Source organism: Aotus nancymaae, unplaced genomic scaffold (assembly GCF_030222135.1).
Source record: "Aotus nancymaae isolate 86718 unplaced genomic scaffold, 86718_ANA_hifiasm-v0.15.2.pri h1tg000033l, whole genome shotgun sequence".
Lineage (NCBI taxonomy): Eukaryota > Metazoa > Chordata > Mammalia > Primates > Aotidae > Aotus > Aotus nancymaae.
Window position 1 is genome coordinate 1,997,160 of NW_026988447.1, and position 72,089 is coordinate 2,069,248.

Below are 72,089 nucleotides of genomic sequence, written 5' to 3' on the forward strand. Positions count from 1 at the left end.
TTTTGTATTTTAGTCGAGATGGGGTTTCACCGTGTTGGCCAGGATGGTCTTGAACTCCTGATCTCGTGATCCACCCACCTCGGCTGCCCAAAGTACTGGGATTACAGGCGTGAGGCACCACGCCTGGCCTACAGCAGTGTCTTAAGTGTTTTGTCATGAATACATCAAGAAATGGTCGGCCGGACATGGTGGCTCACCAAAACAAATGTATTGGTCTTGATTCAGGAGGCTGGAACAAGGAATGGAGGGTTTCTAGCTTCTTCCGGATTTTTGCATACCTTGTTTAAAAGTTGTGGAGACACTCCAAGCATTAAATGTGTATGAGTGTGGGTGTGTAGGTTTTCTTTTGGGGGTGAACAGAAAAGAGGGCAGGGTGGAAGACACTTTTTTAGGACAGAAGATCTGGTCTGATAGGTAAAGAGGAATACAAAAGAAAGGATGGTTCAAGATCCCCACTTTAAGAAGAGGGCCCCCCAAACTAATGTTTCAGATCTTTTTGCCTGGTGCAGAACCTTCTGTCAAAGATGCTTTGGCTATTTTTCTCTCAATACAAAAAGAAGTTTGTAAACAAAACCCCAAAGAACACGGAGAAAGACCAATACATTATATTTACACAAACTAGGCCACCTAGCAATCACCAAATTAGTGAAGTCCTACAAAGCCCAGACAAATACAATAACTAGAGGGGGGCAGCATTTAGGGGAGACAAGAACCCAGGATCAGACACACACCACCCAATGTGTTCTATTGCATTTGTCCCGTTTCAACACAGTGAGGTAGGTTTGCGGTGATCTCACAGCATGTAAACGAAACCCCCTTTTCTCCTTTAGCTACCATGACACTAGTAATCACTACTGCAGCAGGGCAGGACACGGGCCCCAGGCACCACAAAGCCCTGCTCGTGTGTCTTCCTGGAACCCAAGAATTTTTTGACAGGTTAAGGATTTTAGACCTTACTTCATATAGCCATCCCTTGACAGCACAGGATTAAGCACAGGGGTACTGGTCTTAAAACTTATCCTTACCGACTCCGGTTTTATGAACACACATACCCTGTTGTGCATGGTAGGCCTCGTCTAATCTGGTGAAGAATGGATCTGGGATGTAAAGCACGTCCTGTGCCCTAGGATTAGACAACCCTCACCTAATCTTGGCTTCCTCTCTGGGCCTTTCACCTGGCCCAGCCTCTCCTAGCCTCTCTGCACCACCATTTCCTGTTTAGACTAATTTCCAATCTTCCAGTAGGAGGCAATCAAGTCATGGGGCAACCCAGTTAAAACCTAGTCTCCCATAAAACATTTTCAAGGCAGAGGGGGTTTCAAGAGGACACTATGGCAGAAAAGCCAGCTCTCATTGGCAAAAATGAGGTAGTTCAATAGGCTGTGCACTCCAAATAGTTGCTCTCCATGGGGGCAAAAACAACAAAAAGTATTCCTGCTGTGTAGACCTGGAGCTGCTGCCGACTTATCCCTGAGATTGCTCATGTACCTGAGAACACAGTGCAGGAAATGAGGGCCTTAGATTAAAATATACAAAAATACAAAACCAGAATATTTATATTAAGGAAAAAAAAGTTAAAATGCACAAGATACGTCATTCGCACACAGCTAGTGCAGTTGGCATCCTGGAGAAAGTGGGACCCAAGGTGCAGTATCCAAGGGAGCAAATAAATAAAATCACATTGACCCAGAATGGGGTGGGGTGAGTGTAGGAGCAGCAGGTCTGCAGCTGTTCCCCCAAACACCCTTTTTGCCATCATCACTACCCATTGCTTGGGACAGTTGCCAGCACCCTATCCCAAAAGTGGGTATGAGGATATAAGATGTGGAAAAAAAAAAACTGCCTTATTCCTGAGAGATTCCCTTCCACAGAATGTAGTGGCTTGGCTCCATGAATCTGGTCTTATACTTAATCATTTCACTCTGGCATGGGAATTATTATTATACATCCTTCTTTAAAAGGAAAACAACTTCCCTATCCAGGCCACTTTCAAAAGCTGGAAATTCTGGGGATGGAGCCTCAGATAAAGCGTGCAGGTTGTAGGGTTATTCCCTCCTGGTCGCCCTCAGAACCCTCACTTGCATTTGGACAGAGCATGGATGGAGTTCCTTTGACTCACCCTTTCCCCCGACCTAGAGGGAAGAAAGGGTGATGGTGTGAACCCCAGCCTGAGATATTTGGCAGTGCCAACTAGCCCCAATGCACCCTATTCCCACTTTCTCCACTCTGCCTGCTCCTCAAAACTTCCTGATAGCAAAAGAATAGCCCCCACCCATTGGGGCTCAATTCTGGGCCTCCGGGAGCAGGGCAGGGCTGTGAATTTCTTCTTCTTCCTCCCGAAAGTATGTTGGCTTTCCCTGTGCGCTAGGGGCCTGCTGGGCCTTCAGTGGACATGAGGCTACCATATGGCTGATGCTCTGGCAGAAGTGGCACTTCTTGGGCTGGGGTGGCAGCTTGCATTCCTTGGCATGATGGTCTAGACCTCCACAGTTGTAGCACCTGTCTCCTTTTGATCTGCGCTTCTGCATGTTCTTCCCCTTTGGCCGCCTCTCACTCCCAATACAGAACACCCCACCAGGTCCAGTGACACGGATGGATTCCAGACCCTTGGCTGACTTCTTAAAGGTGAACTCCACGGCCTCACCCTCCTTCAAGCTCCGGAAACCCTCCATGTGCAGCTTACTCTGGTGCACAAAGACGTCTACTGGGGGGTCGAGCGCGACCCCGGCGCGGGCGGTCATGGACAGGAAGCCGAACCCCATGCGCACGTTGAACCACTTACAGATGCCTGCACCGTGCAGCAGCTGAGGCTCGTCCGCCGCCCGGGCCGCGTCTTCCGGCGCCTCCTCGGGCGCCTCTTCTGCCGCCTTGGCGCAGCCACCTGCAAACTGTTGGTTGGACACGGAGCCCATGGTAGTCGGCTGAGCCCGTGGCCCCGGGCCCCTGGTCGGGCGGCTGCTGGCCCCAGAGAAGTCCGAAGGCCAATTTTCATATTTTTTAAGTATGAATACATAAATTGTTATAGTTATGTACATATATATGTAAAGCATCTGGTTTAAAATTATTCAAAAAGGTGTATGACTCAATAAACAAATTTTTTTTTTTTGTAAAGCAATCATTAAAAATAGTCAAAAAATAGATTCAGCCCGGGAAGGTGAGGCGAGTGGAGGCTGGTGCGGAACTTGCCGCCCCCAGCAGCGCCGGCCGGCTGAGCCCAGGGCCGGGCAGACAAAAGAGGCCGCCCGCGTAGGAAGGCACCGCCAGCGGCGGCGAGCGCAGCGATGGCCGGGCGAGGGGGCCGCGCGCTGCTGGCTCTGTGCGGGGCACTGGCCGCCTGCGGGTGGCTCCTGGGCGCCGAAGCCCAGGAGCCCGGGGCGCCAGCGGCGGGCATGAGGCGGCGCCGGCGGCTGCAGCAGGAGGACGGCATCTCCTTCGAGTACCACCGCTACCCCGAGCTGCGCGAGGCGCTCGTGTCCGTGTGGCTGCAGTGCACCGCCATCAGCAGGATTTACACGGTGGGGCGCAGCTTCGAGGGCCGGGAGCTCCTGGTCATCGAGCTGTCCGACCACCCTGGCGTCCACGAGCCTGGTAAGGGCGCTGTCCCCCGACAGCCATGGGGACATCCCGGAGGGCGGCAAATGGTGTGACTGGGGGCGATGGGGGAAGGAAGGAAGGATGGGCCCAGGGGCGCCTCTTGGTAAAAGGATGTAAGTTGGAAGGTGGGAAGTGGAGGGAGGGATGGAAATGGGGAATAACCCGACTCAGAGTGCCAGGGGCCCAATTTCTGCTTTCCCGTCCCATCCCCCCAGCCCCAAGCCCATCTCCCCAGACCTGAGGCCACCCTTTAGCGAGTATAGGCTAGGGAGGCTGGAGTGGCGGGGAGGGGTGGGGGAGGAGAGCAATACAGAAAAAGCAAATCCTGGCGCACGCAACCCCAGCGGTCACTCTCACTTTGCTGTGCGGAAAACCCGAAGGAATGATTGCGAGTCCCCAGCAAGGGGGCGGGGGTTGCTCTTCCTTGCGGACAGAAGTAGAAAGATACGGTGCAGAAGGCAGTGCTTTAGAGGAAAGGAGAACAAGTCATTTATCGTTTTACGCCTATTTTCCAGAGGACCAGTTTATCGGCTCTGGGTATCCATCTCTACCTGTGTGTACGTACGTGTTAGATACACTCGCTGCTTTGGATGCTCGGGGAATCTTACGGATATTGCCATTCTGGGGTGGTGGTGTATGCAGACATGTAGGTCCTCCTACCAGGGTGAAAGTGGCTTCTGACTGACGTTCAGATTTTGAAACAGCACAAGGCCTTTCCAAGGAAAAAGGAGTATTCCATTTTCTCTGCTATAACCATGGGAGATGAATAGTTTGTGATGGGGTCTGTATTCCAACTGATGTTCCCAAATAACCATCCGTATTCATCTTTCTTAGAAGCATGTTAAAGCACGTTCTGATTTATGTTAAATTGTGATGCATTTAGTATTAATAAAGAGGTATTTAAAAATGTTCTTGGGACTTTTTTCATTATGTTTCTGCTTAGGAAATGATTTGGGCCTGGTCTTCTGATACTCAAGGTACTGCTAAAGTTATCGGTGCTAATAACATCAGCGTGGGATGCTTAATTTTTCTTTAATGAGAAAGCAAGCAAAAAAGTAGGCTAAAAATTCTCAATGCAGGGCCAGAATAGTTTTATAATGATACATGAGAACCAAACTGAGAAGGTATTAAAATAGGTGATCTACAGACATTTTGATCTTCGAATGTATGGTATATGGGTTGATCAAGAATAAGTCTTCAGGAAATATTTCTTACCTTCAAATAATGTAAGAAAAAAAGGTTTGTGTAAGTTTGCTGTCAAAACTCTAAGATCAGATCCAAGGAAACATTTAATATTAACTACTCTACCTGGCAGGACTCAGCATGTAGAATTGGACATTTTGAAACTTAGTTTCATACTATTATCTGAAGATAGGAAAAAATTTAAAATGTGATAACTGATTTTCAGTTAAATCCAATAACCAAAAAATACTGAAAATAAGAAAAAAAAATAGGCTGATACAATGAATTCCACCAATCAATACATATACAATCATTTGAAAAACAATTTGGTACACAATTCCTTGGTACACTTTTCTTAAAATGAGAGAGTTACACAATAAACGTGTTGGTTATTCCAGTGAATATTTTATTTTTGGACATATTCAGATAAAAGATAATGGCTAGGCACTTAATAAGCAATTATAAGTTTAAACCACAGAATAAGAAACAAAATTTTAACAGTTACCATGTTATACATAAAAACATATTTAATGAAATAATTGTGTTATTTAAATCTTTGTTTGTTTGTTTGTTTTGTTTTTAAGACTGGGTTTCACTGTCGTCTCCCAGGCTGGATTGCAATGGTGTCATCTTGGCTTATGGCAATCTCCACCACCCAGGTTCAAGTGATTCTCTGTCTCAGCCTCCTAAATAGCTGGGATTACGGGTGCCTGCCACCATGCCTGGCTAATTTTTGTATTTTTAGTAGAGACAGGGTTTCACCATGTTGGTCAAGTTGATCTTGAATTCCTGACCTCAGGTGAGCCGCCCCACTCTTTTGAACAACATGTGTTAACTCTACTTGCTTGCATCTCATCCAGACTCTTCTGTTGAGTTGTTAGGCCCCAAGCATGGTTTTCTATGCTTTATAAATCTAATCAGCCAATTTACACTTTCTGTGCAACCTAATCAATCTCAGGAAGTGGGTTTGGTCTTGGGTGGGCCCAAACACTTTAAAAGGATGCTTGTCCAGAGATTTCTCTGCCAGAAGGGACTCACCAGATTTGTGGCTGCTGGGCTTTGGAGAGCCAAGATTTACTGCTGATGTAGATATTGACAGAGCTTCTAAATGTGAGACCATTCATAGAAGCCTTGTGAGTACGGAATTTACAGTAAATCCATCATGTTTACTTTTTTTTCATAGAAAATACTTTAAATTTACCTAGCAGCATACTTGGATCTTGTCTAAACAAACAAGCAGCTGTCCTAGTGATTTTAAATAACATCAATATAAAGAATCTTTCATTCGTAATATATGGTTTGTGCTCCATTGCTACTTGATTATTTTCTGTATTGCTGGATTTTTCAAGTCTGCAGAGACATATTTCCAGAGTTTCACGTGATATTGGAACCCATAAAGTATCTAAAATATTCACTAAAATGTAGGCACGTAGTAATGGGTTCTGTCTACACTGAAGTAAAAGTTAAAAATGCTGAATTACTTTGAAAAGTCTTGTTGCTGCAAGTCTAATTTGCTGTCTCTTCAAAATTTTCAGTTCGCAGACTAGATTTGAAGTGTTGAAAATAGATTTCACCAACAAGTAAGTGTGGCTTCCAAGTCACTATGGAAAATGTTGGCAATAAAGATGAATTTGTGGTCATGCTTCATTAACTGCTCTTTTGGATTCTCTAGGGTAGAAACAAAAGCCTAATATATATCTTCATTTTTTTTGTTGTTCTTGTTTTAAATGATAATTAATTAATTGTTGATTAATTTTTGCTAATTATTATAGCTTAAATATTCACCATTTCAAAATGAGAAGGTGTTCTGTTTGATTATCTGTCTATGGGAACAATTTTCCTAAACTAAAAATAGTAGATATTATTGGCATTTAATTTATTGAAAGGAAGAGTTTTGAAATTAAAGTCAGTAGGATAAATTCAATGGTTGATAGTTTTAAGAGTTAACAGTAGAAGTCAACTCTGATTGAATTAATCAAGCTTAGATAAAACCTGATTTGTTTATAATTGTCTTCAGGAAAATTTATAGATGAGTTTGGAGGCAAGGAGTACAGACTTTTAGCACAGTAAATAAGTGTCTTTCAGATATTATCATCATGGAATCATTGAGAGAGATAGAAAGAGATTTGGGAAGTGGTTTTTGTTGAATCAGCTATTATAAGTGATGCAGATATCACCCCAACTTTTACCCTCTGCCCAAGCTTTAAGCTTGTCTAAGTAATTTGGGCATGATGATAGCATTGCTTGTTGAAACGAAAATACTACCAGGACTATTGTTATTATTTTCTCATTTGTATCACAGTTGGCTGTTTGTGTCCATGGGTTTCATCTCCATGGATTCAACCAAACTCGGATCAAAAATATTCGAGGAATGACCAGGCACAGTGGCTCATGCTTGTAATCCCAGCACTTTAGGAGGCCGAGGTTGGTGGATCACTTGAGGTCAGGGGTCAAAGACCAGTCTGGCCAACATGGTGAAACCCCATCTCTAGCAGGAATACAAAAATTAGCTGGGCATGATGGTGGGTGTCTATAATCCCAGCTACTCAGGAAGCTGAGACGTGAGAATTACTTGAACTTGGGAGGCAGAGGTTGCAGAGAATAATCAAGCAATTCTTCTGCCTCAGCATCTTTAGTAGCTGGGACTATAGGCAGGCGCCACCATGCCCAGCTAATTGTTGTATTTTTAGTAGAGACGGGGTGCCACCATATTGGCCAGGCTCGTCTAGAACTCCTGACCTCGTGATCTGCCCTTATTAGAGTGTTAACAATATTTCATTATTTTAAACCTACTGAATGATACCGTTTATAACTCATACTCTCACTATTCATTCATTTCAGGAGTTCTAGACCAGCTTCGGTCTCCCAAAATGCTGGTCTCCCAAAGTACTGGGATTACAGGCTGAGCCACTGTGCTTAGCCCTATAAATTCTATAAGAGATCCCAAGTTATTATTTGGGGTTATTTGGCTAATCCGTGATTTCTCTTAAAGTAGTAGAAAACAAACAAACCAAAAAGGTTTTAACTTTCTGTTGGTCTACTCTGAGAATAACCAATAGATGTGTTCGAGGAGTATTTGAGACTGGGTGAGGTGGCTCTCATGCCTGTTCTCCTACCACTTTCGAAGGTCAAAGTCAGAGGATGACTTGAAGCCGGGAGTTGGAGACCCGACTGGGCAACATAGTCATACTCTGCCTTTACAAAAAAAAAAAAAAAAAAAAAAAAAAAAAAAAAAAAAATTAAAACTGAGCTACATGCAATTGCAAAAGCCTGTACTCCTTGTTACTTTTGAAACTGAAGTGGAAGGATTATTTGAACCCTGGAATTCAGGCTGCAGTGAGCTACAATTGTGCCACAGCACTCAAGAGGGAGATACTTTCTCTACAATAATTAAATAAATGTGCACTTAGAGAAATGTCTGTGTTTTGGAAGGAACTCAATAGACAGTATTAAGTAAATCTTAGTTAATTTCTAGTGTATGTCTATTCTGATAGGATTTATGTCAGATATTCATCATTCAGGCAGTGGTCTCAGAATGAAGGTGTGATGCTAATTTTATCAGTGGTGCAAAAATGTGCACTTAATATTGCATAAACCTAATCATCTCTGCTCCACCTTTCTTAATACCCTAAATACCCATAAAGAGGTGGGTGTACTCTTCAAAAATTCTTATAAATAGACATAGAGGAACGAGCTTATTTTTCTCCACAAGAGAAGGGTGACACTTAGAGTTAACTGCATTTTGGAGACTTTTGGAAGTCAATATTGCAATTAATGAACTCCTGATCTTGAGAAGTATTTAACAGAATTCTTTAAGAAATCATTTTTCTTTTCCTTCACAGAATAATAAACTAGAGTGTTAGCAATTTCATTATTTTAAACCTACTGAATGATATTTATAACTCATACTCTCACTATTCATTTTAGATATTAATTGTTGATGATATTAATTGTTGATATTTTGTATAGTCCATGATTGTTAAATATATTTTTGAAGAGTTTTAAATATCTAGTGTTTGCTGCAATAGATATGTATGTGTAATGAATATATGGAGTTCATATGTACATATAGGCATGTATATATGTGTAGTGCATGTATTAATATTGGTACATTGAACTACTTAAGAGGAGCTAATTATTAAATGATGTAAATGATGGGCTTTTATAACCTTAAGTTTTTAGACACAATTTTAATTACTGAGGCAATGATGACATGCAAAATGGTGATACTAAAGGAAATAAGAAAGTTCCCCAAAATATCCTAGTTTAAAAATCAAAACACAATTTTTTACTAAATAAATTTTTAAACTGTAATTTGGGATGTCATACTGGTTGTCATTTTACTTGAGGCTTAAATCTGATTAAAGTGTCAAACAGCTTTTTAAAATGGCTCAGCTGACTTCTGACGTTTACAATTTTAGGATTTTCACTTTTTGCACTTAAATTCAGCAGTGGTTTAAAGAAAAATAGAGTAAAGTAAAAGACTGAGAATTGCCAAAACAACAAGTATAGCTTTTATTAGTCAGGGTTCTCCAGAGAGACAAAGCTATATCTTATCTATCAATCAATCAGTCAATCAATAATCAATCTATCCACCTACCTACCTATCTGTACACACACACACACACACACACTACTTACCATTATGTTACAATTGCCCACAGTATAGGGTACAAGGCATGCTGTACAGATTTGCTGTCCAGGATTAATAGGCTTTACCATATACATTAGGTATGTAGTAGGCTGCACCATCTAGGCTTGTGTGAGCATACTCCACCATATTCAAACAATAATAGAATTGCTTAATGCATTCCTCAGAACATACGTCTGTTCTTAAGCTACACATGACTGTACAGGAAAGAGAATCTATCAGAAAAATTGCTTGCTTGATTATGGAGTCTGAGTATTTCCAGTAAAGGGTGTGTCTTTAAGCTGATGTCCCAGACATATCAATATCCTGGCTGAGCTTAAGTGTGAAAATCTCATAACCAGCTTCCAGAGAGAAAGAAATAAAATTGTCATTTTCTCTGACCTTTTTCTTCTGAGCTACCAGCTGACTGGGTGGTGCCCACCCACACTGAGGGATGATATTACCCCACTGACCTCACCAACTCATATGTCTCTCCTCTGAAAACACCTTCACAAACTCAGCCAAAAACAATGCTTCACCAGTTCTCCAGGTATTGCTTAATCCACTCAAAGTGACACCTAAAATTAACCAACATACCACAGAAATATAATTACACATATTTCAGTTAAAAAAATCCTACAATATGTCAGTTCAGAGTTCGAGTAGTCCTAGGAAGAAATTAATTTAATCCATAAGAAAATATAAAGACTCCAGTTCTTTTATTATTTCTTTTCTTTCCTAGTGAACCCAGGTTGGTTTAATTGCTGTCTTTCTGGTTTACTTTTGTTTTAAAGAGCTGGGTTTCTGTGTCCCTCTCCCTAAAAATATTTCATAGTACCCTATGTCCATCTTCTCATATTTTGTTAGAAATGTAGAATTTCTATCCCTCTTCCATAGTCATTCAGTGGTTATTTGAATGGAATAGGAACCACAAATTCATTTTAGACTACTTAGAACAAAACTCAAGTTCTATATCCACATCCAGGAAATAGATATGTGAAAGGAAATTAAATTTGGGGACCCCAAATTCATTTAGCCAAAAGAAAAACTCAAGCTGGGTACTGGGTCATGTACACCTGTTCCCTGCTTTTGGTTTCTAAATAAGATGGCTACAGGATGAAAAGCTATATGCCACCCCAATATTTTGCTCACTAAGAAATTCCTGGTAAGCTGAAAAAATTTCACCATAGCAATGCAAATTGATAGCTCATCTTTTTTTTTTTTTTTTTTTTGAGACAGAGTCTTGCTCCATCACCAGGTGCTGGACTGGAGTGCAGTGGCACGATTTCAGCTCACTGCAACCTCCATCTCCCGGGTTCAAGCAATTCTCCTGCCTCAGCCTCCTGAGTAGCTGGGACTACAGGTGCACGCCACCATGCCCGGCTAATTTTGGTATTTTTAGTGGAGACAGGGTTTCACCATATTGGCCAGGAGGGTCTCGATCTCTTGACTTATCATTCACCTGCCTCGGCCTCCCAAAGTGCTGGGATTACAGGCATGAGCCACTGCGCCCGGTGGATAGCTTCTCTTTACAGGAGCAATCACTCTGGCCCACCAGACACAAATGCAAGTCTGATTGGTCCCCTATCCCATTTTGTTTGTGTTATCTTATGTAAAATGCAGATTTCCTATTCTTTTTCTGCCCTTTTTGTTTATGTAAAACTGTGTGCTGCTTAATATCCCACCTTTTCCCCTTTAAATTTGGAGCTGTCAAAATCATCTTCAGAGAAAGCTGTCTTTCAGGCACATTCTTAACTTTGGCAAATAAATCCCCTGAAATGATTGAGACTTTTATCATCACTTTCCTTGATTGACAGATACTTGAATAGATTTGTATTACGTTACAGACAGGAACTAGGAATAGAAGGGATAGTGAAGCATCTAGTCAGTAACATCTGCTATAAAGCCTGAAGGATGAATATTTCATCTTTATATGTGAGTTTTTCATTTTTGTTACAAACTATGAAGAAATAGTTTGTTCTGCTTTAATTAACACCCTCAAGTAAAGAACATATAGCAATCACATATCACCACATGTTCAGAAGCTTTTCACCAACCCAGGCCCTCAAATGATGTGTTGCTCTTTCTTCTTCAGGAAGATGAATTCTGGATTCTTGCAAGCCTTCCAGAGGGCACTCACCTGCCCCATCTGCATGAACTACTTCATAGACCCAGTCACCATAGACTGTGGGCACAGCTTTTGCAGGCCCTGTTTGTACATCAGCTGGCCAAACTTCCCAGTTCTTGCTCAGTGCTCTGAATGCAAGAAGACAACACGGCAGAGAAACCTCAAAACTGACATTCGTGTGAAGAAGATGACTTCCCTTGTCAGAAAAGCCAGTCTCCAGGAGTTCCTGAGCGCTGAGGAGCAAATGTGTGGAGCTCACCGGGAGACAAAGAAGATGTTCTGTGAAGTCGACAAGAGCCTGCTCTGTTTGCTGTGCTCCAACTCTCAGCAGCACCGGGATCACAGACACTGTCCCATTGAATGGGCTGCTGACGAATGCCGGGTAAGTATGCCTCTGAAGATCAATTTCCGTAAAGGATGTGTAATATTCCTGTGAGCATATTTTCTTGGAGATTAGAGGAAGCCATCTCTGAGTCCCTTAAGCATCTCTATTTTAAAGCTCCCTAGCTCCTTCTGAGTTTTGACAAACATGAAGGGGAAACAAAGGAAACAGTTTTCTCTGGGACTGACTCGTCTTTCATTCTGGGCTCCCTCCCTATGTCAGGGTTGAATGTTACTTTGTTGTCTGCACTTGTGCTCCAATTTATGGCTCTTTTGCAGGAGAAGCTCATAAAGAAAATGCAGTCTTTATGGGAAAAAGCTTGTGAAAATTACAGAAACCTGAACACGGAAACCACCAGAACCAGATGCTGGAAGGTTCGTACCGTATATACTCTACTCTACCCTCCCCAAGAACTTACAGTGGCCAAATGGGTGACCCTTAAAAAGCAGGAACGTGATCTCAAACCACAATGTTTCTGGGATTCAATAACAAAGAAAGGGACAATTGAGAAAAAGTGGCCTCATTTCTTACATAGGATTGTATGACTTGTAGGTAGAATTTCTAACCAAACCACCGATGTTACTCAAAGCATGCTCATCTATATCTATACAACCTATAGCAATACACCAACAAATACAAGAAACAGGGTTGTCACACAGCTGCCATTTGTGCTGCTTGAATAAATGCAGGGTACAGAGTTATTTGGCATTCATGGAAAGTTCACATGAACCTTCTGAGGGTGGGTCAGTATTAATCTGAATGGTGGTGGGCAAGTGGTATTTGGAAATGTGTGGAAAACTTCAGGAGAAAAAGCAACAGTGGAAATGTAGGGAAACAATGAAATTAAGAATCTCAAATATTTAATGTTGAATAATACATAACATATGATGGGAAAAGTGGCGAGAAATGTGGATTTGTGTCTCAAGGGAGACATATAAACATGCCAGAAATATGAAAACTAGTATCCAAATATAAAGAGAACTCTGAGGACTTAAAGAATTTTGGAAATAATTTTCTCTTTGTTAATGTTTATCTTGGGGATATGATATCTAGTTTTAACTCATTTAAAATATTTCTTTCTTTCTTCTTTACTACTAAATTAGAAAATTTAGTAGTAAAGAAGAAAGAAAGCATCCTTGCCCTGACATATCTTGACAAATGTGAGAGGCAAATGGTCAACATGTACATATGTGAAATACATGATGTGTTAGATTGTGGTAGATCCTTTGGAAAATAATTATGGAGAGAAGTAGAAAAGAAAAAAACAAATCAAGGGATTGGGAATGAGGATTTGTGTTTTAAATATGGTGGTTAGAAAAAGCCTCACTGAAAAATTCACATTGAAACAAAATCTTGAAAAGGAAGGCAAACAGGAGGTTATAGATATAGAAGAATATGCATGAAGAACAGGATGGTGTGTGTGAACATATGTACTGTGTGTATATATAAATTATATACATATATAACATATATATATGAAAAACAATTCTAGGTAGAGAATACAACATGTGAAATAATATTTCATTTGTGTTTAATTGGGGGTTGATGAAACCCAAAAAAGTCCCTGTTGCAGGTTAGGGAGCATTTGGATGAGACTAAAGAACATCTTATTAGAATAGTTATGCTGGGTGAAATGCATAGAATTGGCAATGCTAATCTTAGGTCATTTTATTACTTTCCATTTAATGAGTTTATATAACTTGCTCCAAATATCAGAAATATAAATAATTATTTTTATTTTGCCTGTATAGCTCTAAATGTTAATTCTTAAGCAAGAACTGTATTTCCTTTCCATAAATGTGTGCTGGAAGAGAAGAATGCAATTTGTTTTCATTTTAGAAAACATTTTATTCTGTATTAAATGAATGCAATTGGACACATACAACTATGTTAATCCTAATGCAGGAAAAGAGAAAAGGAATAACATTTTGTGGATTCTGAGAATTGGCAGGACTGACAGTTAAAATATTGGATGTTCAGGAAACAAAGAGGAATCAGTGAGATTCAATAGGAGATGAAAATGTAGATTTCTATTTTGACTAATTTATTACCACTGCAGGATTATGTGAGTTTAAGAATAGAAGCAATCAGAGCTGAATATCAGAAGATACCATCATTTCTCCATGAAGAAGAGCAGCATCATTTGGAGAGGCTGCAAAAGGATGGTGAGGACATTTCTCAGCAACTCAATGAAAGCAAAGCCAGAATGGAACAAAGGAGGGAGATGTTAAGAGGAATGTATGAGGAGCTAAAGGAAATGTGCCATAAACCAGATGTGGAGCTACTTCAGGTACTGATTGACCAGAAGGTATCAGGATGTTGAACATTCACATGCATAGGTGTTTTTCCTCTCTCTTGAAATCTATCTCCCCCTTTATTTCCATGCTTTGTTTCCAAAAACACATTTTCTTAACTAATGCCACTTTTTTGGGAGAGTATACGTCCTCCAAGAGATTCTACCAGACCAAAGGTCCCCCTGCTTTACCACCAGCAACAAAACTTTGTGGAATGGTCAAAGTAACAGCCCAAGAAATATTCTCCATCTTAAGTCAATAGTATATTTTGGGTTTTTGAAAATGTATAAAATAAGAAGTGATTCATTGACATTTAGATTAATTTGGAGATGTGACATGATGGAGGGATTTGGGAATCTAGTATCACGTTAATATTATTTTTGGGTCCACTTGCTTTGGTAATAGGGCCTAGGGAAGATGAATGAGTAGGTTCTTCATGATTATGGAAGAGCATAGAGAATTTCTGGGCATCTTCTCCCTTCATTTGTATAGAGACTGTCTTCAAGACTCAGACGTTAATAGGACATTAATTTATGACAATATAGCAGTCTGGGTTTTTTAATAAGAAAAACAATAGAAAATGCTTTCCAGAATGAAAGACGGTAGGAAAATAATATCTTCAGAAAATGATACATCTTGTGAAAATAACTAAGTCTTTATATTTTTTAACAGACTTTTGGAGACATATTACACAGGTGAGTGTGTACTTGGATTTCAGCAGATGTTATTTTAATTTCCAGAAATATCAAGCAGGATTTACCATACTGAAGGCATAAATGATCCAGATATTGAAAGCTTTTTTCTGGTTCTGCTCTTCCCTCTGCTACCCTGTGCAGTCATCTGTTTCGTTGTCATACTCAGTGATTTTACTAGGCAGGTACAAATAGAGTACTGCAAAAAAGGAAGGAATGATGGAAGGAGGGAGGGAGAGAAGGAAGGAAAGAAGGAGGGAAGGAAGGAAGAAAAAGAGAGAGAGAGAAAGAAAGAAAAAGGAAGAAAGGAAGGAAGGAAGGGAAGGAAGGAAGGAAACCTTTCTATCCCTGATTTCTTTTTTGTTGCTTAAAATCCTGCATAGTTGAAGGAGGAATATTAAGTTTTATAGTTGGTAAGAACATCAGCCAGGGGACGTTGGAGAGAATAGTGAAAAGTATCTTAGTAGTGAAAAGTGTTGACAGTTTTTTGTTTACATATCTCATGAAATATATATATGAACACACACACACACACACACACACATATGTTTCTAAAAAATAGATTAACTCTCAGAATGTTAGAACTGTGTAGGCTTCTAGGGAAGCTCAGCTATAAAAGACAGCTTTTCCCGGTTGGAGCAAGTTTCAACGCCTTGGCAGTGAGAAGGAAGCAACAGACGCAGCAGTCTCCAAATAACCTGCTTTTTCAGACAGAGTTTTTGGGGGATCCTGATGAGGTCTGGAAATCAGAATTTTATTTTGAACATTCTCATGGTTTTAAGACTAAGGATACTTACTGATTTGGGGCAATAAGAACAGAGATCAGATTGAATTCTGACTCAGACCTCTCCATTATGCTTGAAAAGCAGGAACTCTGAATAAGAATAAATTTGAAAAAAAAGGATAATTTTTGAATTAGCAAATATGTGGATTAAAAGGATTCTCATGAAATGTATTTTAAATAAAAGTGGTGATTTTTATTTTGTATTTACTTTTTGGCTGTAGATGTTGTAACTGCATATTTCTCTTGCAGGAGTGAGTCCGTGCTGCTGCACATACCCCAGCCTGTGAATCTAGAGCTCAGTGCAGAGCCCATCACTGGACTGAGGGTCAGGCTCAACCAATTCCGAGGTGAGTGTCAGCCCATTGGCAGAACTCCCCCTACCTGTTTTTACCCTTCATCAATTGTTGGACTTCTTTTCAGAAGTACGTGAATGATATGACTCTGCAACCCTGTCATATCTCTGTGTTTACAATTCAACTTATAACATGAAGAGTAAAAAATAGTAAAAATTAAATATGTTCTGGAATCATATGTACTGACTTATATAATGGGTAAAAGAAATGACATAACAAATAAAAAACTGAATAAATAGAACAATGCTCAGATGGAAGTTTAATATCCAAAGTTAGATTTTTAAAAAACTGTACATTTCTTTAGTATATTTCATTTGAATTGCTAAGAATTTTTTTGGGGGAATGTACTTCACTGCAGTTTGTTGGCTATTTGTATTTTTCTTCCCGTTGATACATATTGTTCATATAATGTAAAAATTTGAGTTAATTTGTACAATCAAAAAACAAATTATTTTGTAAAAGTAAAAATAATAATTTTAGTTTAATTTCAACACAAAGAGTTGCATATAAAATCTAGAATTAAGCTTCAGCCCAGAGCTAGCATGGAAAACCACAGAAGGACTGGTGAAATGTTTTGCAGATCTCTGCTTTAATACAACACAGATATATAACTTCTTATATAGTTATCTAGAGCAGTGCTTGAGTAAGTGAAAATCTTCATGTCCTTCCCAAAATTATACCACTAGCATTTAAGAATAAGAAATATGTTTTAATAATGATCTTGATAACTAAAAGGCATTCAGGGCATTTAATGTTTTACTTTTATTGTGAAAATTAGATTAAAAGAGATTCATTTACATTTGACTCTCAACTTTTGAGTTTTCAAAAAAAGATTTTTAATGTCTGTTTTTAGTTTTTTTTGTCCTGTAGAAAATATTAACCGTCTCTATACTTTATTAGATATTACAACCAAAATTGTCCAAAACTGTGACTTCGCCTTGCTTGCTAAAGTAACTTTTTGTTAGAAAATTATTTCCCTCAAGACTTCTAATTTCCATTTATTTACACAGACCTATGCATTTATTTTTTCTCTTTTACAGTGAATATTACTCTGTGTCCTGAAAGAGCTAATAGTCATATCTTCCTGCATGGAGATTTGAGAAGCATGAATGTCGGATGTGAACCTCAAGAGAATCCCCATATCACTGCAACACCTGGATGTTTTCTTGCATGGGGCGCTCAGAGTTTCACCGCTGGCAAATATTACTGGGAGGTTCAGGTAGAGGACTCTTGGAACTGGGCTTTTGGTGTCTGTAATGATTATTGGAAAGAGAAGAGTTGGAATGACAAAACAGATGAAGAGGAGGGACTCTTTCTTCTTGGATGTGTTAAAGACAGTCACTGCACTCTCTTTACCACTTCCCCACTTATGTTTCAGTATGTACCAAGACCTACTAGCCTACTAGGAATATTTCTGGATTATGAAGGTAGAACTATGAGCTTTGTTAATGTTGATCAAACTTCCCTTATACATACCATCTCTAATTGCTCCTTCTCACCTTATATCTGGCCTATCTTTTGCTGTAGTCACTTTTGACTAGAGACAAATTAGAAATATGTCTGTAGGGTCTCAGACCCACTTTATTTCAGGAAGCCCTTCTTATGTCTTATCAAAAGAACACATAGGTTGTAGTTAATTGAATTGCCTTCTAATGCCATCAGAATTTATTATGTTGCCATTAAATATGGTAAAAACACTGAAAACATATTTTGGCTCTTTATTCATTTTGGGAACACCATCAACCACAATGGATAGTGTAAAATATAATCTATTTTCTGGCTTGTCTTTATTTCCTTCACTGAGTAAAATGATAGATGACAGAGGTGCCTGACTGAAGTCAAAATCAATGGAAGAGCGTAGAGATTTTGTGCTTAATTAAAAAAACTTGGACTTGATTTAGTGTCCCTATTGATTGTCTTTATCTAATTATTTTTGTTTTTGTTTTTGCTCTGTCACCCAGGCTGGAGTGCAGATGTGCAGTCTTGGCTAACTGCAATTTGAATTAATGTAGAATAACAATTTTTGCTTTGTTGATCGTGTTTCCTTTTAAAATTTCAAGTAAACTTGATTCTTAGTAGTAGCAATATGAATCTTGCTTTTGAGAAATAAATATATTTAGTAAAAAATGTAAGTCGAGCTAGGGGAAAGAAACATTTTATCAATAAAGACAGCAATAAAGGCTACAGGTCCTGGAATCTGGCAGAGGCCAGGTAGGTAAAACACAGCAGCCCATCAGCCCACAGGTCTGCAATATACCAGGGCCTGAGTGAGAGCAGACGGATTCCCTCTGAACCCTATGGCCTTGCAGGTGTGGAAAATCCCATCCCCTAGCCACTTCTTGGGTTCTAGGCCACTGCCTAGAGGCCAACCTATCTGAGTCCAGCGAGGTGGTTAGGCTCCATCACTGGTTCTAGCATTCTGTTTGGCCAGAGGCACTGTGGGCTCAAACTAAGGCAGATCTGGGGCCAAAAGGAGATACTCACCTCCTGGGCTTTGGTTTCTGAGCTGGAACAGCCTTCCTCCAAGGAAACTCTCTCCTGGAGAATTCCATGCATTTTCCCAAATGTGGCAGAGGCTCAGCATTTCCAGAGACCTTACAGGTTCTGCTCGTGCCTGCCTGGATGAGCTGGTTGTGCCAGGTAGGAAGGAGATGCTTAGGGTACAGGTTCCCAGAAACTTTAAGGGAACCATATGTGCTGTCCACAACGTGCTGAATCCCACCTTGGTCTAGAAGTGAAACCTTAGTTTTTGTTTGGCCCAGAGTTGCCATGGCTACATAGGAAGTCAGAAAAGCAAGAATGGGAGACTGTTCATAACCCCACTCCTGAAAAAGGCTTTTGTCAAGGAACCCAGAAATCTTTATGTCCAGAAATGTTTCGTGCTGTCAAGGAGTCCTGGTAGTCTCTTAAGTTACTTGAGGGAAGTGGTTTGAACATCAGAAAAAAGGAAGAATTTGTCTGTACCATCTTCAGGAGACACAGAGGCTGAGCTCTGCAAATCTCTGAGAAACTTTCTGGACCATCCATCATATGCGGCAGTGACTCTGGAAACCTTGGAAGCTGAGATCACAGGGCTCTCTTACTGGCTCCTTGATGACTAAACCCTAAGTGCTCCACATGCCCCTCTCTTTAGCCTACTCCAGCTGGTGGGTAGGAGCCAGGTGGCCTTCTTTACCCTGTGTGCGCTGGGAGAAATGCACAGAGGGAGGGGGATCCATCAGCCCATTTGTCCTAGGCGTAGGCTGGCCTTGAAAAGGTGTCGAGTGGCCCTGGGTTGTTCCCAGCACCTGTCTACCTTCTTGAGATATCTGAACTTTGTGATCATCTCCTTCAGGGTCAGACCCAGAGTAGTCCGGTGAGGGTCAGTTCCTAGAACTAGTGGATGTGGTGCTCAGCTTGGCCTAGGCCCTGACAATCCTCTAGAATCTTAACATTTTGGCACAAGAAGAGCCAAGGCAATGAAAAGGCTTTTGTGAGAATCTCAAGAGCTCTAAATGGTGGCATCGAGGATTCTCAGGGGTGGCAGAGGAGAACCCAGAACTGGAACCCCGGAAGAATTTTTTTTTGAAAAAACACCAATCAAACATAGTTGCTGAACTTGTATGGCAGAATCCCAGAAATGCCTCTGAGGCTGGGCTCTGTGGTCTCTGGCTACAATTTTGATCTTTAGGGACTAAGATGTGTTCTACCATCTTTTCTGAAAGTTTGTAAATGAGGTGAAATAAACTGGCAATAAAAAGATTAATGGGAGAAAAAAACATACCTATCTATCCATGTGCGCATATACAGCAGAGCCATGTAAAATATAAAACTCCAAGATGAGCAAAATGTTTGAAGTTTAAATACTCTCTTCTTAGAGAAAGGGGAAGTAGGGGTTGTAGGCAATTTTAGGAGAAGTAAATGATTATTGGAGAAATGAATGGGCCCAAAGAAGAGAGCATAGTTTATATATGATTCTCATTGGAAGCCAAATGGGATTGAACAGCATGCAATAATACATGACAAAACATTTCTAGTGTGGTGACATTCCTTGGTTTTCCTTCCTATGAATTTAAACTTCCCTAGTTAATGAGTTTCCTCATTATTCTTTACCAGAATTTTTATCTCTGTGCTTACATTACCTGCCTGTTCTTGCAAGTTGTCTACTTTTCCCATAAGAGCCCTCAATATATTAATCATAATTACTTTAAATCCTATGTTTGATAATTCCAAGAACAAACAAACAACAACAACAACAAAAAAAAAAACTGAGGCATCCTGTTTCTTCCCTACCGAAGCTTTCTTAGCAGACTTTCCTATCTGAGAATATCTACTATGTCAAACATAATCACCAAGGATGATTTTATTCAATATCTCTTAAGGATGACTTTAGGTGATACAAAGAACAAACATTTTAAAAATGTAAATAATGAAAAAATGGAGTGGTGCAATTTTTGCGTAATTTTCACTATAGATTCCATTGTCTGTGGCTGTTGAGAGTCTCAGGGAGAGTTGGGAAGCACAATTGACAGTTTCCCTCTAAGACCACAGTATTCTTGATGAATGCAGTGCTTCATGTGTTCTAGATGTGGGCATGCTGAGAACTAGGAACATTGACAGAGACCCCCACTGTGCCATGTTTAGGGCATCTACATGTCTTTTTGATTCACAGTGAATTTTTTAAAAAAGGATCTCTTCAATTGAATACTTGAGAGCTCCAGCCATAGTACTCAAGTGCTCACTCCCAGATCCTAAGTCTGTAAACACAGGGTATAGGAACTGGGACTCTAGGTTAAAAAGAAATGACCTTATTAAACTGGGGGCAGAAAGCACACAGAGCCACATCTTGAACAATCTCTGAGTAGCAAACAACATTAAATACCTAGGAATTAAGCAAAGAAGGAAAAGATGTCTATAATGCAAAATATAAAAGTTTGATCTAAGAAATTGGATACAAAACAAAATTGGAAAAGATATTCCATATTCATGGATTGGAAAAATTGACATTGTTAAAATGTTCATATGAGCCAGAGCAATCTACAGACTTAATGCAATTCCTATCAAAATACCAATGAGATTCTTCACAGAAATAGAAAAAAAATCACAAAAGACCCAGAATATCCAAAGATATAAGCAAAAAGAACAAAACTGATAGACTCACATTATCTGACTTCAAATTATACTAAAGATCTACAGTAAAACAGTATGTCACTAGCATAAAAGCAGACACATAGACCAATGGAACAGAATAAAGATCCCAGAAACAAATCCACACATCTACATTGAACTCATTTTTGACAAAGGTGCCAAGAACACGCACTAGAGAAAAGACAGTCTTTTCAATAAATGGTTCTGGGAAAACTGGATATCCATATGCACAAGGATGAAACTAGACCTTTGTCTCTTATCATATAAAAATCGAATCAAAATAAGGATTACAGACTTAAATCTATGGTCTCAAACTATGAAACCACTACAGGAAAACACTGTGAGAAATCTCTTGGAAGTTGGACTGGGCAAAGTGTTATTGAGTAATGCACCGCAAGCACATGCAACCAAAGGAAAAATGGGTTCACGTCAAGTTAAAAGGCTTCTTTATAGCAACACAAACAGTCAACAAAGTGAAGAGGCAACCCACAGAATGGGAGAAAATAGTTACAAACTACCCCTCTGACAAATAATTAATAATCAGAATATATAAGGAGCTCACACAACTCTATAGGAAAAAATCTAATAATCTGATTTTTAGTGGGCAAAACATTTAAATAGACATTTACCAAAGGAAGACATACACATGGCAAACACACATATGAAAAGGTCCTCAACATTGGTTATCAGATAAATGCAAATCAAAACTATAATGAGATAGCTCACCCCAGTTAAAATGGCTTTTATTCAAAAGACAGACAATAACAAATGCTGATGAGTGTTTGGAGAAAAGGGAATTCTCATACACTGTTTTTGGGAAAATAAATTAGTAAAAACACTGTGGAGAATGGTCTGGGGTTCCTCAAAAAACTAAAAATAGAGCTACCATAGGATTCAGCAATCCCACTCATGTATATGCCCCCAAAAAAGGAAATCAGTGTATTGAAGGCATAACTGCACTCTCATGTTTATTGCAGCGCTGTTCACAATAGCCAAGATTGGTAAGCAATCTAAATGTTCCTCAGCTTAGAAAATGGGGTACATATATACAATGAAGCAATATTCAGTCATAAAAAGAATGACATTCTTTCATTTGCAACGACATGGATGGAATTGGAGGTCATTATGTTAAGTGAAATAAGCCAAGCACAGAAAGACAAACATCTATGTTCTCATATCTGTGGATGCTAACATTTAAAACAAGTGAATTCATGGATATACAGAGTAAAAGGATGGTTATCAGAGGTTGGAAAATGTTGGGAGGAGGGAGTGGAAGTGGGGATGGTTAACGGGTACAAAAAATAGTCATAAAAAATGAATAAGACCTAGTATTTGCTAGCACAGCAGTGTGACTATAGTTCAAAATAACTTAATTGTACATTTTTAAATAACTAAAAAAGAATAATTGAATTGCTTGAATCATAATGCATAAATGCTTCAGGTGATGGATACGCCATTTACCCTAATGTGATTTACACATTGCATGCCTTTATCAAAATATCTCAAACCCATAAATATATACATCTACTATTACCCACAAAAATTTTAAAAGTTAAAAAAAATGCACTCTATTAATATAACAAACTAAATTGAAGCTATAGGAATTACTTGTGTAAACATGTAGATTTTAAATAATTTTACTCTTTAATATCATTTGTTTCCCCTTTAATTCATTTTAAGTCATTTTAAAAAATCTTTATAAATTGTAGGGTTTCTCAAATAACATTCATTTATAATTATAAGTCAATGAATTGAAAATTGCATACCTAAAATTATAAGCATTGAAGCTTTCAATACACTGCAATTTATCAATTTTTTTTTTTTTTTTACTAATAATTGACTATGCAGCAATTCTGACTGCTGTTGAATCCTAATGAAATTTTTCTTCAAAATTTTGGAGAAGTATCAGATTTTTCAGTAAAGTTCCCACTCCAGCTTTAGATTCTGTGTTAGTCCATTTTCACACTGCTATAAAGATACTACCCAAAACTGGGTAAATTATAAGAAAAAAGTTTAATTGACTCACAGTTCTGCATGACTGGGGAAGCCTCAGGAAACTTACAATCATGGCTGAAGGGGAAGGGGAAGCAAAGTGTGTCTTACATGACAGCAGGCCGGAGAGAGAGAAGGGGTAAGTGCCAGACTCTTATCAATCAAACCACCAGATCTCAGGAAAACTCACCTACTGGCATGAAAACAGCATGGAGAAAACTGCCCCCATGATCCAATCACCTCCCACGAGTTCCTCCTTCAACACATGGGGATTACAATTCAGATTAGAATTTGAGATGAGATGTGGGTGGGAACACAGCCAAATCATATCAGTTTTTCCATGAGAGTGGAAAATTTTTCAATATATTTTTATTTTGTCTTGTCTTCATTCCAAATATAAAGAGGAGGCATTAAAGGAGTTCCTCTTGTGAAACACAATTAAAGGAGAAATAGAATTAAAGGTGAAGCTAGTTTCTCTAACTTTGGACAAGTTCTGTATATAAATGTGCACCCTCTGTTCCTCAAATATGTGCCTCATTTTACTAAATATGTCTTCAACTAAAAATGACATGGTCTTGAAATGGGCTTACCTTTGTTCATTTAAGGCAATAAGTACATTCATTTCTAGCTCACTGATGACAAGTGCTGCTAATACACATCGATTTTAATCATTCCCATATATGAAGTGATCCTACAACTGAGCAAGAAGCCAACAGCCTATTAAGAACTGTAGGCAGATGATGTGACCAGGCAGTTCACAAAAAATAAATTCAAATGGCTACAAAACATATAAAAGTCTGCTCAAGCTCACTCAAAATAAAAGTGCAGATTAAAACTATGCTAACATACTACATTTCATCTTTTCAATTGGCAAAAATCAAACATATTTACTTGGAAGACATGGTGAAACATACATTCTCATACACTGTGAGTTGGAACATCAACTGAGAGAGCCCTTATGGAGAGCAATCTGGGAATATCTGTCTAATTCAGAAATACATATGCTGTTTTACCAAACAACTTCCACCTCTGGGAATTGAGCTTATATATACACATACATGTGTGCCCATGCCAAATGAGCCATAAAACGGATTTCTCAGATTAGCACTCATCCCAACTCCTCTTGAAGTTAGTTATGATCACATCACTAAGTACTTCCCAGTGAAATGTGGGCAGAGGTTGTGGGTACCTGTACCAAAGAACTCACAAGTTTCCTCCATTCTTTCCCCTTTCCTCCTGATTGAAATGACCATAAGCAGGCTGACATTAGAAGCCACATTTCTGGATTCCGTAAATGTCATGTTTGAGTTTTGATTTTTTTATAAGAAGTGACACATAGCATGAATAATCAGAATACACATCTTATATAGCTTGACAATGTGAAAGTGCTGTTATAACTAATGGAAAGTGAGAGGCGCCAGAATAAACCTGAAGGGAAGTGGTGGGAGGGACTAAGTTTTTATTTGACATAGCAGGGAATCAAGAGACACTTTTTTAAATTATAAAGAAAGAAATATACCTTTAGGTAAATTATAAAATGTAATAAGAGAAATCAAAAACTGAATTTAACTAATGCATATGTAGATGAGGAGGGTGATATATGGCATAAGGAAACTAATCTTTCTCTTTCATAACACAGAGTCAATGGATGTTGCTTAAATATGAAAAATAAAAAAACAGAGGGGCAGTTGGGCAGAGCCCACAGCAGCTCAGCGAAGCCTCTGCAGGCTGAGAGTGAATAGGCTGCCTCCTTGTGGGCAGGGAAAATGGCAGCAGCACAGCAGAAACTCATAAAGCCCTAACTCCCTGGGACAGAACACCTGGGGGAAAAAAAGGAGTTTATGAGTTCTGCTGCTGCAGACTTAAACTTACCAAAATCAGAAAGTCAACAACTACAAAGTCGACAGGTGGATAAATCCACAAAGATGGGAAGAAACCAGCACAAAAAGGATGAAAACACCCAAAACCAGAACACCTCTCCTCCTACAAGGGATCACAACTCCTCATCAGCAAGGGAACAAGACTGGATGGAGAATGAGTGTGATGAAATGACAGAATCAGCCTTCAAAAAGTGGATAATAAGAAACTTCCGGAGAGAGATCCAAGATGGCTGATGATTAGCAGCTCGGGCACGTACCTCCCAGTGAAAGCGCAAAGAACGAGAGGACGCCACACTTTCAGACGAATATTAGTTGCTCATGGACCAGGAGATTCCCAGTGGAGGAGCACCACGGGTCGCCAGGGCGACTCTTGTGGCCGGCGTGGCGGTTTTGCTGGTGCCTTAGCACGCCAGTTCTTGGTGCAGAGTCCGGAGATTCCCGGGCAGAAAAACACCATCAATCTTAACACCGCTGTTTTGGCCGGCTCAGTGGATTGCTCAGATTTCGGCACAGGGAATCAACAAGTTGGACGTCAGAGACCCAGTTAGAAAGTCGGTAATTATAAAGACGACAGACGGACAAATATATAATGAAGGGAAGAAACCAGCGTAAAAAGGTAGAGAATACTCAAAATCAGAATGCCTCTCCCTCTACAGGGGATTGCAATTCCTCATCAGTAACGGAACAAGGCTTAATAGATTACACGGGTGTTCCAATAACAGAAGCAGGTTTCCAAACGTGGGTGATAAGAAACTTCTGTGAATTAAAAGAACTTATTCTAACCCAATGCAAAGAAACTAAGAACCTTGAAAAAAGGTTTGACGAAATGTTAATGAGAATGGACAATTTAGAGAAGAATATAAGTGAATTGATGGAGCTGAAAAACACAACACGAGAACTTCGCGAAGCATGCACAAGTTTAAACAGTCGAATTGATCAAGCAGAAGGAAGGATATCAGAAGTCGAGGACCAGCTCAGTGAAATGAAACGAGAAGACAAGAATGCAGAAAAAAGGATGAAAAGGAATGAGCAAAGTCTCCAGGAAATATGGGACTATGTGAAAAGACCTAATTTACGTTTGATAGGTGTACCTGAATGTGACGAAGAGAATGAATCCAAGTTGGAAAATACTCTTCAGGATATCATTCAGGAAAATTTTCCCAACCTGGCAAGGCAGGGTAATATTCAACTCCAGGTAATACAGAGAACACCACAAAGATATTCTTCAAGAAGACCAACCCCAAGGCACATAATCGCCAGATTTATTAGGGTTGAAATGAAGGAGAAAATACTAAGGGCAGCCAGAGAGAAAGGTCAGGTTACCCATAAAGGGAAACCTATCAGACTTACAGCAGATCTCTCAGCAGAAACCCTACAAGCCAGAAAAGAGTGGGGACCAATATTTAACATCCTTAAAGAAAAGAACTGTCAACCCAGAATTTCCTATCCAGCCAAACTAAGCTTTATGAGTGAAGGAAAAATTAAATCTTTTGCGAACAAACAAGTACTTAAGAGAGTTCACCACCACCAGGCCTGCTTTACAAGAGCTTCTGAAAGAAGCACTATACATATAAAGGAACAACCAATATCAGCCTTTCCAAAAATATATCAAAAAGCAAAGAACTTTAACACAATAAAAAATTTACATCAACTAATGCGCAAAACAGCCAGCTAGCATCAAACACCGGTATTAAACTTATATATATTTTAATTGGATAAAAAGCCAAAACCCATCGGTATGCTGCATCCGGGCCCATCTTACATGCAACAATACACAAAGACTCAGAGAGAAGGAGGAAGATTTACCAATCAAACAGAGAGTAAAAATAAACTAATAAACAAAAAGCAGGAGATGCAATTCTCACCTCTGATAAAGTAGACTTTAAAGCAACAAAGATCAAAAGAGGCGAGGAATGACATTACATAATGGCAAAAGGATCAATGCAACAAGAAGAGCTAACGATTCTATAGATCAACGACATAGAAAATTAACAAGGATATTCAGAACTTGAACTCGGACCCGGAACAAGTAAACTTAATAAACATTTATAGAACTCTCCACTTCAAATACACAAAACATACATTACCACCTCACACCTATTCCAAAGGTGACTATATAATTGGAAGTAAATCACTCCTCAGTAATCGCATAGCATTTCATAGGTTTAAATTAAATATTGGTTGACTGTTTGTTTGTTATCTTCTTCCCTTACTCCTTCCTGACTACATCATTAAGTATAATTATCAGTATAAAAGAGGTTTTCAATACCCATTACTAAATTGCATTCTAGCCTGGGCAAGAAAGCAATACTTCCATTCTCTCTCCCTCTTTCTTTTCCTTCTCCCTCCTCCCCATTCTCTCTCTCTCTTTCTCTTCCTCTTTCCTCCTTCCTATTCTCTCTCTTTCTCTTTAAAAAAAAAAAAAAGAAAAGAAACTTCCATGAGCTAAAAGAACATGTTCTAACCCAATGCAAAGAAACGAAGAACCTTGAAAAAAGACTTGATGAAATGCTAACGAGAATGGAAAACTTGGAGAGCAATATGAGTGAATTGATGGAGCTGAAAAATACAACACGAGAACTTCGTGAAGCATGCACAAGTTTCAACAGCCGAATTGACCAAGCAGAAGAAAGGATATCAGAGGTCGAAGATCAACTCAATGAAATAAAACGAGAAGGCAAGATTAGAGAAAACAGGGTAAAAAGGAATGAACAAAGTCTCCAAGAAATATGGGACTAGGTGAAAAGACCTAATCTACGTTTGATAGGTGTACCTGAATGTGACAGAGAGAATCAAAAAAAGCTGCAAAGTATTCTTCAGGATATTATCCAGGAAAACTTCCCCAACCTAGCAAGGCAGGTCAATATTCAAGTCCAGGAAATACAGAGAACACCACAAAGATATTCCTCTAGAAGAGCAACCCCAAGGCACATAATCATCAGATTCACCAAGGTTGAAATGAAGAAGAAAATGCTAAGGGCAGCCAGAGAGAAAGGTCGGGTTACGCACAAAGGGAAGCCCATTAGATTCACAGCAGATCTCTCAGCAGAAACCCTACAAGCCAGAAGAGAGTGGGGGCTGATATTCAACATCCTTAAAGAAAAGAACTTTCAACCCAGAATTTCATATCCAGCCAAACTAAGCTTCATATGTGAAGGAAAAATAAAATCCTTTGTGAACAAGCAAGTACTCAGAGATTTCATCCCACCAGACCGGCTTTACAAGAGCTCCTGAAAGAGGCACTACACATAGAAAAGAACAACCAGTACCAGCCACTCCAAAAACACACGAAATGGTAAAGAGCATCAACACAATGAAGAATCTGCATCAACCAATGGGCAAAACAGCCGGCTAGCATCAAAATGGCAGGATCAAATTCACATGTAACAGTATTAACCCTAAACGTAAATGGACTAAATGCCCCAATCAAAAGACACAGACTGGCAAATTGGATAAAAAGCCAAAACCCATCAGTGTGCTGTATCGAGGAAACCCATCTCACATGCAAGGATACACAAAGGCTCAAAATAAAGGGATGGAGGAAGATTTACCAAGCAAATGGAGAGCAAAAATAGCAGGAGTTGCAATTCTCATCTCTGATAAAATAGACTTTAAGGCAACAAAGATCAAAAGAGACAAAGAAGGATATTACATAATGGTAAAAGGATCAATGCAACAAGAAGAGCTAACGATCCTACTAAATATATATGCACCTAATACAGGAGCACCCAGATACATAAGGCAAGTTCTTAATGACTTACAAAGAGACTTAGAATCCCACACAATAATAGTGGGAGACTTCAACACACCATTGTCAATATTAGACAGATCAACGAGACAGAAAATCAACAGGAATATCCAGGACTTGAACTCAGACCTGGAACAAGCAAACCTAATAGACATTTACAGAACTCTCCACTCCAAATCCACAGAATATACATTCTTCTCAGCACCACATCACACCTACTCTAAAATTGACCACATAATTGGAAGTAAATCACTCCTCAGCAAATGCAAAAGAACGGAAACCATAACAAACAGTCTCTCAGACCACATTGCAATCAAGTTAGAACTCAGAATTCAGAAACCAACCCAGAACCGCACAGCTTCATGGAAACTGAACAACTGACTCTTGAATGTTGACTGGATAAACAATGAAATGAAGGCAGAAATAAAGATGTTCTTCAAAACCAACGAGAACAAAGACACCACATACCAGAATCTCTGGGACACATTTAAAGCAGTCTCTAGAGGAAAATATATAGCAATAAAAGCCCACATGAGAAGAAAGGAGAGATCTAAAATTGACACCCTATCATCGAAATTGAAAGAGCTAGAGGAGCAAGATCAAAAAAACTCAAAACCTAGCAGAAGACAAGAAATAACTAAGATCAAAGCAGAATTGAAGGAGATAGAGACACGAAAAACCCTTCAAAAAATCAATAAATCCAGGAGCTGGTTTTTTGAAAAGATCAACAAAATAGACAGACCACTAGCCAGATTAATAAAAAGAAAAGAGAGAATAACCAAATAGATGCAATAAAAAATGATAAAGGGGATATCACCACACATTCCACAGAAATTCAAACCATCATCAGAGATTATTACAAACAACTCTATGCATATAAACTAGAAAACCTGGAAGAAATGGATAAATTCCTGGACAGTTGCCTCCTCCCAAGCCTAAACCAGGAAGAAGTTGAAACCTCGAATAGACCAATAACAAGGTCTGAAGTGGAGGCAGCAATTAAGAGCCTACCACCTGGCCGAGCGCGGTGGCTCACGCCTGTAATCCCAGCACTTTGGGAGGCCGAGGCGGATGGATCATGAGGTCAAGAGATCGACACCATCCCGGTCAACATGGTGAAACCCTGTCTCTACTAAAAAGACAAAAAATTAGCAGGGCATGGTGGCACGTGCCTGTAATCCCAGCTACTCAGGAGGCTGAGGCAGGAGAATTGCCTGAACCAAGGAGGCGGAGGTTGCGGTGAGCCGAGATCGCGCTATTGCACTCCCGCCTGGGTAATGAGTGAAACTCCATCTCAAAAAAAAAAAAAAAAAAAGAGCCTACCACCCAAAAAAACCCCAGGATCAGATGGGTTCACAGCCGAATTCTACCAGACATACAAAGAGGAACTGGTACCATTCCTTCTGAAACTATTCCAAATAATCCAAAAAGAGGGAATCCTTCCCAATTCATTTTATGAGACCAACATCATCCTGATACCAAAACCCGGCAGAGACTCAACAAGAAAAGAAAACTACAGGCCAATATCCACGATGAACATAGATGCAAAAATCTTCAATAAAATACTGGCAAGCTGATTACAACAGCACATCAAAAAGCTTATCCACCATGATTAAGTAGGATTCATCCTGGGGATGCAAGGCTGGTTCAACATATGCAAGTCTATAAATGTAATTCACCACATAAACAGAACCAAAGACAAAAACCACATGATTATCTCAATTGATGCAGAGAAGTCCTTCAACAAAATTCAACAGCCCTTTATGTTAAAAACCCTCAATAAACTAGGTATCGATGGAACGTATGTCAAAATAATAAAAGCTATTTACGACAAACCAACAGCCAATATCATACTGAATGGGCAAAAACTGGAAGCATTCCCTTTGAAATCGGGCACTAGACAAGGATGCCCTCTCTCACCACGCCTATTCAATATAGTACTGGAAGTTCTAGCCAGAGCAATCAGGCAAGAAAAAGAAATAAAGTGTATTCAAATAGGAAAGGAGGAAGTCAAATTGTCTCTATTTGCAGACGACATGATTGTATATCTGGAAGACCCCATCATCTCAGCCCAAAATCTCCTGAAACTGATAAACAACTTCAGCAAAGTCTCAGGATACAAAATCAATGTGCAAAAATCACAAGCATTCCTATACACCAACAACAGACTTAAAGAGAGCCAAATCAAGAACGAACTGCCATTCACAATTGCTACAAAGAGAATAAAATACCTAGGAATACAACTAACGAGGAACGTAAAGGACCTCTTCAAGGAGAACTACAAACCACTGCTCAACAAAATAAGAGAGGACACAAACAGATGGAGAAACATTCCATGCTCATGGTTAGGAAGAATCAATATTGTGAAAATGGCCATACTGCCCAAAGTAATTTACAGATTCAATGCTATCCCCATCAAGCTACCAATGACCTTCTTCACAGAACTGGGAAAAACCACCTTAAACTTCATATGGAACCAAAAGAGAGCCCACATAGCCAAGTCAATCCTAAGCAAAAAGAACAAAGCGGGAGGCATCACACTACTAGACATCGAACTATACTACAAGGCCACAGTAATCAAAACAGCATGGTACTGGTACCAAAACAGAGATAATAGACCAATGGAGCAGAACAGAGGCCTCGGCGGCAACACAACATATCTACAACCATCAGGTCTTTGACAAACCTGATAAAAACAAGCAATGGGGAAAGGATTCCCTGTTTAATAAATGGTGTTGGGAAAACTGGCTAGCCATATGCAGAAAGCAGAAACTGGACCCCTTCCTGACACCTTACACTAAAATTAACTCCAGATGGATTAAAGACTTAAACATAAGACCTAACTCCATAAAAACCCTAGAAGAAAACCAAGGCAAAACCATTCAGGACATAGGCGTAGGCAAGGACTTTATCACCAAAACACCAAAAGCGTTGGCAACAAAAGCCAAAATAGACAAATGGGACCTAATCAAACTCCACAGCTTCTGCAAGGTGAAAGAAACAGTGAATAGAGTGAATCGGCAACCAACAGAATGGGAAAAAAATTTTGCAGCCTACCCATCTGACAAAGGGCTGATATCCAGAATTTACAATGAACTAAAACAGATTTACAAGAAAAAAACAAACAAGCCCATTCAAAAATGAGTGAAGGATATGAACAGATACTTTACAAAAGAAGACATACATGAGGCCAACAAGCATATGAAAAAATGCTCATCATCACTGGTCATTAGAGAAATGCAAATCCAAACTACATTGAGATACCATCTCACACCAGTTAGGATGGCAATCATTAAAAAATCTGGAGTCAACAGATGCTGGAGAGGATGTGGAGAAATAGGAACACTTTTACACTGTTGGTGGGAGTGTAAATTAGTTCAGCCATTGTGGTAGACAGTGTGGCGATTCCTCAAGGACCTAGAAATAGAAATTCCATTTGACCCAGCAATCCCATTACCAGGTATATATCCAAAGGATTATAAATCATTCTACTATAAGGACACATGCACACGAATGTTCATTGCAGCACAGTTTACAATAGCAAAGACCTGGAACCAACCCAAATGCCCATCGATGATAGACTGGACAGGAAAAGTGTGGCACATATACACTATGGAATATTATGCAGCCATCAAAATCGATGAGTTCACATCCTTTGTAGGGTCATGGATGAACCTGGAAACAATCATTCTCAGCAAACTGACAGAAGAACACAAAATCAAACACCGCATGTTCTCACTCACAGACGGGTGTTGAACAATGGGAACATGTGGACACAGGGAGGGGAGCACTATACACTGGGGTCTGTTGGGGGGGAGTGGGGGGACAGCAGGGGGTGGGGAGTTGAGGAGAGATAGTATGGGGAGAAATGCCAGATATAAGTGATGGGGAGGAAGGCAGCAAATCACACTGCCACTTATGGACCTATGCAACAATCTTGCATGTTTTTCACAGGTACCCCAAAACCTAAAATGCAATTAAAAAAATAAAAATAAAAAAAAATTCCTGACTCCAGATTTAGTGCAGGAATTCTGGAAAACATGCCCACAGGGACAGTCAGGGTCTCAGGCTCATGGGTGTCCCCTTACCACCTTTGGCAGGAGAAAAATGAGTAAAGCAAAGCTTCTTACTTCAGAAATATCCAGTCTAATACAGCGTGTACCCTACAGCCTAATCATCGCTTCATTCCAGAAGCTTTAACTGCATAAAATTCCTTGGAGATGCTGTTTTTTTGATTTTTAAGGATAAGGCCAGTATTGACTCAAACTTATATTTATTCTCCCCAAAGAGCCCCTCCCAGGTTTGTAATCCTGAGGTTGTAATCCTGATGTAAGAGAGTGCTGCACCAAGTTGCTTCTTCCCAACTTTGTATAGAGGAGGAGAGCGGGAAAGGAGGAAAAGGGAAAATAAGGAAATAAGAAGAGGCAGGAGAAGAGTCCCTTCTCTGACATGGATGGTATGAATGGGCTTTTGCTGAGAAACTGTCTGACCCTGGAGTCTGAGTCAGGTGGAGTCTGAGTCAGGTGGAGTCTGAGTCAGACGGAGTCTGAGTCAGGTGGAGTCTGAGTCAGGTGGAGTCTGAGCCAGGTGGATTCCCAGTTCAAAGTCCTCTGAGGTTGCCGTGCTAGACTCACTGACCTCAGACATCAACTTCTATCTCTTTTTCACCTGCAGTCTGAAGGGTATTGCTTTTATCCTCTTCCCCATCTTTCTTCTTCTCTTCTGGTTCACGGAGAGGTGACAACTTACCCAAATAGTCTGTGATGAATCTTTTCCTGCAGCCTGGAGCCCCGGCCCCTCTTCAAACCCTTCTTGCAGACCCTTTGCTGAAGAGGGCTGCAGATCTGTTTGTCTAAACATGGGATCTGAGTATCCTGTCATGGCCTTATTCTTACCCTTAGCATAGGTTGATTCTTTGTATGCAGCATATATTTCAGGTAACAAAGTCTTGAGCCAGAGATCCAACTTCACTTTGTATTACCTCTGCAGCTCCTCAGCCTGGCTCTTACATTGATCCTTCCGGCTCTGCGGGATGAGCTGCCAGCATCTACCATGTGCTTCCCCAGGGACAAATGTTGCAGCTCCCTACTTGACCAGGAATCTTGGTCAAACTCGTGGTATCCATTCAAGGTGGGTTTCTTAGGCTCTCCATGAAGTTTTATCATCTTGAAAAATTAATCTGTTTTTGGAAGAGACCTCACTTCTTCCATGTTTTTCTGAACCGTCTTTTGTGCTTTGGTTTGAATCCTCTTGGAGACCTCAGATTTCTTGGCCTTCTGGTCTAAATCAGGGTGTTCTTCCCTGAATTGAGCAAGTTTTTCCTCAAATTCTTGCTTTTCCTTCTGGAAATTCTGAATATATTTCTGTTTCATCTGCTCTGGGAGGTCCTTCTGTTTCTTGGCCAGGATTTTGGTCAGCTCCTGACTTCTAATCCCAGGGTACATTTGGGGCCAATTCTCCTGGAAGAAGCGGCTGTAAGCAGTAGGGGGACTTTTGGGAAAGTCTGGATGTTTCCTGTCTTTTTGGCTTTTGTTTGTATTTATAACACATTTCCTAGTTTCCAGGACTACTTGTTTCAAAGTTTCAAATTTCTTCAAATTGCAAGAACTCTCTAACCATTTGAGTCTGCACATTTCACCAAAGTTTTTAAAAGCTACCTTTCCCCAGTCCAGATGTGACTGAGTTGTGCTGAACTTGCGGTTGTCACTGGATGGGAGATTAGTCTCCATGCATTCCAGTAACCTCAAGATGTCTTCATTGGACCAGTGGCCATGGCTTTGAGGCAATGCCATTGTAATGTCTTAGGCTTCCTTATAAGATACCAGGTATGTAGACACCTGAGCAAGAACACAGAGTTCTTTATATTTAAGACTCAGTGGATCATTTATTTCTGGAAGTCTTGTAGCATGTGTGATTCTGTATTTCTGAGCAGAAAAAAAGAAAAGTTACTTTCCTTCATTGGGATTAATGAAAAAAATTGCACCCTCTTGGCCGTATGTTTCTCGTATAATTAATTTACCCTCAACAATATAAATAAAACATTGCCCATTTATGAATTAAAATTTATGTTGGTCTTTCATATGCTACATTTGCAATATTCAATATCTCCACACCACACTACATCCTGCTTTCTGCCAGATGTCACATGAACCTATCTTAAATTGAGTTGCATAAGACAAACACCGGACTACTCACTTAAGAAGCTTAATACAACAGAAAAGCTCTGAACACAGAGTGAAAAGTTAAAGTGAAAGGAGAAATGCCTAAAAGGGAAAGAGCGTTCATTCTATAATGCCCTGAGGATGGTGATTTTCTAAGCACAGCCCAGGCATCCATGGCTAAAAATGCAGATGAGAAGTTTAAGGTACAATGGAACAAGGCCAAGGGCTCCTCCAGACAGGCATCTAGCTGTTGTCTTTTATGATGGAATGAGAACCTGTGATAAAAGACTAAATTATAGATTCTTCTGGACCCGTTCGTGGGAGTGAATGCTTTTAGTGAACCATACTGCTTCTCTTTTTTTATTTTTTGAGACGGAGTTTTGCTCTTGTTATCCAGGCTGGAGTGCAATGGCGTGATCTCAGTTCACCGCAACCTCTGCCTCCTGGGTTCAGGCAATTCTTGCTGCCTCAGCCTCCTGAGTAGCTGGGATTACAGGCACGCACCACCATGCCCAGCTAATATTTTGTATTTTTAGTAGAGACAGGTGTAAGGTTTGTTCTCGCCGAGTTTAAAATGAAGAAACTGAGGCAGCACAAGAAGATCCAATGTGAAGAGTTTATTCAGGCTCCCGGGTGAGGTTCTGAGGTTCGACAGGAGGGACCGAAGAAGTCGCACGGACTCCTCTCAGGCATGGGTTTTTATAGGGAGTGAAGGAACTCGATTGGTTGTGGGAGAGCAGGGTGAGGGAAAAGCAGGACTACTATTGGGTAAGGTTACAAGCCTTTGTTTGCATACAGGACTTGGCTGCTATTGGTTAGAATTACTCGGCTGCTATTGGCTAGAAAGACTCAACTGCTGTTGGCTAGAAAGACTTGGCTGCTCTTGGTTAGAATTACAAGAACTGCTATTGGCTAGAGTTACAAGACCTTGTTTGCATACTGGGCTCTTTAAGGGAAGGCCAGGCTGTGTGAGAAGGGGAGAAGGGAACATGCCCGAGCATGTCCGAGCTTGCCCAATCATGTCCAGGCTTGCCTGAGCATGTCCAAGCTTGTCCGAGCTTTTGGAAACAAAGGCAGGGGGTGTGTGTCTGAGCTCCCGGCAAGGCAACTGGCCTTACAGCAGGGTTTCACCATGTTGACCAGGATGGTCTCGATCTCTTGACCTCGTGATCCACCCACCTCGGCCTCCCAAAGTGCTGGGATTACAGGCATGAGCCACCGCACCCAGCCCTGCTTCTCTTTTTAAATATTAAGGATTTAATGAGAATTGTAAAATATTTCCATTTATTTGGTTAACTGTTCATCATATTTAAGCCTTAGTGAAAGTTTGGCTTCCTCCAGAAAGTCCCTACAAAATACCTGGCATTTTCCATTATAAAACTTGAAAACATGGCAGATCTGATAACCACTCCTTTTTTCTTTTCTTTTTTCTTTCTTTCTTTCTTTTTTTTTTTTTTTTTACTAACTTTGTCTTGCATAAAGTAATTCCTTCGGTATATGATTTCTTGACTTATTCTCCAAATTTTCTTTAGTCTTTCACTAGTCTTTGTAGGAAACTCTTCTATTCTAAAATTAAGCCTCACATAAGTAAAATTGCATGCAAATACATACAACATTAAGTAAAACCAGATCTTAAATACAGTTCCAGGTTTTAGTGAGCTATGATCGCACCACTGCATGCTAGCCTGGCAACAGAATGAGACTCTGTCTCTCTCTCTCTCTTTTTTTTTTTTTCTAATTTCTTTGAAGCACTGTAGTTTGTAGAGACTGTGTCTTAAAAAAAAAAAAAAAGAAAAATGAGATAATGTGACAATACTATGAACATATTTAAATCAGCCCTACAGAGATAGATAAACAGAATTTAGGTATTTGGGAAATTTTGTAAATTAGTAATTTTATTCTTATTTATTTATTTAACAAAATTTAATATTCTAGTAGGTTCAACAACTTGTGACACACATCTCAAGTGATTAAAGTCATTGAGGTGTGCTGATTAATATGCAATCTAATTGAGCCTCAAGTCTCTGTGAAGTAATGAGACAGTGAAGTTCTCCCCATATGCAGATGAGAAACTTAAGACACAGCTAGGGTTACATACTGAGTTAATGACAACACCTGTATTATACCACTTACATGACTTATGCTAATTAATTTATTTAGCATTTGCAATGGATCTTTTTTCTACTAATCTTTTCCGGGATCTGTTTTGCTTCATATGAGTGAGCCCCAACCCTGATAACGGCACATGTTGTTTCCTAGTTGGAGTGGCAACACTGTTACAAGAAAATTTGCTTATAGTAGCAGAGCCTGAGAATGATTTTCTCCCACTTTTTTTGTGAGTAGATTCAACATTCCCCACAGTAATTCTTTTTGTTTGTAGGGACAGAGCATAGCTGGCACTTCAGGAAATCTGCATTCTACATTAGTTACATTACAGTTTGTGATGTTTGTAATTGAAGAAAATAGCAACATGTTGGCTGTTTTTCCGTTTTCCCTGCAGGCGCACACTGATAAGGGATAGACTCCTTAGCTGCCTCTTACGTTTGTGCTGTTTCCTTACCATATTTTACATATTAGAAATTCTGTGTAAAATGTTGTACCCCTGAAAGTTTAGCAAATGAGAATTTAATACTGTTTTTATAAATGCAATTTAAGTAATTTTTTTTTTTGAAACAGAGTAGCTCTGTCACCAGGCACCAGGCTGGAGTGCAGTGGAGCGATCTCGGCTCACTGCAACCTCCACCTCCCAGGTTCAAGCAATTCTCCTGCCTCAGCCTCCTAAGTAGCTGGGACTACAGGCACACGCCACCATATCCAGCTAATTTTTGTATTTTTTAGTAGAGACGAGGTTTCACCATGTTGGCCAGGATGGTCTCGATCTCATGACCTTGTGATCCACCCACCTCAGCCTCCTGAAGTGCTGGGATTACAGGTGTGAGCCACCATGCCTGGCCCTTAAATAAGTTTAATGTAACTATTAAAAGTAAACAAGTTACAGAAAATTCCAGTTTTAAAAAATTGAGTTACTCTAATTCATTGTTGATTCACCAAATTAAACAAATTAAGATACATAGTAGAATGAAAGTTGAAACTGGGATTATCCTAGTCATGTAGCTTATTGGGTTTTCAAAAATCACCATAAGGATGGAATTATGTCAATTTTAGAAAACAACATATTTAGAACTAGACATTTGTGAAGTTCCAAAAAGGCAGGGAGGTGATGTGTGTTTTCCTTTTGTCCTCAAATCCTTGGCAGTTAGAGGGTTAAATGATCTATCCCAACCAGGTTACACCGGTAGGAAGCAAGCAGGAAGTCTGGATTCCAACCCCTGTAACATCTACTTGAATCCAGTTTGCTTTTTTTAACAGCCCCAGTCTCCCTAAGTAGAGTGATTTGGGGCACCCAGCATGAGGAAGAGAGGAAAAGGGAAAATGGGGCCTGGAGGAACTGGTGGTCTTTAAGAGTGGGAGGGAAAAAAATGCAGGTAACTTGATAGGAAGAGGGGCCTCAGGGGAGGGGAGCCAGCAGGGGGCCGGACATGCCTCTTGTCACCTACAGAAATGAAATAGGGCCAGCTGGGCAGCCAGTCTTCCCATTCCCTCTGAGTGTCCTGAATTTGTAACTTTTCCCTTCCAGGGTCAAAGAGCTTTCCTGTAAAACACAAACACTTTCTTCAGTGCCCTGGGCTGCTTCCTGCGGCATTAATTTCATTAGTTTACTCTATAAACCATTACAGTACAAGATACTATGCTAACTAAGGCTTTGGTCAAACAGTTGGATAGCTTCAATCTCTGCTTTCACTGAGGAGGGCGTTTATAAATCTAGTCACAGGACTGACACTGCAAGAGCCATTTTACTAGGTGTCCTGAGTGTGGTGTTTGTTTTTGAGACAGGGTCTCACTCTATCACCTCACCTGGGTGCTGCCATGTGCTGCCACAATTAGCGCTCACTACAGTCTCTTCCAATTCCCAGTCTGAAGCTATCTTCCCACCTCAACCTTGAGAGTAACTAAGACTACAGGCATGAGGCACCATGCCCGGCTAATGTTTTCCATGTTTTTGTGGAGGCTCGGATCTCACTATGAGGCCCAAGCTGATCTCTCAAACCCCTGGGCTCAAGTGATCGTCCTGTGGCCTCCCAAAGGTTGGGATTATAGGCGTGAACCATTGTGGCCTGCAGTCCTGTGTGTTCTGATTCTGAGAACAGTAGAATCCCAGCTCTTTGGGAGGCCGAGGCAGGTGGATCATGATGTCAGGAGTTTAAGACCAGCCTGACCAACATGGTGAAACCCCGTCTCTACTAAAAATATGAAAAAAAAAAAAAGAAAGAAAGAAAATTAGCCGGGCATGGTGGCACGTACCTGTAATCGCAGCTACTCAGGAGGCTGAGGCAGGAGAAACGCTTGAACCTGGGAGGCGGAGGTTGCAGTGAGCCAAGATCGTGCCACTGCACTCCAGCCTGGGCGACAGTGCAAGACTCCGTTTCAAAAAAAAAAAAAGTAAAAAAAGTAGTATTTTAAGAAAGTTTACGAATTTATGTTGGGCTGCACTCAAAGCTGTTTGGGCTACATGCAGCCTGTGGGCTGCAGGTTGGACAAGCTTGGTCTAAGTAGTGATCATCTGGGTGAAGGAGACCAGCTAGACTTGTACAGCATGCATAATGGTAACTGTGCCGTCTGACCAACATCTCCTGCTCCCCTCCCTCCCAGCCCCTGGTAACTACCATTCTACCCCCGTTTCTATGTATTCAATCTTGTTAGATTTCACGTATGTGTGAGATCATGCAATAGTTTTATTTCTGTGTCTGGCTTATTCATTCAGCATAATATCCTTCAGGTCCATCTATGTTGTCACAAACGACAGGATCTCCTTTTCTTTGGCCATAAGTTTATTCAACGAAAAATAATCCTCTCTAATTTTACTGAGGTGGCTGACCACCACCACCAAATCTGCCTCTAAACTGGAATTGGGTTGCTGACACAGCCCCAGCCTCAGCTTTCTTGTTGCCATCAAGGAGCACAGCACACCTTCTGTAGGTATCTCTGTCTGCTTCCCCTCTTGTGAGCCTTGCAAGTGGCTCACCCTGCAGATCTTTAGGTCGAGGCCTGTCAGTCTCCAGACAGCTGCAGTGTAGAGTGGCAGGCCCAATCTGCCGGTCATTATGGAAATACTGGATGTAATCATGGAGGTACCTTCCCTCTTTGGGAAGGTATTAGTAGAAATGTCTCCAGGCAAACTGTTCCTTCACGTAGCATGGAACTTGAGAGACTGAATGGCCTTCATGACATGATGATTGGGCACATTCTTGTCCTACAGCTCTGGGTGCTTAGGCACGGGGACATCCTTCTTGGCCACCGTGACTCCTTCCTTAAAAAGGAGTTCATGGCCGGGTACAGTGGCTCACACCTGTAATTCTAGCACTTTGGGAGGCCAAAGTGGGTGGATCACAAGGTTAGGAGTTCGAGACCAGCCTGGCCAACATGGTGAAACCCCATCTGTACTAAAAATACAAAAGTTAGCTGGGTGTGGTGATGTGCACCTGTAATCCCAGCTACTCTGGGGGCTGAGGCAGGAGAACTGCTTGAACCCGAAGGCGGAGGCTGCAGTAAGCAGAGATTGTGTCTCAGCACTCCAACCGGGGCAACAGAGCAAGACTCTGTCTCTCGGGGGAAAAAAAAGGAATTCATACATGGCAATCTGGTTCTTCTCAGGCATCAACATCTCGGTAGCTGTAGGGTCAGGAGCCAGGGTTAGAGAGGATCTCCTTCTTTATAAGGCTGAATAAATACTCTGTTATACATTTGGATATTAACTTGTTATCATGTGTTTGGTTTGCAAATGTTTCTCCCAGTTCACACTTTGCTTTTTCATTTTGCCGACTGCTTCCTTTTCTGTGCAGATTTTCAGTCTGATGTGGTCTGTTTCTTTTTGCTTTTGTTGCCTGTAGTTTTGGTTGTCATAGCCAAAGAAAAAATTGTGTCACAAGATAAAATATTTCTCTCTGTATATCCATTGTTTTCCTGTTCATTTGTTTTGTTAAAGCATTTGAAAGTACATTTCCAGAACTTTCCTCCTGATACATTAATGGCCCCCAAATAAGGTCTTTTATATAATCACATATCATTATTAAAATTTAAAAATATAGTAATTTAAAATCATCGATCTATAATTTGTTTTCAAAATTCAGATGTCAATTAATGTTTATTCATTGTCATTTTGATTTAGCCTTCTTTAATCTAGTAAAGTTTCCCAGACATTTTTATTTTTATTCTTCCTGCCCTCTTCCCGGACATTTTTAAACAGCTTTACTGAGATGTAATAGACACGAAATAAAGTGCAAATTAATGTGTACAATTTTAGGAGTGTTGACATGTATCATACATGACAGCATCAGCATAATTAAGAAAAATAACCACGTAGCTAAAATTATCTTTAATTTACATTTCTCTTTTTAATTGTTTATACAATTACCTGCAGGCTATGTGTATAAGGCAAATATAAAATGAATTTTTTTGTTTCAACTAGGTCCCATCCTAAGATATCTCGTTGTGCATAAGCAAATATTCCAAAATCCCCCCAAAAAACTGGAAAGCTGAACACTTCTGATTCCAAGCATTTTGGATAAGGGAAACTAAACTAAGCTTTAATTACTCAGTAAAACAAAGTTCAAACACTAGGGCTACTCTTCATATTATCACCCAGCTGCCCAGAATCCAAGTACTGATGGCTGATCCTGCCAGTTCCTAAGAAGACAGTCTTGACACACACCCAATATCCATTTAGGCTTGTTTCCCACTTCTACCTCCCAGTAATGTCGGCCAGAACAAAATCTCTGAGAGCCCAGGACAGCAGGGCAGGCATAACATCTCCTTGGGTTGTAACAAATGTTTGGTTTTGTTCTTCCGTATCGCACAGCTTTTCTATCCTCAGAGACAGGAAGTTGAGGGTGTGCTGTGTCAAGATCTAGAATCACATCTACTTGAAATGGATTGATAATTCTGTCCAAGCCAGAATACTGAGGAGGAAGACTGAAACCATATTTGTTAATCTAAATGAAGAGAGTTCAGGGCGTTTTAGGTTTTGATACCTGTCGTGTATACTCTTAACATGTGTCAGTAATGCCAGGTTTGACTGCACAGACTTGCCCTCTACCTCCCTCAGTAGATGTTTTAATGTAGAAACATAATCTGAAAATTTTACAAGGTTTTCATTTTGTTTTGCTAGAATGTCCATCACTTCATCTTGTATCTGCCTAAGAATAGCCTCTTGCTCATTCTGTAAAAACAATCTAATTTGCTCAAACTCGGAATTTATTTCTTCCCTCTTATATTCTACCTTCTTTTTCAGTTCCACTGACTTGCAGCCTTGCAGAATTATCACTGTTTCAACTTGTTTTATATTACTCTGCAAGGGCTCAAGGCTACCTTCTAGAATTTCTCCGTGATAAGGGGCAGCTTTCTTAATAGGGCAAATGTAGTGCTTCCAGTGTTTAGTGGAGAAACTGCACTGTATACATAAGATCTCTAGATCCTTCACACAGAAGAAGGTCAGAAACTGATCGTGCTTTTCACACATGACATTCTCTTTCTGCCTCTTTCTCTTGCTCCTCCTAATCTGGAGTTGTTCAGCAATTTCAGTGAAATTACCGAGTTGGGGGTTCTTCCTGAAGCTCTTGTATGGAAAGCAAAAACGGCAAACAGGACAGGGAAAGGTATCATCTAGATCCTTCCAGGATACACTGAGGCAGGAGCGACAGAAGTTGTCCCCACAGTTGATGGTCACTGGGTCTTTCAAGTACTCCAGACAGATGGGACAGCTAGACACCTCCTGGAGTTTAGCCAGGGCTGTCACAAAATCCATCGAGCTGTGAACAAAGGTAGTGCATAAGGTAAGCTCCCTTTGGTCAGTCCTGCCTCCGTAGAGCTCAAACCCAGTGAGAAGTGGATACCCCTTCCAGACCTCGTAGATTGATCAGGTTTAGGTTTCACTGGCCTGGTGTGCTGATACCAACTGAAGTCTTGTTTAGTCCCCTGTTCCTTAGCTTGGAGGATAATAATAATTTAAAGCTTATAGTTCTATTATAGATGAGCCCATCTGAATCTAAGTTTAATGATTTTCTACTTCAATAAACTAGCCACAGGTTATAATAGAGCAATCATTCCTGTGGGTGAGAAAAGATTATTATTATTGTTATTATTTAATTTTTTTTTTTTTTTTAATAAAAAGATGGGGTTTCACCATGATGGCCAGGCTGGTCTTGAACTTCTGACCTCAGGTGATCCACCCACCTCAGCCTCCCAAAGTGCTAGGATTACAGGCGTGAGCCACCGTGCCCGGCGATTATTTTTTTTTTTTTTGAGACAGAGTTTTGCTCTTGTTGCCCAGGCTGGAGTGCAAAGGCGCAATCTCAGCTCACCGCAACCTTCACCTCCCAGGTTCAAGCGATTCTCCTGCCTCAGCCTCCAGAGTAGCTTGGATTACAGGCATGTGCCACCATGCCCAACTAATTTTGTATTTTTTTTTTTAATAACTTCACGCAGTGAAATTATTTTGTATTTTTAATAGAGACGGGGTTTCTCCATGTTGGTCAGCCTGGTTTCAAACTCCTGACCTCAGGTAATCTGTCCGCCTTGGCCTACCAAAGTGCTGAGATTATAGGCCTGAGCCACCGCACCTGGCTGAGAAAAGATTTTTAATTTCAAAATCTCCTGAATTTGGAATCACAATATAATAATTGGCTCAGGTAAGAATCATCACTAACTATAAAAACTACTGGGTAACATTTTATGAGAGAATGATATTCACATTCTCAAAAATTTTACTCTAGGATTATATTTTAATTACAAATATAAGTACCTTTATAATGTAGAGATCTAGAGAATACCACCTGAACCAATGATGGGACAAACAGATGACCTGAAATGGAGAGCAAAGCATTACATCTATGGAGAACTTTTGCAGAATATATATATATAATACATAAAATTCTATTATATGTAATTTTATATATGAAATTCTATTATATATAACATAAAATTATATTATTTTTTGATATGGAGTTTCACTATCTCCCAGGCTGGAGTCCAATGGCATGATTCTGGCTCACTGCAACCTTTGCCTCCCAGGTTCAAGTGATTCTTTTGCCTCAGCCTCCCAAGTATCTGGGATTAAGGTCCCCGCCACCATGCCCAGCTAATTTTTGTAATTTTAGTAGAGATGGGGTTTCACCATGTTGGCCAGGCTGGTCTCGAACTCCTGACCTCATGTGATCCATCTGCCTCAGCCTCCCAAAGCGCTGGGAATACTGGTGTGTGCCACCACCGAGCCTGACCTATAATACAGAATTATATATAAAAATATATGTATAGCGCCGCCATGGCGTTCTCTGCGCCGGCAGCCTACCTGACTCATCAGCAGAAGGTGTTGTGGTTTTATAAGCGGGCGCTGAGCCACCTCGAGTCATGGTGTGTTCAAGGGACAAATACCGATACTATGCTTGGTTGATGAGAGCCCGGTTTGAAGAACATAAGAATGAAAAGGATATGACAAAGGCCATCCAGCTGCTGAGGGAGGCTGAGGAAGATTTCTGGTACCGTCAGCATCCACAGCCATACATCTTCTCTGACTCTCCTGGGGGTACCTCATACGAGAGATACGAGTGTTACAAGGTTTCAGAAAACTGCTTGGATACCTGGCATCCTTCCCAGAAGGCAATGTATCCTGATTACTTTGCCAAGAGAGAAAAGGGGAAGAAACTGCGGGGAGAAAGCTGGGAAAGAGATTAAATAAACAGCTGGAGGAGGAACCGCCACCTGGTGGTCCTCTGACTAAAGCTTTGCCTCCTGCCCGAAAGGAAGGTGATTTGCCCCCACTGTGGTGGCATATTGTGATCAGACCCCAGGAGCGCCAGTGTAGAGAGACAGAGAGACCTCATCTTTCATGCTTGCAAGTGAAATACATTACAGAACATACACTCGCCCTAATAAAAAAAATTAGTGAATAGTAAAAAAAATATATATATATGTATGTATGTGTTTGTGTGTGTGTGTGTGTGTGTGTGTATATATATATATAAAACAATGATTCTTCATTGTTTCCTTGTGATTAGAATCAGATAAAATATATTACATAAATATACAAGTATATGTTAATATATTTATATATAACATAAATATATCAGATATAAAATATATCTGATTCTAATCACAAGGAAACTGGAAACTATGAAGAAATCCAACTCATACAAGATTCAACATGAAAATGGTACTTAACAGCACAAATGACAACAGTGCTGGGAGAAAAAGCGGCAATTGTTCTTTTTTTTTTTTGAGACAGGGTCTTGCGTCACCCAGGCTAGAGTGCAGCTGTACGGCCATGGATCTCTGCAGCCTCAGCCTCCAGAGTAACTGGGAACACAAGCTTGTGCCACCAGGCCTGTCTAATTTTTAAACTATTTTGTAGAGATGGGGTCTCTCTATGTTGGCCAGGGTGGTTTTGAACAATCCTCCCACTTTGGCCTCTTAAAGTGATGGGATTATAGGTGTGAGCCACTACACCCAGCCTGTTTCCTTATGTATGAGGAAAAAAAAAAGTAAATCATTCTCTTAGGTTGGATTCTAGATTGGGAAAAATAAGTTGCAATAAAGTAGATAGTACAGTACAAAGTGAAAAAATGGTGGACTATTTGTTAGATATTAGTAACACGTCAAAGTTAAGCTTCCTGAATTTCCTAACTGTACCATAGCTACAAAAGAAAATGTTCTGATTCTTAGGAAATATATACTTTAAATACTTACTGGCGAAGGGGTCACGATCCTTATAAACACTTCTCTTTTCCTTCGGGTCACCTCACACATCCTATCTGCTGCTCCTCAATCTGACTGCCTCCCACCCACCCTCTAGTCTCTCACTAGCCCATTTCTTTACTTTCATAGAACTCAGTCATAATCTGAGATTGTTTTTCTTTTGGCCTTAGCTGGTGAATGAGATAGACTGGAAGTAGGTACTTAGTCTATTTTATTCATGGGGAGGTAGTAGAAGATCAATAAAGACCTTCAAAAAAGTGAATCATGAACAAATGGATACATGAATGAATAAAGTCCCAAAACTAATACAAATAGAAAATAATGTCAATGCTATAAAAGATAAAATTTAGGTTGGGAGACTGTTCAAAATTAAGAGAGCCCCACCACACTCCATCCATTTTGGAATTATTCTAAAATGAATAAAATCATTCATCTTCAAACTAATGAAACAGGAGCTGGGCATGGTGGCTTGCGCCTGTAATCCTAGCACTTTGGGAGGCCAAGGCAGGCGGATCACTGGAGGTCAAGAGCTCGAGACCAGCCTGGCTAACACGGTGAGACCCCATCTCTACTAAAAATACAAAAATTATCTGGGCATGGTGGTGCTCGCCTGTACTCCCAGCTACTTGGGAGCCTGAGGTGGGAGAATCTTGAATCCAGGAGGCCAGGTTGCAGTGAACCGAGATTGCAGCAGTGCACTCCAGCCTGGGTGACAGACCGTGTCTCAAAAAACAACAATAATAATAATAATTAATTAAATAAAAGAATTAATGAAACAGGTTATATGTAGTTATCATGTATTTTAACATCCAGTCCATTCCATTCCTCACCTATTTCAATCCAACACACTTCAGCAGAACACATAGCTACATCAGGCTTTCAGTCTCGAAGGAACTTTGAAAAGTAGTTGGGTTGAACTTGTCCTGCCTTCCTAGATATACCTGCAAGTAATCCCAGTCTATAGGTAAATTCATTCCTTTTCCCCTTGACTCTAAATTACTTACCAGATCTTCCAGCTACTGTCATCCACGTGATTGTTCTTAAATCGCTGTGCTATGTCATTGCACACTGAGCTCCACGTGATGTGCTATGTCAGTGTGCAATGACACAGCACAGCGATTTAAGAGCACTCACGTGGATGACAGTGGCTGGAAGAAATGGACTGGGGAAGGTGCATTCTCTAACATACACTGACTCACAGCTCTGATCTTCCTCTGATCTTCCTCTGATCTAGTAGGGTTCAGAATTTGTTTAACTATCCTATGTAAATCTCTCATCTTTGCAAACACTATTTCCTTTACTGAGAGGATCCTTTCCTCACCTTTTCCCAAAGATTGATCTCTCAGGATGTTTGGAAACAGCTCAAAAGTCACCTTCTCTGGTAAGGTTTACTATGTGTCAGGAACAGTGCTTTCCACACAATAACCGATCTCCTTAATTAAACTCTCACAACAATTCAGGAGATCTGTCATAGGCCCTGAGTGTCCCTCTCTGATCTTCTGGATAGGCCAAAATTCCACTATGACCACTCTATCCAGGATATTTCTCATGGTTGTGTTTGCAGGAAGCATCTTTGAAAGGAGATGTAAGCATCAATTTGGGACAAAGAACAGGTTTGCTAAAATGGATTCCCAAGCTCAGGGTTCACTGGCTATGATGCAAACCCATGTTGTGGGTGACATCTACCATGGTCCCTTTGCACCACCTCTGTGGGACTTGGGAGGCCTGGAGAACCAACACCAACATGATGCTCATGCTGCTGGCTGTGTCAGAAGTAATAAAGTTCTTTGTCTCCAATCCAAGACTGTTATGTCTTCTGGCAGTATCCATTAAAATATTAACAGGATAACTTAATACCTTGCAAGTAAGGCAAAATCCCAAACCCTGATGGTTTGGTTATTATCCTCAATTACAGGCATGGCATTATTTATTTATTTATTTATTTTTATTGCATTTTAGGTTTTGGGGTACATGTGAAGAACATGTAAGATTGTTGCATAGGTACACACATGGCAGTGTGGTTTGCTGCCTTCCTCTCCATCACCTATATCTGGCATTTCTCCCCATGTTATCCCTCCCCAACTCCCCACCCCCTACTGTCCCTCCCCTATTTCCCCTGCTCACAGTGTGTGATGCTCCCCTCCCTGTGTCCATGTGTTCTCATTGTTCAACACCCGACAGGCATGGAATTTAAATGTATGATTTGATTGGGCATGATAGTTGACGCCTATAATCCCAGCACTTTGGGAGGCCGAGGTGGGTGGATCACCTGAGGTCAGGAGTTCAAGACCAACCTGGCTAACATGAAAAAACCCTGTCTCTACTAAAAGTAAAAAAATTAGCCGGGTGCCTGTAATCTCAGCTACTTAGGACTCTGACACAGGAGAATCGCTTGAATCCAGGAGGTGGAGGTTGCAGTGAGCCGAGATCATGCCATTGCACTGCAGCCTGGGCAAGAAGAGTAAAACTCGTCTCAAACAAACAAACAAACAAAAAAAAGATTTGATATGCTTATCCAAAGTCCTAATACTAACTGGTGTAACTAGTGGTGTGATACTAAATCATTAAGCACACTATCTTTTTTTTTCTTTTTTAGACAGAGTTTCACTCTTGTTGCCCTCGCTGGAGTGCAATGGTACAGTCTTGGCTCACTGCAGCCTCTGCCTCCTGGGTTCAAGAGATTCTCCTGCTTCAGCCTCCCAAATAGCTGGGACTACAGGCACATGCCTACATGCCACCACTCCTGGCGTTTTTTCCTTTCTTTTTTTTTTTTGAGATAGAGTCTCACTCTTGTATTCCAGGCTGGAGTGCAATGGCATAGTATCAGCTCACTGCAGCCTCCGCCTCCTGGGTTCAAGCAATTATCCTGCCTCAGCCTCCCTAGTAGCTGGGATTACGGGTACCCACCACCACGCCTGGCTAATTATTGTATTTTTAGTAGAGATGGGGTTTCACCATGTTGGCCAGGCTGGTCTTGAACTCCTGACCTCAAGTGATCAGCTGGCCTTGGCCTCTGAAAGTGCTGGGATTACAGGTGTGAGCCACCACACCCAGCCTAAGCGCACTATTTTTTCTTCATATTCACATTAGTGCATAGCATTCAAAACCTTTATTAAAAAGCTTCATATAGTGTTCTGTTTAATCCACCCGATGGACATCCATAAATTGTTAACTATATCAAATAATCTAATGAGGGGAAAATTAAGATTTTTAAACTTTTTAAAAAACCACGTAAGATGATGTAAACAGATACCACAGGAATTATTAGATAGTGGTCTCTAAAGGGATGAGTGTTTCACTTCCACATTCACTTACCTAGATCATTGACCAACTAACTTAATTTCTCTGAGTTTGTTTCTACTTCAGCAAGCTGAAAGCATTAAATGAAAAAAGACAGGTAAGGATGTTACAGTGCCTGACCCAGAACAGATGCTCACCAAGTGGTATTGTGCGAAACAGTGAGCACAGCAGGCCTAAGACTGCCACCCTTATAAGGCTGCTTGCAAGGCTGCTACTTGGCAACTTTGATTTCCAGAATTTATGAGGAACTTATGAGGAAATAGGTCCTGCCATTCCCGCAAAAGAATGGCTCACTACACCTACAGTGTTTATACAAACAATGAGGTTTATGGTGAATAGCTGCTTTCCTTCTGAGAAACTAGAATTTTCATATAAGCTAGGTAGAGGTGCCTGCATGACCTCTTCTCAAATAAAACCCTGGAAAGACAAATCTTAAAGAGCATCCTTGGTAGACAACAGTTCACTCCTGTATCACTTTATCTCCAAAGAAATCAAGCAGGTCCTGTGTGACTTCAAGTAGAGAGGACTTTTGGAAACTTATGCTTGGTTTCATCCAGACTTCATCCCACACGCCGTTTCCCTTTGCTGATTTTGCTTTGTATCCTTTCACTATAATAAACCATACTTGTTGGCCATGTGTGGCGGCTAGCATCTGTAATCCCAGCACTTTGGGAGGCTGAGGGCAGAAGGATCAATTGAGGCCAGACATTCAAGACCGTCTGGGCAACAGGACAAAAGTTCATCACTACAAATTGTTTTAAAAATCAGCCAGGCATGGTAGCATGTGCCTATAGTCCCAGCACTCGAAAAGCTGAGGTGAGAGGATTCCTTGAGCCCAGGAGTTCAAGGCTTCAGTGAGCCATGATTGTGCCATTGTACTCCGGTCTGGATGACAGAGATGTCATCTCAAAAAAATAAAGTCATAACCTCAAATAATACTAAGCTGAGTCCTGTGATCATTTAGCAAATCACCAAACCTGGGGGTGGTCTTGGGGATACTGACACAGATACTATTATGAAATCTTATAAAATTTCCAAGTGAAAAGAGCATTTAGAAATCTAGCCCAACTACCTACTTTTACGTCATGAACTACTGTACTGTAGTATATAGTGCTATTTACTGTGGTGTATAGTACTATTTTGGTCTAAAAGCTACTATATCACTCACTGGTCCTAATTAGAAAAGGTGTTAACTGCTCCTAGCAGTAGCTGGGCAGAAAATTTCATGTACATTCCAATTTTGATAAGGAATTAAAATAATAATGTATCCTTTAACTCTTCCCACCTTCCAATTTAACTTTTTCATAAATAACAATGTCATTGCATAGGCTCCTAGTCCTTGTTTCAAAACACCATGTTTAATGGGTGCTTTGGGGCTGGGTAAATTTGAAGAAGAAGTTTTAAGAATTCTGAACAAAGCTATATAGCCAATATGTTGCAAAATACAACTGGAATTTCTGAAATCATAAGAAAGAAGTACATTGCTGTTAAAAAAAAAAAAGGGGGGGGAGTATTTCATTTAAAATAATAAGGTGCAGGGAACATTCCTGCGTAGATCCTGGAACTCAAGAGTCGGTCCTTCCCCATACACTCCAGCTTCCCCTAACACATCTTACAGACTTAGGCCACGAAGTGAAAAGAACAGCATTGTAAGCCATTCTCCAGTCCAGGCTATAAACATTAGCGCACTATAGTAACCATCTCATGCCTGAAGACAGGGCCCCTGTCTCCCAGCATCTATGGCAGATTTGGGGCCTGACTTCCGTAAGTGCCAGTGAGCAAACCCAGGTGTGTTTCACCCAACCACCCCTTTCCCACTTTTTGTAATTTTTCACCTCTCTGACTCAACTGAGCCCCTACTCTCTACCTTCATTTCCTCAGTTCCCATTTAAAGGACATGGTCACCTCTGTACAAATGACAGTTGAATTCTGAATGCTGAATTCTCCCTATTGCAATAGTATATTACTGATAAAAATCTGTCCTTATGACTACCCAGTGTCTGGCTTTATTTTTGACACGCTCTATCCTCTCTACTGATTCCATAATTCTATAGTTTCCAAACACAAATCTAATCCTATAACTGTCCTATTTCCAATGGAACGGCTTTTCTTACTAGCAAGTATTACAAGACTCACCAACATCTGGACTCTACTCTTTCCTGGTTCCACATATCCATCATACTGCAGATTACAGTTGAGATTTTTATATTTATTTTTGTCAACCTTTGGTTAAGGACACTGGAGAGTACTGTTCATGGTCTGAATTCTTCCTTATTTTCCTCAAAACTGAATTACCAACGGTGATTCTTACGCTGGTGTACAGTGTGTGCTCAATAATTATTAGGCTAATAAATCAAACCTGTGGTAGATTCCCTACTCTCAAGATTCAATCTCCACTGCTTGAGATCTTGTCAAATTAAAAAATAATTCAACCTCTATTACTTTATTTACTTCTGTGTGACAGAGTCTCCATCTGTTGCCCAGGCTGTAGCACTATGACGTGATCACGGCTCACTGCAACCTCCGCCTTCCGGGTTCAAGCAATTCTCCTGCCTCAGCTTCCGGAGCAGCTGGGATTACAGGCACACACCATCACGTCCAACTGATTTTTGTACTTTTAGTAGAGACAGGGTTTCACCATATTGGTCAGGCTGGTCTGGAACTCCTGACCTCATGATCCGCCCACCTCGGCCTTCCAAAGTGCTGGGATTACAAGTGTGAGCCACCTTGCCCGGCCTATTTATTTATTTTATTTGAAACAGGATCTCACTGTCGCCCAGGCTGGAGTTCAGTGGCTTGATTTCGGGTCACTGCAATCTCTGCCTCCTGGGCTCAAGCAATCCTCGAACCTCAGTCTCCCGAGTAGCTGGGACCATAGGCAGGTGCCCATGCCCGGATTTTTTTAGTAGAGACAGGGGTCTCATTATGTTGCCCAGGCACCAGCCTGAGCTAGAACTGGGTTCAAGCATCCTCCCACATTGGCCTCTACGTGTTGGGGGGTTACAGATATGACCCACCATGCCCAGCTCCTACTCTGATTCTTGTGATGGTCCATAGTGTGGGCTCAATGAATATTCGGCTAATAAATCAAACCTGTGGGAGATTCCCTGATCTCAAGATTCAACCTCTATATTTTAGACGATACGAAGTGTAACTGAGCCTAAACCTTCTCATCCGTAGCAGTTTCCTAACAGCCAAATACTTGTGAGGACAGAACACTAAATCCTCCAGCGAAGCGTTGGCGCTGTAGGGTGGGAGCTTAACACTCGCACCAGAATCTTCTCCAAAATTCAATCATCTGGGTCCCACTGCCTGAGCGGGTTCTTGCGCTTCTTAAAACAGGATTCGGCGGGGCGCGGTGGCTCACGCCTGTAATCTCAGCACTTTGGGAGGCCTAGGCGGGTGGATCACCTGTGGTCGGGAGTTCGACACCAGCGGGGCCAACATGGTGAAACCCCGTCTCTACTAAAAATACAAAAATTAGCCAGGTGTGGTGGCGAGCGCCTGTAATCCCAGCTACTCGGGAGGCTGAGGCAGCAGAATCGCTGGAACCCGGGAGCCGGAGGTTACAGTGAGCCGAGATTGCGCCCCTGCACTTCAGCCTGGGCAACAAGAGCGAGACTCCATCTCAAACAACAACAACAACAACAACCAAAAGGATCCACGGTCTGAGACGACCAGCCGTGGACGGGTCGCGACCCCGAGGTTTGGGCACAGCAGATACTCAGGAAGCCCCTGCCAGGTGAAGTAATCCTTCCGCCAGGCCCTGCTGGGCCTTTCCTGCGGCCCTCCGGGCTTACCTGGAGCAGCTGGACCGGCGGCTCAGGCCTGATGCTGTGCAGAACCCACGGAACCCCGCGGGGCGCAGAACAGAAACCCCCACTCAACCCAGAACGCCCTGGTTTTCGAGTTTTAGGCGCACACTCGACGCGCGCGGTGGTTAGCTGCTCCACCGGAAGTGGGAGGGAAGGGTCTGCGCATGCTCAATGCCCCTGGGGGGCGGGGGGCGGGGGGGTGTGTGTGTGGGAAGATTCTGAGCAGAGCCTGGGGCGGCTCCCTCAGTAGTGGGTCCCTGAGGGCTTCAGCGGGTCATTTAGATCCCAACGGCCACCTTTTCAGATTTTTCATTCCTATGAGCTACTTTTTGTGTTTTCTTTTTTTTTGAGATTGGGTCCGGCGCGGTCTCGCCTCACTGTAACCTTGACCATCCGGGCTCAAGCGATCCTGCCGCCTTAGCCTCCTGAGCGGCTGCGGTTACAGGCGCGCGCCACCCCACCTGCTGGTAGAGACCATGTTTCGCCATATTGCCTCGGCTGGTCTCGAACTCAAGAGCTCAAGCGATCCCCTTGCCTGGGCCTTCCAAAGTGCTATGATTACAGGCGCGAGCCACCGCTCCCGGTTCCTATGAGTAGCTTGAAGGTCAGCGTAAAACGAGGCTATACTAACTGCGAGCTGGTTTTGGAAGCTTTACCACCACGTCGTCCACCTCCTCTGCTGCGTAGCCTCTCAACCAGAGAGCCAGTAAAATCTTTCCATTTTTTATTTTATTTTATTTTTAGACGGAGTCCCGCCCTTTCACCAGGCTGGAGTGCAGTGGCACGACCTCGGCTCACTGCAACCTCCGCCTCCTGGGTTCAAACAATTCTCCTGCCTCAGCCTCCTGAGTAGCTGGGATTACAGGTGCGCACCATCATGCCCAGCTAATTTTTTTGTGTGTTTTTAGTAGAGAAGGGGTTCACCATGTTGGCCAGGATGGTCTCGATCTCTTGACCTCGTCATCCACCCACCTCGGCCTCCCAAAGTGCTGGGATTACAGGCGTGAGCAATGGCGCCCGGCCCCCACCAGGAAAATCTTCAGGGCCGAAGGATTAGTAATTGAGGATCCTCTTAAGTCTTACGGTTTGGTAAACGAGGCACTGTAAGAGGCTAATATTTGCAGAAGAAATCATAGAACTGGCATAGCACTTTTCTGTTTAAAACTTAGAGCTACTTGGCTGGGTGCGGTGGCTCACGCCTGTAATTCCAGCACTTTGAGAGGCTGAGGAGGGCGGATCACCTGAGGTCACGAGTTCGAGGCCAGCCTGGACAACGTGGCGAAACTCCGTGTCTACTAAAAATACAAAAAATTAGCCTGGCATGGTGGTGCATGTCTGTAATCCCAGCTACTCGACAGGCTGAGGCAGAAGACTCACTTGAAGCTGGGAGGCGGAGGTTGCTGTGAGCTGAGATGGCACCACTGCACTCCAACCTGGGAGACAGAGCAAGACTTCGTCTCAAAATAAATAAATAAAAATAAATAATTAATTTAAACAACTTAGGGCTACCTTTCCAGAAAAATACCTTCCTATGATGAAGTCTGATATCTGATGGAATAGAGGGAAGTAGGAACAGGGGACAATGAGTGAAATCTTCACATCTTGGTGCACAAGATGCAATCAGAGAGAGTGATTAATGCTGTGGTCCTGAAGATGCTGATTGCATCTGGAGTCTGACCAATGAGACAAAGAAAAGGAAACTCTGAAGGTTTAAGGGTGAATGGGGCCAGTAAGCCCAGCACTTTGGAAGAATGAATGGAGAAGATCGCTTGAGGCTGGGAATTCAAGACCAGTCCAAGTGACAGAGCAAGACTGACTCAAAACAGAAACAGAAAAGCTCGATTGTGTTGTGTTCCTGCTTTGGATAGAGGACCACGAATCTGTTATGCAAGGACAGGAGGAGCTCACAGGTGCACACAGGGCATCTCTGAGCCTCTACTAGGAACAGAATATCTCAGTACTGGGAAGGGAGACTCAGTGAAAGGCGTGGAGCTTTGGGCAGGATCTAAGCTGGGGGTAGCCACATGGAAAAGAACCTTGCTGGCTCATTTATTTTATTTTTTAGCAATATTTATGTTCCTTAGAAATGTATATATTTTAATATATAGTTAAAATTTAATATATTTAATTATAAACATTTTATTGTACCATGATATGTATAGATGTAAATACATTATATGATATGTATATATTACCTATCAATATATATTTACATATTTTACTTAATAAAAATTAAAATTTTTCTTATGGTATCATATTAACATATATATGTACACATAAACTTGTGCAGTTCACTTTTTACTCTTAAGTCTTCTATGAGAAAGTTCTTTTGTATATCACACGGGAATTGAAGACTAACACTTTTTGGAAGGGGCTTTATGCTAATTTATTTATGATCCCTCTAATTTTGTCAAAGATGTTCTCTATAAACAGAATATCTATCATTACAGTCAGCAGAAACACGAGAAACAAAAAAACATCTTTGGAATATCTGGAATTCTGTGCCACACCAAACTCCATTGTTGTTGTTGTTATTATTATTATTATTATTATTTTGAGACAGAATCTCACTCTATCGCCAGGCACCAGGTTGGAGTGCAGTGGCACGATCTCAGCTCATTGCAACCTCCGCCTCCCAGGTTCAAGCAATTCTCCTGCCTCAGCCTCCCGAGTAGCTGGGACCACAGGCGCGTGCCACCATCCATGTCCAACTAATTTTTGTATTTTTAGTAGAGACGGGGTTTCACCATGTTGGCCAGGATGATCTCGATCTCTTGACCTCGTGATCCTCCCGCCTTGGCCTCCCAAAGTGCTGGGATTACAGGCATGAGCCACCACGCCCAGCCCAAACTCCTATTATTAAGAAAAATCTATATTCATATTTATCTTTACATTAAAAGACATTGAGAGCACTATTAACAATAATTTTTGTGTAATCAACAGACATCTACCTTTCCAAATTGAATTATAATATTTGATAAAAGCATGTGCTTGAAATTAGAGCCAAGTTAGGTGAATATTTTGTAATTGATTAGTTTGACTTTTAAATCTATGTAGATCCCCAAGTTCCTCCCGCATGTTTTTACTTTCTTGCTTTTCTTGGTTGAAGAAACATGGTGGATATTCCTGTAGTTGCTAAGAGTTTGGATTTTACTAAATGACTGCTGAAATGGTCCTTAGCAGTTTTCTCTGTCCCTGTATATCTTCAAACAGGTTCTTGGACGTAGAGGCTTCATTACATATGAGTTCAATTTTTTTAGTGAAACTGTTTCTCAGTGTTGTGTGCTTTCTTCAGGAGGACTATAATGTCTGTTTTTTTTTTTTTTTTTTTTTTTTAGACAGAGTCTCACTCTGTCACCCAGGCTGGAGTGCAGTGGCACAATCGCGGCTCACTGCAACCTCTGCCTCCTGGGTTCAAGCGATTCTCCTGCCTCAGCCTCCCAAGTAGCTGGGATTACAGGTGCATACCACCACACCAGACTTATTTTTTCTATTTTAGTAGATTTGGGGTTTCACCATGTTGGCCAGGATGGTCTTGATCTCCTGACCTCGTGGCAGCCTCCCAAAATGCTGGGATTACAGACTTGAGCAACGGCACCCAGCCCCATGTCGGTTTTACTCACTTTTTATCACGTTAGTTGACACAGTGATTTGCCTAAAGCTATTAACAAATTTTGGGTTGTAAAGTTGTGATGGTTTTGTCTTCTAAATCATTTTAATTATTAGTGAAATGTAACTTTAGTAGTACCTTTTCTTATCTTTTGAAAAACCTGAAGTACTGTTCATGTCAGGAAGGAAAAAAATCAGCTTGATTGAACATCCCTTTAAACTGGGGCTATATTCTTGTCCACAGAAATAACCGAGTACCTTGCTCTTGGAGTGCTTTTCTTACCAAAAGGACTCCACAGCCAACCTTCAACTCGGGTGGACTGCTGAATACAGGAGGAGGTGACAGGATGATCAATAATTGGTTGGGGTCAGTGGCTCTTGAAGCTTCTTCAGAGCCTGCAGGGAAGGAGGCAAAAGTGATTTTGCAGAGGCGTTGTCTTCAGAGGTATGATAGTCCCCGTCTGCAGTTTCATCCGTTTCACGTTCCATGATTTCGGTTACCTGAGGCAACCATGGTCTGAAAATACTAAATAGAAAATTCCTAAATAAATAACATAAGTTTTAAGTGGCTTGTCACTTTTTTTTTTTTTGTATTATTAGTAGAGCCAGGGTTTCACCATATTGGCCACACTGGTCTCGAACTCCTGCCTCAGCCTCCAAAAGTGCCGGGATTGTAGACACGAGTCACCACGCCCAGCCAGCTTGTCACTTTTGAGCAGCATGATGAAATTTCCTGCCATCCTGCTCCATGCTGCCCAAGAGAAAATCATCCCTTTGTCCAGCGTATCCATGCTGTAGACGTTCCCCACCCGCTAGTCACTTCCTACCTACCTCAACCTGTTAGATTGAGATTCCTAACTGTCACAATATCACAGCGCTTGGATTCAAGTAACCCTTATCTTACTTAATAATGGCCCCAGTGTGCAAAAGTAGTGTTGCTGGCAATTGGTATACACCAAAGAGAAGCCTTAGAGTACTTCTTTTAAAAGATGAAAGTTCTTTAATAAAGAAAGAAAAAACTCATATACTAAAGTTGCTAAGATCTGCAGTACAACAGGAGATTTGGAGAGAAAGAGAGAGACCACATACACCTCACTTTTATTGAATGTATTTTTATATTGTTCTATTTTATTATTGTTGTTGCTAAGCTCTTACTGTGCTTAATTTATAAATTGAACTTTTTCTTTTTCTTTTTTGAGACAGAGTCTCACTCTGTTTGCTGCCCAGCTGGAGTGCGGTGGCGCAATTTCAGCTCACTACAAACTCCACCTCCCACATTCAAGTGACTCTCCTGCCTCAGCCTCCTGAGTAGCTGGGATTACAGGTGTCCGCCACCACGCCCGGCTAATTTTTGTATTATTTTTTTTTGAGATGGAGTCTTGCTATGTTGCCCAGGCTGGAGTGCAGTGGCACGATCTCAGCTTACTGTAAACTCTGCCTCCCAGGTTCAAGTGATCCTCCTGCCTCAGCTCCCCTAGTAGCTGGGATTACAGGCATGTACCACCACACCCAGCTAATTTTTGTATTTTTAGTAGAGATGGGGTTTTACCACGTTGGCCAGGCTGGTCTCGAACTCCTGACCTCAGGTGATCCACCCGCCTCGGCCTTCCAATGTGCTGGGATTACAGGCATGAGCCACCGTTTCCAGCTGAACTTTTTCCATGTGAATAGGGAAAATCATAGTGTGCATATGCAGGATTTGGTACTATCCTCAGTTTGAGTGTCTTGAGACATATCCTCTGTGGATAAGGCAGGGCTACTGACTTTCAGGAAGGAGAAGGAGAATTGAGGAGTCATCAACTTCGGATTTCTTTTGGCTGCAGGGGAACAAGGCTTTCTAAAGGGAGATTCCTCTGACAGAAACTCTCATGGCACAATGGCCTTTGCAGCCTCCCTGACTGAGCTACAAGTTGAGGCCAATTGTCCCATCTGCCTGGATTACCTGACAGACCCAGTGACCACTCACTGTGGGCACAGCTTCTGTGGCTGCTGCATCCACCGGTGCTGGGAAGACCTACAGGACGTCCTCCCTTGTCCCGTCTGCCTCCACCACTGCCTTGACGGGAACCTCAAGAACAACACCCAATTGCAGCCCATGACTGATATTGCCCAGCAGCCTCCCACCACATGGAGCAAGAGGGAAGGGCAGGAAGAAGAGCCCCGGTGTGAGAGACACAATCAGAGCCTGGCCCTGTTCCATGAGAAGGACCTGGAGCCTTTGTGTCCTCCGTGCAGGGTCTCCCACCACCAGGATCAGCCTCTGATGACCATCGAGCAAGTTGTAGCTATGCACAGGAGGAAGTTCAAAAGCCATTTTGAGCCTCTGAAACAGCAAGCTGAAGTTGCTGAAATGGGGTGTGAAATGCACATTTCAGAACCTTTTGAAGTGATAGGGAAGGTTGAAGAGTGGAGGAGGGACATATTCTCTGAATTTGAACAATTAAAGTATTTCTTGAGAAAAGAGCACATTGTAATTTGTACCAGGCTTCTTAGTGAAGAGAAGGATGTTGGAAAAAACAAAACAAAACAAAACAATGAAAATCCCCAACCAACTGCAAACAAAAGCCAAGTTCCAGACCATATTTTCACATTAAAAAATATGCTTTGTGTCTGGGCAGGATGTTGGGTGACCATATTCCCAGCTACTCAGAAGGCTGAGGTGGGAGGATCATTCGAGCACAGGTATTAGAACCCAGCCTAGGCAATTCAGAAAGACCCTGTCCCTCACCCTCCAAAAATGCTTTATGAAATAACAGGGAAGTATTTGCAAGATTACCCAGGGGTTCCGAGAAGTACCGAAAGTATCCATAGTAGGTATGAACATCTGAAGACCCCTGAAGTGTTGTCCTGTGAAATGAAGAATGAGCCTGGCATGGTGGCTCATGCCTGTAATCTCAGCACTTTGGGAGGCAGAGGCGGGTGGGTCACCTGAGGTCAGGAGTTCGAGATCGGCCTGACCAACATGATGAAACCTCATCTCTACTAAAAATACAAAAATCAGTCAGGCGTGGTGATGGGCATCTGTAATCTCACCTGCTCAGAAGGCTGAGGCAGAAGAATCGCTTGAACCTGGGAGGCTGAAGTTGCAGTGAGCCAAGATTGCACCATTGCACTCTAGTCTGGGAGACAGAGCAAGACTCAGTATCCAAAAAAAAAGAAAAAAAATGAGAGTTGCAGTCTGCCTGTCCAATGTTTAAGTCTGCCCAAAATGATTAGCATATTTGAGGCACATTTCACACTAGATCCTAAAACTGCCCACCCTAAACTTACTATCCCAGAAAACAGAGTATAATATTTGAGATGCAGAAACAGTATTTTGCTTGTAACATCAAACCATTTATTAATCCTTTTTCTTTTTTGAGACAGGATCTCACTTTGTCACTCGGGCTGGAGTGCCATGGCACAATCTTAGCTAACTGCAGCCTCGACCTCCTGACCTCAAGGGGTCTTCCTGCCTCAGCTCTGCAAGTAGCTGGGACTACAGGCATGCACCACCAAGCCTGGGTAAATCAATCCAACTATCTATCTATCTATCTATCTATCTATCTATCTATCAATCATCTGTCATCTGTCATCTATCTATCTATTTTGTAGAGATGGGGTTTCCACATGTTTCCCAGGCTGGTCTTGAACTCCTGAGGTCAAGACATTGGCCTGCCTCAGCCTCCCAAAATGCTAGGATTACAAGCATGAGCCACAGTGCCTGGCCAAATCATTTACTTTTTGCACAGTTCTGGATCTGAGGGATTTAATACAGCAGGCATTTTTGGCAGGTAGAGGCACAGCTGTGTGGTCCTTTGGTGTGTGTAAAGAATCTTTGCCCAGAAAGGCTTACACAGCACCATTCCTAAAGAATGGATATTGGCAATTCTAGCAACAGATTGATACTTACAGTATATGGGATTTGGCACCAGGAGAGCAGATTGGGCTTTTTCTGGACTATGAGTTTAGAGAGGTTTCATTCTATAATCTGAATTTGTTGCCTTTCACTGATACATTTACAGAGAAACTTGTGCATTATTTCTGTATTGGACCTTCTCAAAATCTCTTGCAAATAAAATAGTCAAAGATGAATAGTATCTCCTGAAAGGTTATTTCTTATATTTTCTTCCAGTGTTCTTGGAGTTCTTGGAGGGTTCTTCTAATAGTGATTCCTGGCTGGGCACAGGGGCTCACGCCTGTAATCCCAGCACTTTGGGAGGTCGAGATGGGTGCATCACAAGGTCAGGCGTTCGAGACCAGCCTGGCCAACATGGTGGAACCCTGTCTCTACTAAAAAAATACAAACAAATTAACTGGGCGTGGTGGTGTGCCCCTGTAATCCCAGCTACTCAGGAGGCTGAAGCAGGAGAATCGCTTGAACCCAGGAGGCGGAGGTTGCAGTGAGCTGAGATTGAGACACTGCACTCCAGCCTGGGTGAGAGAGTAAGACTTGGTCTCAGAAAAAAAAAAAAAAAAAAGGAATTCCTTTGGTTTTTGTTGTTGTTGCTGGTTTTTTCATTTTGTTTTGTTTTGTTTTGAGACTGAGTCTTTCTCTGTTACCCAGTTTACCCAGGCTAGAGTGCAGAGTGTAGAGGGAAATCTTAGCTCACTGCAACCTCTGCCTCCTGGGTTCAAGCGATTCTCCTGCCTCGATTCTCCTGCCTCAACCACCCGAGTAGCTGGGATTATAGGCATGTGCCACCATGCCTAACTAATTTTTTTTATTTTAAGTAGAGATGGTGTTTCACTATATAGGCCAGGTCGGTCACAAACTCCTGACCTCAAGTGATGTGCCCGCCTCAGCCTCCCAAAGTGCTGAGATTAGAGGTGTGAGCCAACCTACAGACGTTACGCTAGCTCCTTCAAATGTTCAATGCAAAATTAAAAGCAATACCATTGATATGGAACAAGAAAAGCACACAAATATTGACTTTCTGTCCCTCCTGTTTGACAGGTAGCTAAACCTTTTTATGCACTACCAGCCTCACTTTAGAGACACTATTTAGAAAGTGAAGGCCAAACAGAAAGGATTTGACTGTGTTAGGTACCTGGTCACCAGGGATGCCTTAACTCTGGAAGAGTGGGTATTGTCATTACCAATGAGCCCATCCTTGATCTCAGTGACATGGAGTACATGTTCCAGTGTGGTTCTACCCATGGCAGGTTCCATGCTACCATCAAGTCTGAGACTAGGAAGCTTGTCATCAATCGCCGTCTCATCCCCATCTGGCCCAATTAAAGAGCATTCTATTAATACATAAATAATTGGCCTGTATTCTTAAAAAATATTAATGTTATGAAATAGAGGGAAGAGTAAAAATGTTTCCCAATGAAAGGATACTAAAGAGATGTAAAAACTGAACACATGGCATAATGCTTGGATTTTCTTTGTCATAATGGACATTTTTAGGATAACTGCAATATCAGAATAATGATTAGATGATTAGAAGACAGTTTTGTAGCAACGTTAATTTTCTGATTTTAATCATTGGTAGTTATTACTGAGAAATATTATTTTAAGAAATACACCCTGAAATATTTAGAGATAAAAGGACATATGGTTGCAACTTGAGTGGTTCAAAAATATATTTTTATTTATTTATTTATTGTTGAGATGGAGTTTTGTTCTTGTTGCCCAGGCTGGAGTGCAATGGTGCAATCTCAGCTCACTGCAAACTCTGCCTCCTGGGTTCAAGCATTTCTCCTGGATTCAAGCCTACCAAGTAGCTGGGACTATAGGTGCATGCTACAATGCCTGGCTAATTTTTGTATTTTTAGTGGAGATGGGGTTTCACCATGTTGGCCAGGCTGATCTTGAACTCCTGACCTCAGGTGATCCACCCGCCTCAGCCTCCCAAAGTGCTGGTATTACAGGAGTTAGCCACTGTACCTGGCCTATTCATATTTTTTACAGAAGATATGAATAAGAGAGAGAAAAGGATAAGACAAATGCAGAAAAATGTTAATATTTCAGGATCTGCTTAAGAGTATTTGGAAGATTGTTGTATTATTCTCGTAACTTTTCTGAAATCCTGAATTAATATTAAAATAAAAGAAAAATTTAAACTTGGCAGTATGTAAAATTATTTTGGGTGGATAATTTACCTTAGATTCAAAAACTGTTATTATAAAATATATTTTGATATATACAACTTACTTTTTTTTTGTTTTTTTCTAGAGAAGGGGTCTTGCTATGTTGCTCAGGCTGATCTTGAACTCCTGACAAGCAATCCTCCTGCCTTGGCCTCCCAAAGTGCTGGGATTATAGGTGTGAGCAACCACACCCAGCCTATAACTTGTAAAATATATGAGTGTATACAGTGTGTGCTATATAGATTGTATTTCAATTGGAAGAAAAGTTCGTCAGTAACCCTAATTGGAAATTTCCACTGAGATGATCAGATGGTATTGGAATTAGGCAGCCTAATCCCAAGAAACTATTACAAATGCTTCTGTTATCTTTGCCTTCCATCATTAGTGGAGATTGTAATTTTCATGCTGGATAAATAAAAAGGGGCATCAATTAGTATTATTCCAATATGTCAATCGGCTCTTGTGTGAAAAACACTCTCAAACCAAGTTACAACCAAACAATACATTTTAAGGAACCTAATAGCTTGGACCTGAGCAAGTCAGCAGCTTGATGTCAAGGTGCACGTCTGGTCAGAGGATTTATGTGCTGGTTACCCTGTGAACTGGATCCTGCCTCCCCAGCGGTGGTCTCAGAATCACCTAGAAATGCGTCAGTATTATCTAGAAATGTGTTAGAAATGCCAGTTCTGGAACTCCAACTCAGACCTACTGAATCTGCATCCTCTGGAATGGGTCCCAACAATGTGTGTTTTCACATGGCCTATAAGTGATTCTGACTCATGGATAATGTCATCATCAGCATTGTTTTCAGGGATGTACTGTGTTCCTTTGTATAAATAAAGCATAATTTTCTTAATTATTCTACAATAAATGGGAAGAGCTCTATGGCATCTTAATTTGAACTGTGTGCCTCTTGTACTGTGCAAGGGGAATTCTCATATTTAAGGGTCTTTTAAATTGGAATTTAAGTATTGGAAGTAAACAAAAACTGTCTTTGAAAAAAATCGTGAAAAGCAAATTAATTAATTAGAAAGAGAAAAACACCAATATTCCTAATAATGAAGGTACATAAAATTTGCCATTGTCCCAAAAACGATGGAAAAAGAAGACAGCAATTGGGGATGATGGGGAGTGATGCGATGGGAGTAGAGAGTAGCATTTTAAACAAAACCCTCACAGAAGACCTCATAACAAAATAGACCAGGCGTGGTGGCTCATGCCTGTAATCCCAGCACTTTGGGAGGTCTAGGCAGGCAGATCACCTGAGGTCAGGAATTTGAGATGAGCCTGACCAACATGGCAAAACTCATCTCTACTAAAAATACAAAAAATTAGCTGGGCATGGTGGTGGGCACCTGTAGTCCCCGCTACTTCAGAGGCTGAGGCAGGAGAGTCGCTTGAACCTGAGAGGCAGAGGTTGCAGTGAGCAGAGATGGTACCATTGCACTGCAGCCTGGGTGACAGAGTGAGATTCTGTCTCAAATAAACAAACAAACAAACAAAATTGACATTTGAGCAAAGACTTGAAGGAAAAGTGAAAGGATTCTAGGCAAAAAATTGAGAGAAACATGGTCCACCCAGCGAGAGCAACGAAAAGCAAAGGCCTTGAGACCGGAGCCCGTGTGGCCTATTGGAGGACTGAGAAGGACGCCTCAAGGCTATGGAAGAGCAATCAAGGGGAAGGCACAGCTGAGCTGAAGAGGTAATAGGGCCAAACTGTGCTGCCTGGGAGACCACTGGAGTGCAGTAGACATTTGTTCTGATCCTCTTCTGTCATGCATCAACTATATCTGTGATACTTTTATAATTACTAAATCATTGTCATTGTTTACAATCATTTCATAAGCTAGCGCTTATCAAAAATGAACTGTATAATTTACAGATGCGATAAGGTAGGAGAAATTAACATGGCTTTGATGAAATGTTTCCAAGACAACTGTGTTGATGAATTCCTTTGATGGGTCTTTCCTGATGATAACTGGTTTTAAGGATACATTTTCAAAATGATGAAATGTTTAGAATACCTGAAAATTTACCTTATGTCTTGAATCCCTTTCTACCCCTTTTAGATGTGTGCAGGGAAAAAGTGTTGTAACCTGTGCTTGCCCCATGGGACATGTTCTCTAGACTGACTCTCAGTCACTCTGGAGACCTCCACAGCTACTTACTCACCAGTTACTTTGCTCTAAGGAGCCAGTGCCAGAGCGCCCAATCATATATACTTGTGGGTTTCAATCTACTACCTGCAAGGTGATTGATCGCTGGCCTGGCTAGAAGACGACTAAAATATTAACCCTGTGAGGATCAGCGAGCTAATACAGAGTAAGTACTTAAAACAGCGCCTGCCACATAGTAAGAACAAAATACATGTTAATAAAACATTTTATTGATATATGTGTGTGTGTGTGTGTGTGTGTGTGTGTGTGTAAAGATAGGGTCTTGCCATCTTGCCTAGGTTGGTCTTGATATCACTTGACCCTCCTGACATTAGGTGATCCTCATGTTTCAGCCTCCCAATGTGTTGAGATTACAGGCCTGAGCCACTGCTCCCAGCCCAAAATACACATTAGTGATCACTTTTTTTTTTTGAGACCGAGTCTCACTCTGTCACCCAGGCTAAAGTACAGCGGTGCTATCTTGGCTCATTGCAGCCTCCGCCTCCTGGGTTCAAGCAATTCTCCTGTCTCTGCCTCCTGAGTAGCTAGGATTACAGGCGTGCATCACAACACCCAGCTAAGTTTTCTATTTTTAGTAGAGATACGGTTCCTTGAGACGGCCTGGTCTTGAGCTCCTGGCCTCAAGCAATCTGCCTGCCTTGGCCTCCCAAAATGCTAGTATTACAGGTGTGAGCCACTGTGCCCAGCCAAGTTATTACTATTTTGAATGCCGAAAATTTCCTTGGCTTCTATTGTGGTACAGAAAGTAGATCATACAGAAACCTGATTATATTACCCATAACAGTGTGTTAACAAACAACAATTAAGCGCACAATTACTTCCAAATTAAATAGATCTTCTGGTCCAAGCAAACTAAATTACTGCCTCTTTCTCTTTCCCTCTCAAAAAGAGACGATTTGTCATTTTCTTCTATCACTGACCTAAAACAACTTTCTACTTTTATAATGATCTGGTGTCCAAAGGCATTGAAACAGTTTGTCTAAATGTAGTTTTCTTGATCTCTCAGCAACTTGATATTGCTGACTGGTCTCAGACTGTACCTCGTCAGTGTGTTTAATATATTACTCCTTTTCCTCCATTCAGCACCCTTAGATGGGGGTGATTCCCAGGTTTCTTTCTCTGGCTCATTTTTCAGGTGATATCAGTGGCTCTTCGTCCTAAGTCTCCCAGGGAGAACCGGGTCCACCAGACAGTTCACTCTTCGTAACACTGCATTGATATTCAAGGGAGCCTCTGCTGGGGGAAACTCATTTGGGCTTTCCCATGGGTTTAGAGTCCCAGTTATCAGAAAACTGCACCCGGCTGCAGTGGCTTATGCCTGTAATCCCAGCACTTTTGGGAGGCTGAGGTAGGAGGATCACTTGAACCCAGGAATTTGAGACTGACCTGGGCAACATGGTGAGACCCCATTTCTACCAAAAATTAAAAAAATTAGCTGGGTGTGGCCCTGCATGCCTGCAGTCTCAGCTACTTGGGAAACTGAGATGGGAGGATCACTTGGGCCCAGGAGGTGGAGGCTGCAGTGAGCAGAGATGGTGCTACTGCACTCCAGCGTGGGTGACAGATCAAGACCTCGTCTCAAAGAAAAAAAACAGGGAAAAGAAAGAAAAATTTCTTTTTCAGTCCAGAAAATAGAGAGGTAACAAACTATGTTTCTTCAACTAATTACAGGTGTTATATCTGTTCTGTCAGGGAGTAGGAAAAAGGTTTTCATCTGGTAAACAACACTAAAATTAGGGGTTCTAATGACTGTCATCTTATAGAAGTAGAATGAGGCCAAGCACAGTGGCTCATGCCTGTAATCCCAGCACTTTGGGAGGCCGAGGTGGGTGGATCACGAGGTCAGGAGTTTGAGACCAGCCTGATCAACATGGTGAAACCCCGTCTTTACTAAAAATACAAAAAAATTAGCCAGGCCTAGTGACGCTCACCTGTAGTCCCAGCTACTACGGAGGCTGAGACAGGAGAATCGCTTGAACCTGGGAGGCAGAGGTTGCGGTGAGCCAAGATCGCACCACTGCACTCCAGCCTGGGTGACAGAGCAAGACTCCATCTCAACAAGAAAAAAAAAAGAAATAGAATGGATCCCCATCCAAAATTCGGTTCAGATATTGAGACTGGTGATGCTACACACACACCAAAAGATTATGTAAAAAAATCTAATTGTCTGATTAGGCTTTTAGGGAGAAGTAGGACAGGTTTCTCTAACTGGCTTGAAATGGCTTGTGAGCAGAGAAACTAGCTGCTGGTTTTTATTTAGTTTACAGGATGGTAGTGAAACTGAGTGTTTCCATGTGTGTGAAGGGGGTTGTGTGGTGAATTTCTCACCTGCACCAAGAGAGAGCACCTGGGTTTTCCTACAATGGTGCCCAGATGTGGGGCAGAAAGATAAAGATGAAGAATGGTAAAATTTAAAAGCTGGGAGGCACAGTGGCTCACGCCTGTAATTCCAGCACTTTGGGAGGCTGAGGCAGGCGAATCACAATGTCAGGAGTTTGAGAGCAGCCTGGCCAATGTAGTAAAACCCTGTCTCTACTAAAAAAAAAAAAAATTAGCTGGGTGCAGTAACAGCACCTGTAATCCGAGCTACTCAGGAGGCTGAGTGAGGAGAATAACTTGAACCCGGGAGATAGAAGTTGCAGTGAGGCGAGATTGTGCCACTGCACTCCAGCCCAGGTAACAGAGTGAGATTCTGTCTTGAAACAAAGAAAAATCTGGCAGCAGTCACACATCATAGGATATATTCAGATTCTTTTTTTTTTTTTTTTTGAGACTGAGTCTTGCTCTGTTGCCCAGGCTGGAGTGCAGTGGTGTGATCTCGGCTCACTGCATCCTCCACCTCCTGGGTTCAAGTGATTCTCCTGCCTCCGTCTCCCAAGTAGCTGGGACTACAGGCATGTGCCACCATGCCTGGCTAGTTTTTCTATTTTTAGTAGTGACAGGTTTTCACCATGTTGGCCAGGCTGGTCTCGAACTCCTGACCTCAGGTGATCCACCTTCCTTGGCCTCCCAAACTTCTGGGATTACAGGCATGAACCTCTGAGCCCTCCTGGGATTCTTTATCTGACTTATAGAAATGTCTTTGTTGAGAAACTAAAAAATATACCCACAGGATTATAAATCATTCTACTACAAAGACACATGCACATGTATGTTTACTGCGGCACTGTTCACAATAGCCAAGACTTGAAACCAACCCAAATGCCCATCAGTGACAGACTTGATAAAGAAAATGGGGCACATATACAGGATGGAATATTATGACATCATAAAAAAGGATGAGTTCGTGTCCTTTGCAGGGACATGGATAAAGCTGGAAACCATCATTCTCAGCAAACTAACACAAGAACAGAAAACCAAACACTGCGTATTTTCACTCATAAGTGGGAGCTGAACAACGAGAACACATGGACACAGGGAGGCGAACATCACATACTGGGGCCTGTTGGAAGGTGGGAGCTAGGGGAGGGATAGCATTAGGAGAAATACCTAATGTAAATGAAGGGTTGATGGGTGCAGCAAACCACCATGGCACGTGTATACCTATGTAACAAACCTGCACATTCTCCACATGTACCCCAGAACATAAAGTATATTTTAAAAATTATGATATAGATGAACTTGGTAAAATTCACAGTGTCACCATAGGATACTGTTAAAAATCAAATTGTCCTCTTACCCCACACCCAGGCTTCTCTGCAGAGTTGTCATTCATAAGTTTCTTCCACATCATTCCAAGAAAACCTTATGCATATCAGCATACAAGCAAAGAAACCCTTTTTAGTTTGTTTTCACACCAATGGGAGCAAGCTATATTCAGTGTTCTGCATTTTATTTTACTTTTCTCCTGTGCCAGAGGAGGGAGGAATCCTGGCTTATCAGCCAGCCTGGACGTGGAGCAGCAGCAGAAGAAGAGAAGGGGGTGAGGGTTAACAGATGTCAGTAATCAAACATCAAAAATGGAGTGACACTCTTTATTAGAAGCACCTGCCAAGAATATAGCAAGAGAATATATCATATAGCACAGTCTTTCAGGTAGGATACCATTATTCTTTGATGATTTTGATTGTAAGAGAGTTGAAAAATGTTCAAAGCAGAAATAAGGCATACATTTTTCTGTAAACATGTCAGTCAGTATGATCCATTATTCAAATTAGAAAATAAACTACGAAATGAACCCTCTCCCAGCTCATCGGTCAGAAAAAGTCCAGTCTGTTCACCTGGGGCTAGATCCCCTATACTGCATGTATCAGTGAGTTGCTGGAATTGCCAACATCCATTCTTTTTGTTTGTTTTTTTTTTGTTTTTTTTGAGATGGAGTTTTGCTCTTGTTGCCAAGGCTGGAGTGCAATGGTGTGATCTCGGCTCACTGCAACCTCTGCCTCCCAGGTTCAAGCCATTCTCCTGCCTCAGCCTCCCAAGTAGCTAGGACTACAGGCACACACCACCACGCTCGGCTAATTTTTGTACTTTTGGTAGAGATGGGATTTTACCATGTTGGCCACGCTGGTCTCAAACCTCTGACCTCAAAGTGATCCACCTGCCTTGGCCTCCCACAGTGCTGGTTTCACAGGTGTGAGCCACTGTGCCTGGTGCCAACACCCATTCTTGGTGATGGTGCTGTGCAAGCCTCTCTGAGTAAAGATTCTTTTTTTTTTTTGAGACGGAGTCTCACTCTGTCACCCAGGTTGGAGTGCAGTGGCGTGATCTCAGCTCATTGCAACCTCTGCCTCCCAGGTTCAAGTGATTCTTCTGCTTCAGCCTCCCAAGTAGCTGGGATTACAGGCATGTAGCACCATGCCTGGCTAACTTTTGTATTTTTTAGTAGAGACAGGGTTTCACCATGTTGGACAGGCTGGTCTTGAACTCCTGATCTTGTGATCCACCTGCCTCAGCCTCCCAAAGTGCTGGGATTACAGGCGTGAGCCACCGTGCTTGACCTGGGTAAAGATTCTTTACACACACCAAAAGATCATATAGCTGTGCCTCTTTATTCTACCTGCCAAAATTTCTGCCAGTATTAAATCTCTCAAACCCAAGACTGTGGAGAGTAAATGGCTTTGAAATTATTAGTACAGTTAAGATTCCTTGCTGCAGATGTCACACTTTCTCTATTTTCAAGGATAATAAATTTCGGGTGGGCTGGACATGGTGGCTCATGCAGGTAGTCCCAGCACTTTGAGAGGCTGAGGCAGGAGGAACACTTGAGGCCAGGAGTTTGAGACTAACCTGGACAATGTGACAAAACCTTATCTCTACAAAGATACATGCACGTGTATGTTCACAGCAGCGTTATTCATAAGAGCAAACACATGGAATCAACCCAAATGCCCGTCGGTGATAGCCTGGATGAAGAAAATGTGGTACATATACACCATGGAACACTCTGCAGCCATAAAAAGGAACAAGATCGGCCAGGCATGGTGGCTCACACCTGTAATCCCAGCATTTTGGGAGGCCAAGGTGGATGGATCATGTGAGGTCAAGAGTTTGAAACCACCCTGACCATCAAGGTAAAACCCTGTTTCAGTAAAAAAATAAAATAAAAAAATAAGAAAATAAAGGAACAAGATCATGTTCTTTGCAGGGACATGGATGGAGCTGGAAGCCGTTATTCTCAGCAGCCTAATGTCGGAACACAAAATCATGCACCTCATATTCTCACTTCTAAGCGGGAGCTGACGATGAAAACACGTGGACACAGGGAGGAGAACAATACACTCTGGGGCCTGGTAGCGGGTCGGGTAGGGGAAGGGATCGCATTAGGAAAAATAGCTAACGCATGCTGGGCTCAATACCTAGGTGATGGGCTGATAGGTGCAGCAAACCGCCACGCCACACGTTTACCTATGTAACCAACCTGCACATCCTGCACATGTACCCTGGAACTTAAAATAAAAATAAAAATAAACACTTCTCAGTTTTTTCATAAAGCATACCTTTTCATGAGAAAATACGGTCTGAAATTTGGCTTTTGTTTTTAATTTCTCTTCAACATCCTCCTCTTCAATAAGAATTGAACTGGCACGAATTGCAACTTGTTTCTTTTACAAGAAACACTTCAATTGTTCAAATTCAGAGAATACATCCTTCCTTCATTTTTCCTGCATTTCACACCCCATTTTAGCACCTTCAACTTACTTCTTCTGGGATGAATATAACTTTCGAGCTTCCTCCGGTGCCTGGCTGCCACTTGCTCAGTGGGCAGGGAAAGTAGTCTCCATAGCCAGAGCAGACCGTGCCCGGCGGACACCACAACTCCAGGTCCTTCTCACAGAACAGGACCAGATGCTGACTGCGCTTCCCACACAGGGGCTCCTCTTCCCGCCCTTCCCTCTTGCTCCTCATGGGGGTTGAAGCTGCTGAACAGTATCAGTCATGTGGCACAATTGAGTGTTGCTCCTGAGGTTCTCATCAGGGCACTAGTGGGGGCAAACAGGACAGGGGAAGGTGTCTTGTAGGTCCTCCCAGCACTGTGGATGCAGGAGCGACAGAAGTTGTGCCCACAGAGTGGTCCCTGTGTCTGTCAGGTAATCCAGGCAGATGCAGCAGCTGACTGGGCTTGGAGTTGGCCCCAGGACGCTGCAGAGAGCGCCGTGCAGGGAGGGATCTGTCTGAGGTTTCTTTCTTAAGAAAAGCCTTGTTTTCTTGATGTAAGAAACTTGAGAAACTGAAAACTCAGCTTTCTCTCCCCTTTCTGGAAGTTAGTACCTATGAAGCTGGACCTTCTGAAGGGTTCTTCTGCCTCCTTTCCTTCAGTTCCAGAGACAGCTTCTAAGAAGAGCCCCTCTGTGGCCAATTAGTGACCTTTCTGTGCCCCACTGTATTCACTGGTCCCCAGGAACTGAAGGTCTGCTGTGAGTCCTCTTGCTCAGGAGAGAATCACCACTGAAAGTCCTCTACTGCTTATGTGGAAAAGATGATTCTCGTTTTAAAAGGATGTTCAATCAGGCATGTATTCTTCCTTCCTGAGCAGTACCTTAGGTTGTTCAAATGGCACAAGTTGTTCTACTAAAGATATGTTCCACCGCAATTTCAATAGAAAGAGTTAGAAAAGTAGAACATGACAATTTCGCAAATCCAAATTTATTTACAGATGTAGGCAGATCGCCGTGTCTACGAACATCACAAAACGTAAGAACAACAGACATTTTAGGATTCCTGAAGAGAGCACACCACTGACAAGCAGTTTCACCAAAAAAGCAAAAGAAAAAACCCAAATCCTGAAATTAGATCTAATTAAGTTTCTAAGTCCAGCTACCTACTCATAAGATTTACAGGAACAGGGAAACACGGTAAGGACAACGTCATTATGCAGCTGGAAAATCCGAAACTCATGGAAGCCATAGGAAAATCTACC

The 72,089-nt window shown here is 41.5% G+C and overlaps 3 protein-coding genes and 2 pseudogenes across 3 annotated transcripts; 2 read left to right on the forward strand and 3 right to left on the reverse strand.

Annotated features, from left to right (window-relative positions):
- Positions 1–2,282: 2,282 nt before the first annotated feature.
- On the reverse strand, positions 2,283–2,912 carry LOC105709165 (protein lin-28 homolog A). The gene has a single exon (XM_064383714.1). It carries the CDS (start codon positions 2,910–2,912, stop codon positions 2,283–2,285), a length of 630 nt encoding a protein of 209 aa, XP_064239784.1.
- Positions 2,913–6,285: 3,373 nt separating this feature from the next.
- Positions 6,286–17,729, forward strand: LOC105709168 (tripartite motif-containing protein 51-like). Its single transcript, XM_012440998.3, has 7 exons — positions 6,286–6,356; positions 11,502–11,916; positions 12,195–12,290; positions 13,976–14,206; positions 14,883–14,905; positions 15,936–16,033; positions 17,080–17,729. The coding sequence occupies exons 2-7, from the start codon at positions 11,506–11,508 to the stop codon at positions 17,574–17,576; spliced, it is 1,356 nt and encodes a 451-aa protein (XP_012296421.2). The 5' UTR covers positions 6,286–6,356; positions 11,502–11,505; the 3' UTR covers positions 17,577–17,729.
- A 15,696-nt stretch (positions 17,730–33,425) lies between these two features.
- On the reverse strand, positions 33,426–34,581 carry LOC105709167 (upstream-binding factor 1-like protein 1; annotated as a pseudogene).
- Positions 34,582–41,642: 7,061 nt separating this feature from the next.
- On the reverse strand, positions 41,643–42,808 carry LOC105709164 (tripartite motif-containing protein 60-like). The gene is given in 2 exon segments (XM_012440993.2): positions 41,643–41,992; positions 41,995–42,808. Coding segments are annotated over 2 exon segments (1,164 nt in total).
- A 1,515-nt stretch (positions 42,809–44,323) lies between these two features.
- LOC135277819 (uncharacterized) lies at positions 44,324–56,804 on the forward strand (annotated as a pseudogene).
- Positions 56,805–72,089: the final 15,285 nt, after the last annotated feature.

Coding starts and splice junctions, on each gene's coding strand:
- LOC105709165 (XM_064383714.1), bottom strand. CDS start 2,912: ATGGGCTCCGTGTCCAACCAACAGTTTGCAGGTGGCTGCGCCAAGGCG.
- LOC105709168 (XM_012440998.3), top strand. CDS start 11,506: ATGAATTCTGGATTCTTGCAAGCCTTCCAGAGGGCACTCACCTGCCCC. Junction 12,291..13,975: donor CCAGAACCAGATGCTGGAAG/GTTCGTACCGTA, acceptor TTACCACTGCAG/GATTATGTGAGTTTAAGAAT. Junction 14,906..15,935: donor TTTGGAGACATATTACACAG/GTGAGTGTGTAC, acceptor TTTCTCTTGCAG/GAGTGAGTCCGTGCTGCTGC.